This window comes from Heteronotia binoei, chromosome 2, assembly GCF_032191835.1.
Source record: "Heteronotia binoei isolate CCM8104 ecotype False Entrance Well chromosome 2, APGP_CSIRO_Hbin_v1, whole genome shotgun sequence".
NCBI lineage: Eukaryota > Metazoa > Chordata > Lepidosauria > Squamata > Gekkonidae > Heteronotia > Heteronotia binoei.
In genome coordinates, this window is record NC_083224.1 from 32,598,854 (window position 1) to 32,670,942 (window position 72,089).

Here is a 72,089-nt window from a genome sequence, read left to right on the forward strand (position 1 = left end):
TCCCCTCCACCAAGGACTCACTCATTCCTTGCCCAAACAGTCACTTATGGAACCTCCCCTTTTCTGAGGTAATGTACCATGTGGTACAGCATCATGTCCCATCTGACCCAGTGTCATAGTCCCCTGGACCTCCTACCCCCTAAGGGTTCAAGGTAGTCCTTATAACCTCTGACCCAACTCCCCACATGTGTGTCTCTGACAGTACTCTTACTTTGCTGTTTAGATACACCACCGATACCTGATCAGTTGAAGGCCATCTCCCCTATTCCCTTTTTCATCACCATTGGAGCCTTCCTCAAAGACTACGGTAGGTAATAATCACCATTTATCTACCCATGTGTTTACCTCTGTCTATTTCAATCCTGTTTTTCTTAGACCTGTATGTATGTTGTATGAGTTTATACTCTTGTATGTTTGCTTGAAGTTTATAATAAAACCCCTTATTATTATTAGACCAAGTCTTCTAGTTATTAAGAGGATAACTCTCAAAGAAGATGCCCTCTGTATAAATAGGTTTTTGATCTCGCTAAAAGGCTGATTGCCCTCCAATCTAAATTCCCCAAAACCTCTTTTGAGGGCAATTTACCTAACAGGGTTTCCAACTCTGGGAGATTAGGGGGGAGTGGATCCTGGTGAGGGAGAAGGGTTTGGGGAGTGGAAGGACTTCAGCAGGGCATAATGCCATGAAGTCCACCCTCCAAAACAACCATTGTCACAAAGGAATATGAGCTATGTCATATGAAGAGCCAGTCTGGTGTAGTGGTTAAGTGTGCGGACTCTTATCTGGAAGAACCGGGTTTGATTTCCCACTCCTCCATTTACAGCTATTGGAATGGCCTTGGGTCAGCCATAGCTCTGGCAGAGATTGTCTTTGAAAGGGCAGCTGCTGTGAGAGCTCTCTCAGCCCCACCCAACTCACAGGATGTCTGTTGTGGGGGAGGAAGATAAAGGAGATTGTTAGCCACTCTGAAACTCTGAGATATGGAGTGGAGGGAGGGATATAAATCCAATATCTTTTTCTTCTTCTAGGAAATGTCCAGGTCCCACCTGGAGGTTGGTAACCCAAGTCAACAGCAGCCATCCAAAGCAGAGGATGAATTCAATAGGGCGTAACTTCATTTAGGACTGTATCATGGGGCAAAGTTTGAACCGTAGATTTTTGGGTCACTGCCTGATCCAATGCTTGTTTGCTTGGGAGTTCAATGGGGCTTGTTCTAGAGTAAGTAAAGTAAAGGACGGGTATGTTTACCTTGGAGAGGAGGCAGCTGAGAGGTGATATGATCACCATCTTCAAGTACTTGAAGGGCTGTTATATAGAGGATGGTGCGGAATTGTTTTCTGTGGCTCCAGAAAGTAGGACCAGAACCAACGGGTTGAAATTAAATCAGAAGAGTTTCCAGCTCAACATTAGGAGGAATTTCCTGACAATGAGAGCAGTTGCTCAGTGGAACAGGCTTCCTCAGAAGGTGGTGGGCTCTCCTTCCTTGGAGGTTTCTAAACAGAGGCTAGATGGCCATCTGACAGGAATGCTGATCCTGTGAATTTAGGGGGAGGTATTTGTAGTTTCCTGCATTGTGCAGGGGGTTGGACTAGATGACCCTGGGGTCCTCTTTCAACTCCATGATTCTATAAGGGCGTTTTCGCACTGACCTTAATCAGCAGCGACGCCCCTCTTCACCGCGCAGGATCGGCGCGGATTTCACACTAATTGCCGCGGAGCACCCGGAAGAGCCAGAAAGTCCCGCAGCTTTTGCGGCGCAAATGGAAACTGGGTTTTGGCGGTTTCCGTTTGCGCCGCAAAAGCCGCGGGATTTTCCGGCTCTTCCGGGTGCTCCGTGGCAATTAGTGTGAAATCCGCGCCGATCCTGCGCGGTGAAGAGGGGCGTCGCTGCTGATTAAGGTCAGTGCAAAAACAGCCTATGTGTATAAAAAGAGAAGCAGTGCTGGTCACTCCATTACAGCAGATTTTCTCTTATTGCTCTGCCGCCTTCCTTGGATTGCTCTGCATAACCCTGTGCACACCGTCGAATGAAAGACAAGTCCTCAAAATGCCAGGTCATTCACCCAGCAGATATACTGAGTAGACAGGCAGCCAGCTGGATAAGGAAGTTAAAAATTCTGCAAGTCTAGGAACTTGCAACTCCAGAAAAGAGAAATGCGATGAGATGAAAGGAAGCAGTGGCTTGGGAAAGGGAAAGAAACCAAGGCTCGAGTTACCCAAAAGTAAGCAGAATTGTTCAGGCCCTTAGGAACAAATTAAGATCTTACAACACAAAGGATAACTCTTGCAGCTGATTCTCTCCTTTAATGCAACATTTCAAAAGTTGGGAGCTGATTTTCTTCTTTACTGCCAACAGACAGACTGATGTCTGGGGGAGAATGCAAAGTGCTCTTTGTGGGTCGTGAACTTTACGTTTAAAAAACTTGTGCCATGTGGGGCAGAAAATCCATTGATCTCTGGACCAGAACTAGTCCATGGAAAAATGGTCTGACCTGGATAGCTTGGAAACTTAGCAGGGTCAACCCTGCCTAGTATTTGGATAGGAGACCTCCAAGGAATACCAGAGTTGCGACATGGGGGCAGGTAATGGCAAACTGTCCCTTATATGTCTCTTGCCTTGAAAACTCTATGGGTCACCATAAGTCAGCTGTGTCTTGATAGCAACAACAACACACACACATTATATATACTCACGCCAAAATGGTGTGAAAACAACCATAATATAGCCTTGCAAATTCCTTTGCAAAAAGTACAAACAAACCCAGATTCAGCTGGGTTAGTAGTGTCAAATTTCCAGATGCTTAGGCCCTGGGATCCAGAAAACAGTCTAGGACATAGATCAAGATGGGTAGCTATGTTAGACTTTCTGCCTCGGTAGAAAAGAGCAAGAGTCAAGAAGAAGAAGAAGAGGAGGAGGAGGTGGTGGTGGAGGAGGAAGAGGAAGAGGAGGAGATTGGATTTGTACCCCACTTTTGACCCAAAGTCTTCTTCCCTTCCCCTCGCCACAACAGACACCCTGTGAGGTAGATGGGGTTGAGAGAGCTCAGACAGAGCTGCTCTTGAGAGAACAGCTCTGAGAGAACCGTGACTGATCCAAGGTCACCCAGCAGCTCCACATGGAAGAGCAGCGAATCAAACTTGGTTCTCCATATTAGAATCTGCCACTCCCTAGTAAGCTGCTACAACAATAAGTAGGGGAACCCACAAGGACTTGTGGGGGAGAGTCATTTCATTTCCCCTGGATCTCCTTCACACTATGACCTCTTTGTCTCCTCCTGGCAGCCGCCATGTTCTTTCCCCTTTCCCTGTTTCCTTTTCTCCTTCCCACCCACCAGCTGCCCCTGCTGCCTGTCAGAACTTGTATCTTTACTGCTGCTTTCTTATAATGCAACCAATGCTGTATTGTACTCTCACTGTGATTTGTTACTGAACCAAACCGACTCCATGTTGTAACCCTTGTTTAACCCAAAGTGCTTGAATAGTAATTAACCTTGCCCCACTGGTATCCAAAATATTTGGGGCTGTAGAATGAGTTATGTTATGTCTCTGCACATTCTCACACTGGGACCCTTTGAAGCCGAACAGCATGGCCTTCGGAGTAGGGAGGCATCCTCTCTACTGATAGTGATGGTGAGAAGACAGATGTGCCTGTAACGGTGTGAATTGTGGCTTTGTGAGATGTTTGCTTTACATGTATAAAATTGAGTTGGTGCTGGCTCTCGCCATCACTGTTATCTTGCCTCTTCCAGTGCTTAGTTCTTTCTAATAAAATCCTAGCTTTGTAACCAAGTATGGGATCCGTTTGAAGTTCTTAAGTTCTGACATTATAACAGTGATCCCATTGTTTCGTGGCTTATCTGTACTGGAGGCTTGGCCCGATGGCGGCAAAAGTGCCAGACGACGGAGAGCCCACCACCCCAACGGAGGACCCGCCGCTCGACCCAAAAGTGACGGGGGTTCCTGCACGCGATGCTCCGCCAGTATGGCGACCCTCTGCGGGAGGAGAAGGCTGTCGCTGCCCTTCAGCGCATAGAACAGGGCAACCGATCCACTCGCGAGTACGCCACCGAGTTCCTGGGTTACTGCGCAGCAGCGAGGGGATGGAACGAGGTCATGAAATACACTGCGTTCATCAATGGCTTGAACCCGAACATCCTCGACCGCTGCTACAGCCAAGGGAGACCCGACACGCTGGTCGGATGGATCCAACTGGCTGGAGAAGTGGAGACCAACCTCCAACACGTAGGGATGCGGCGGCAGCAGCTGGCAAAGAAGGGGGCCAAACACACCCCAACTAAAACCGAAGGGCGAAAGACCCCGGCGACCTCGACTCCGTCCCCTGCCCGCAAATGCTTCAAATGCGGAGACCCGGATCATCTCGCCGCCAACTGCCCAGTGAAAGCGGGGACCACCCCACCCACGGTGAAGCCGACCACCCCGGGCCCGAAAAAGAAGAAGAGTAGCTGCTCGAAGGAGCCCAGTCGGGGCTCCGTCGCCACTTCCTTGGCGACTGACGAGGATTTTACCACCGACCTGGCGACCGTGGAAGAATCGACCGAGGAGTCGGACGACACCGAGTCGGCGGGAAACGACAGCGACCTGCTTTAATGGGTGCCGCAAAGCAGGTCCAACAACAGCCGGCACTCCTAACGGTGAGAGCCTCGGGGGGTTTGCTATTTATGGCCGTTACCCTCCTTAACCCCAACCTAAAGAGATTCATGCACGCCCGAGCGCTAATCGACTCAGGGTGTAACAGAGACCTGATCACCCCCCGCCTAGTCGAGGTGTTGGGATTAGCCACCTCGCCCCTGCCACAGCCGATGCAATTCCAGCAGATGGACGGGGGACCCATGAGGGGGGAGCCCTGTACGCTTGAGACTCAGGCGGTCCCGGTAGGAACCGAGGAACATTGGGGGATTGAGACTTTCGTAATTGCCCCCTCTTGCTCTTTCGACGTGGTGGTAGGCTCGGCTTGGCTCGCCCGCCACCAACCAGACATAAGGTGGGAAGAACAAATCGTCCGGTTCCCCGATTGGAGGTGCGAGCACCACCACTGGCGCCCCGAATGGGGGCCGCACGCTCCCCCCCAAAACATGCGGGCTTGCCTCACACTCGAGGAAGTCGCCACAATCCCCAAGGAGTATCGGGACCTAAGATTAGCATTTAGCGAGAAGGAAGCGGACGAGCTACCGCCCCACCGCCCTACAGACTGTGCCATTGAGCTGATCCCAGGGCAACAGCTTCCCAAAGCAAAACTATACTCCATGGGTTGGGCGGAGAAAGCAGAACTCCGAAAGTTCTTGGACAAAAATCTCAAACGTGGCTTTATACGACCGGCCACAGCCCCCCATGCCGCCCCCGTCCTATTCCGAAAGAAAAAGGACGGGTCTCTTAGACTTTGCACAGATTTTCGTGCTATAAACGGGATTTCCATGTCCAACGCCTACCCGATCCCGTTGATAAAGGACTTGTTGAACACCGTAGCAAAGGGAAAAGTATTTACCAAGCTTGACCTCCGAGACGCGTACTTCCGCGTCCGCATCAAGGAGGGAGACGAGTGGAAGACAGCCTTCAACACCCCTCTGGGACAGTTTGAATACTTAGTTATGCCCTTTGGGCTGCAAGGGGCCCCGCGGGAGGGGGCGCTTAGGGGGGGCAGTATGTCAGAACTTGTATCTTTACTGCTGCTTTCTTATAATGCAACCAATGCTGTATTGTACTCTCACTGTGATTTGTTACTGAACCAAACCGACTCCATGTTGTAACCCTTGTTTAACCCAAAGTGCTTGAATAGTAATTAACCTTGCCCCACTGGTATCCAAAATATTTGGGGCTGTAGAATGAGTTATGTTATGTCTCTGCACATTCTCACACTGGGACCCTTTGAAGCCGAACAGCATGGCCTTCGGAGTAGGGAGGCATCCTCTCTACTGATAGTGATGGTGAGAAGACAGATGTGCCTGTAACGGTGTGAATTGTGGCTTTGTGAGATGTTTGCTTTACGTGTATAAAATTGAGTTGGTGCTGGCTCTCGCCATCACTGTTATCTTGCCTCTTCCAGTGCTTAGTTCTTTCTAATAAAATCCTAGCTTTGTAACCAAGTATGGGATCCGTTTGAAGTTCTTAAGTTCTGACACTGCCTACACTTCAGCCATGTTTATTATTATTTAATTCATTTCTGCCCTGACTTTCTCCCTACAAAAATACAAAATATTGTGCAAAAACAAACACTCTTGACTGGTGTATACAAAATTCTATTGTCATGAAATGAACAGCCTACAACAGTGGGCATGCATTCATACAGTATAAATAGACAACAAACAAAAGTCTCAAAACAGTATTCCAAGGAGGACCCCACACAGTCTCTGAGTTTTCCAAACTGAGTACTAAGACTCAATAATAAAGTTCCACAGGTCTGGTTCTTGTGAGTCCTCCCTCCAGGTCAGTGGGAAGGGATCAGGATGGACTAAGATACCAAACTATCCCTTGAAAGTCCCTGCCCCCCCTTCCCTTTATTAACAGAAGCCAAGGTTTGAAGGCTGGCAATATTGTTATGGTTGCCTAGCAACTCCCAATAGCCACCAAGGACATTCATTGCTTAAAGGTACAAACACTTCTAGTATTTGGGGATGGGGTTTCAGATTTTTCTGCAAACTTGCAGCTTTCCTCAGGTTTGTAGAAAGGTCTATTTTGTCTGTTCCTGACTCCAGTCTCTGGATTTAAGTATCTGTAAATGCGGCCATGATAAGAATTAGATATATTTATGTTTGTATAGAAAGCACCAAATAATTAAAGAAAAGTGATGCACACAATCAAACTGATATGTAACAAGGACTGTCAGAATGCAAGCCAGAAATGCCATCTAACTGATATTAGCAGAGGCCTGTTTCCCACTCTCTTGCCATCAGGAAAATAACTGCCTTACTCTGCCAGGTAAAGGGGAGGGTAGGCAATGCAGACAAAGCCTGGATCAGAAAATGCTGCTATTGGATTTCTGCTCTTACATGGCTTGCCAGTTCCTTAAGGTGGTGCTCAGGAACTGCTTCTTAGCCTCATAGCATTCGGAATCCCATAAGGGTTCATCATGTCCCCTGTGCTATTTAACATCTACAAGAAAACATTAGGGCAGGTCATTGAGGAATTTAGTATCAGGTGCCACCAATATGCAGATGCTGCCCAGTTCTATTTCAATTCAGTTCAATAACTTTTATTGGCATGATATCAAACACAACAAGGAACCAATCCATCCATCAAATGGCAATTTGCAAATCGATTAAGCACCTCCAAATGCTAAATATAAAAATTTTGCAACAGTTTCAATCGGTTTTATTTCTTCTTGACACCTGAATCAGATGGATCTGCAGAAATCCTGAACAAATGCCTGAAGAAGTAATGGAATGGATGAGGAACAATAGACTGAGATGCTGATGTTGTTCAGTCGCACAGTCAATTCAGACTCTTTGCAACCCTATGGATAAAGTCACGCAAGACACTCCTGTCTTCCACCATCCTTCTAAGTCTCCTCAAATTCGTATTAGCTACATCAGTAATGCTGTCCACCCATCTCATCTTTTGCCATCCCCTTCTTCTTTCGCCTTCTGTCTTTCCCAGCATCAGGATCTTCTCCAGTGAGTGCTCCCTTCTCATTTGGTGGTCAAAGTATTTGAGCCTCAGCTTCCAGGGAACAGTCTGGGTTGATTTCCCTTAGGACTGACCGATTTGATCTTCTTGCAGTCTAAGGGACTCTCAAGTTTCTTCTCCAGCACCACAGCTCGAAAGCATCTATTCTTCTGCGCTCAGCCTTCCTTATGGTCCAGCTCTCACAGCCATACATTACTACTGGGAATACCATCGCTTTGACTATAAGGACTTTTTGTTGGCAGGGTGATGTTTCTACTTTTTGTTATACTCCCTAGGTTTGCCATAGCTGTCCTCCCAAGCTGATGGTCACTGACAAAACTGCTTGATGTTTGAGGAGTCAGACTGTCCTTGAGGGGGCTGCATTCTTACTGAAGGAGCAAGTACCTACCTTGGCAATGCTGGTGGATTCTAGTCTATAATTGAAGGGCTCAGATATACTCTTTGATACATCGAGTTCAGCTTTTACACCAGCTACAGTGATCCACATCCTGATCACATACAGATTAGATTATTGTAATGCATTTTGCATGAGCCTCTTTTGAAAACTATGCAAAAACTTCAACTGATCCAAAATACAGTGTCTAAGCAGGGGCCAAGGCTCATATCATCCTTGTGCTGAAAGAGCTATGCTTATTTCCAATACATTTGGGGGGGGGGGGGGGGAGGATTCAGAACTTTGGTTATAAAAGTGCTTTACAGTTTACATACCTTAAGTCTTCTTTGTCTTAAAAACATGTTTATGTATAAGGAGAAGTGCATGAACAAGGTCACTGTGAATATGCTTATTTATGTGGAATTCCCCTTCCACACATATCCACACACATCATGTTACTTGTATGACATAGGAACTGGGTCTGTACCAGACTGAACAAATTTGAAGATGCCTTCGTGTCTGATTAGCACAGTCAAACGTGGTAAGCCCAATTATCAAAGCTGCTTATGGTGAAAATCACAGCATCTCCTGATGTGCTAGTGACCCTGTGTATTCCAGCCCCCCCTCTGCCTATCAATTGTGAAATCATATTTCCAAGTTCTGGGGGTGTGACAGATTGACATGCTTCACTTATCATGACACCTCTGCATGAAATAGAGACAGAAACCAAAGGATGTAGAGTGGTCTTGACACGACGCAGGGAAATCACTGGCTAATTTGGTGTCTTGAAATGTTTAGGTAATCATTTACATGATTAATTACAGCTTCAAAGGTGCATTAAAATTCCATAAAGACAATGAGTGTTTTTTTTAAAAAACAAGACTTAAATTTATTGCTGTTCATCTCAGTATCTCTTTTCCTCTCGAGCATGCAAGCTTGCCTGATTTGGGTTAATAAGGTACTTACCCGGTGAAGGGAAGAATTGAACCTGAAAACAGTCTCTGTAGAATTGAACCTCCTAATTTGTTTGTATCTTGGGAAAAGGGAAAGAGTAATCTGGTATCTAATATATTAATGATCTCACCGTTTTCTACCCTGGGCTGAAAGTGGAAAGTAAAGATTATATAAACCTATTTAGACTTGAAGTTTTAGTAACCAAGGCCATTGCAGCAAACTCATTTCAATCTTTCCTGCTGCTTATGGAGCGGATGATTTCAATTACCAGTGAAGAAGGCTGAAATTGAATAAAACTCTGGATGCGGCAGCAGCAAAGGCTGACCAGCTTTCACATTCTTAAGGGCCAGGCCATATAACGAGTCACTCTTCCTGAGGGGCTGCAACTATAATGTTTTTTTTTTTTTGGGGGGGGACACTCCTATTATACTGCCTAAGAGCAGTTTACAAAATAAAAATAGTAAGAACAACAATAATAATAAGAAATAAATGAAAGGGCATTAATTTAAAAAGCCCCAGCTCAGCATACAATCATAGACCATAAGAACAGACCACAGACAGCTTAAAGGTAAAGGAGATTGTAGGCCGCTCTGAGATTCAGGGTAAAGGGTGGGGGATAAATCCAGTATCCTTCTCCTTCTTCTTCTCCTCCTCCTCAGCTTCCTGGCTAGACTACTGCTTTAAAAAAAAAATCAATAGTGTGGTGTAGTGTTTAAGAGTGTCAGACTAGTCACTGAAAGTCCTGGGTTCTAATCCCTACTCGCCCCATGGAAACCCACTGGGTGATTTTGGGCCAGCCACAACCTCTCAGCCTAACCTACCTCACAGGGTTTGTTGTGAGGATAAAATGAAGGAGAGGAGAACAATGTAAACTGCATTAGGTCCCCATCAGGGAGAAAGGTAGGGTACAAAGGAATTAATGCAAGCGGAGCAAATAATACTCTGAGTGAAGAGAAACATTTTGCCCTGGTACCTAAAACAAAGTGACATAGGCACCAGCTGAGCCTCAAGAAGAAGAAGATATTGAATTTATATCCTGCCCTATACTCTGAATCTCAGAGCAGTCACAATCTCCTTTACCTCCCCCCCCCCCGCCACAACAGACACCTTGTGAGGTGAGAGGAGGCGGCTGAGAGGTGATATGATCACCATCTTCAAGTACTTGAAGGGCTGTCATATAGAGGATGGTGTGGCATTGTTTTCTGTCGCCCAGGAAGGTTGGACCAGAACCAATGGGTTGAAATTAAATCAAAAGAGTTTCTGGCTCAACATTAGGAAGAACTTCCTGACCGTTAGAGTGATTCTTCAGAGGAACAGGATTTCTCAAGAGGTGGTGGGCTCTCCTTCCTTGGAGGTTTTTAAACAGAGGCTAGATGGCCATCTGACAGCAATGAAGATCCTGTGAATTTAGGGGGAGGTGTTTGTGGGTTTCCTGCATTGTGCAGGGGGTTGGACTAGATGACCCTGGAGGTCCCTTCCAACTCTATGATTCTATGAGGTGGGTGGGGCTGAGAGAGCTCTTACTGCAGCTGCTCTTTAAAGAACAACTCTTACAAGAGCTATGGCTGACCCAAGGCCATTCAGCAGGTGCAAGTGGAAGAGTGAGGAATCAAATCTGATTCCCCCAGATAAGAGTCCATGCACTTAACCACTACACCAAACTGACTCTCAAGGGAAAGGGCTTGGCTGGAATTCTAGCAGGAGCTTCTTTGCATATTAGGCCACACACCCCGATGTAGCCAATCCTCCAAGAGCTTACAAGGCTCTTTTTTTGTAAGCTCTTGGAGGATTGGCTACATCAGGGGTATGTGGCCTAATATGCAATGGAGCTCCTGCTAGAATTCTACCCCTGGGAAAGGGCATTTCATAAATGAGGTGTCACTACTAAAAAAGCCCTGTCTCTGTAAGCTAGGGAAAAGATCTTGAGGTCATTGTGGATAACTCAATGAAAATGTCAACCGAATGTGTTGCAGCAGTGAAAAAAAAGGCAAATTCTATGTTGAGATTATTAAAAAAGGGATGAGAACTAAAATGGCTGATACTATAATGCCCCTATAAAGACCTATGGTGCAGCCTCATTTAGAACACTGATTGCAGTTTTGGTCACTGTAGTTCAAAAAGGACATCACAGAGCTGGATAATAGTACAGAAGACAGAATCAAGGCTGAAGAGTTTTGGACTTTTCAATTTAGAAAAGAAACAATAAGAGGGGATGTGATAGGGGTTTATAAAATTATGCACAGGATGGAGAGAGTTGACAGTGGATGGGCCCAGACTGGCATTTTGAGCTGGCACACAGACAGGATGCAAGCAGAACAAAAAAGCATGACCAAATGCTCACATCTGCCTCCTGTCCCACTCCAGCCCCCAACCGATCTGAGGGCCATCCCAGTAACACCGCAAAAAGCTACCACCTCAGAAGTGGTAGCTTTTTGCAGTGTGACTGGGGCAGCCTGGGGGCGGGAGCGGAACGGGTGGCAGATGTGTATGTTTGGTCATGCTTTTTTGCTCCACCTGCATCTCATCCGTGTGCCAGCTCTGAATGCCAGTCTGGATCCAGCCAAAGATAATTTTTCCACCCTTTCCTAAAATACTAGAATTCGAGGGCATCCAATGAAGCTGAGAGGTAGCAGGTTCAGGATGGACAAAAGGAAATACTTCTTTACACAGAGAGGGATTAAAATGTGGAATTGGCTGACAGAGGAGGTAGTGATGGTCACAGGAATCAATAGCTTTAGAAGGGAATTAGAAGGGATTTCTGGAGGACAGGTCCAGTGCTGGATTAAATCCTGTGGAGGCCCCTAGGCAGCTGAAATCTTGGGGGCCCCTCACAAATTATTTCCTAATATCTCCTGCAGGCACCTTCTCAAAAGCCCTTTGACAAAGCTGTGGGGGAGAAGCAGAGAGAGTCAAACCAGCCTGGGCCCCCTAAAAGTGTGGGGGTCCATAGGCCAGTGCCTACTCAGCCTAATTGCTAATCCGGCCCTGGATAGGTCTATTGGTGGCTACTAGCCATAGTGACTAAAGGGAGTTTCCACATTCAGAGGCACTAAATTGTTGAATCCCAGAGCCAGGAGGCAACATCAGGGGAAGGTTTCAGCCTCTATGCCCTGTTGTTGCCATCTTTGTTGCCATATTGTCTGCCATCATCCCTCAATTGTTCTTGGCAGTCCTTGTTTTTAACTAGTCTGTATTTGAATTTATATCATATCACATATGAGACAATATTTTTCTGACCAGTCTATATACCTTCTTAAAAATGATGGGTTTAATAATAATAATAATAATAATAATAATAATAATAATAATAATAATAATAATAATAATAATAATAATAATAATAGGACTTGCTTGATTGCCCATCCTGGCCAAGGCAAGGCTCTGGGTGATGTACAACAGATAAAACAATATACAATCAAAATTCCAAGTAAAACATTTCAAAATCTTAATGTATTCCTATAAAACTTTAAAACCCATAATGGCATCCCACTACTGTAGTTCTCCTTCTAAACCATCAGAGCATTTTTCTTTTTTTGGGGGGGGAGACTTCTGAAGGGGGAGGGGTAGACAAAAAGAAAAGAAAGGTGCCAGACATTGCTATTCCCAGTTGAAAATATGGCAGAACATATCTGCCTTACAGGCCCTCTGGAATTGCATAAAGTCCCATAGAGCTCAGATGTCATCTGGCAGAGAGTTCCACCAGGTGGGGACCAGGACAGAGAAGGTCCTGCCCCTAGTCAAGGACAGCCAGATCTCCTTAGGGACAGGGATCACCAACAGATTGCTGTTAAAAGAGCATAATGCTTGACCAAGGATGCAATGGGAGCCCCACAGATACATTGATCTCAGACTGCTCAAGATGTTGATGGTCAAAACCAACTTTGTGACTGGAAGTACTGTGGAGACATGTTGAATTTTGTTGGGAATAGTATAGTGTAGCATAGTAGAAGGGGAGCGGCTGTGGCTCAGTGGAAGAACCTTTGCTTTGCATGCAGAAGGTCCCAGGTTCAATCCTTGGCATCTCCAGTTAAAAGGACAAGGCAGTAGATGGTGTGAAAGACCTCCATCTGTAGTCCTGGAGATCGGCTGATGGTACTGACCCTGATGGGCCAATGGCTTGATTCAGTATAAGGCAGATTCATGTGCATGTGAATCTGGGTCATCGAGTAAATCTAGTAGACACTCCACTTGATAAATATCTAAGAGTTCCCAAAGTATACTGTTGTCCCAGGCAATCTGAAAAAGAATCTTGGGGTACTTTAAAGACTATCAGATTTAACATGACATAAATCTCTGCAGACTTCATTCTGTTTCATTCCACTTCATCACATGTAGGCTACCAGGGCTACACCTCTATCATTTCAAACCAGTAGGGTGCCACAATTTGAATTTTTACTCAGAAGAAAGCCTGTTACAGCCAATTAGGATCTGCTTCCATGTAACTGTGCTTAAGACTGTAACCACATTTCAAAGACAAAGCTGGTCTGGCACTTGGATGAGAAACTTCTAAGGAAGATTTTGCAGGAGAAGACAATGGCAAACCACCTCTGCTTAAACACTTGTCTTGAAAACCCTATGGGGTTGCCACATGTTGACCGCAATTTGACAGCACTTTGCACACATACACAGCCAATCAGCAGGAGGAATTGCTATTATTTTTGATGTTATGATATCATCACGGCTTTTTTTTGTAGCAGGAACTTCTTTGCATACTAAGTTACACCCTTCTGATGTAGCCAATCCTCCAAGAGCTTACAGTAGAAGAAGTTGGATTTATATCCCGCCCTATACTCTGAATCTCAGAGTCTCAGAGTGGTCACAATCTCCTCTACCTCCCCCCCCCCCACAACAAACACCCTGTGAGGTAGGTTGGGCTGGAGTGTTTTTATAGCAGCTGCCCTTTCAAGGACAGCTTCTATGAAAACTATGGCTGACCCAAGGCCATCTCAGCAGGTGCAAGTGGAGGAATGGGGAATCAAACCTGGTTCTCCCAGATAAGAGTCCATGCACTTAACCACTACACCAAACTGGCTCTCTTAAGTAGGCCCTGTAGGAAGAGCCCTGCAAGCTCTTGGAGGATTGACTACATCAGGGGGGTGTAGTCTAACATGCAAAGGAGTTCCTGCTACAGAAAAAGCCCTGGATGTCATCAATAGGCAAATTACTTGGTCATCAGCGACAAGTTATTTGCTCATCTAGCCTCTCTCCAAAATACATGCCTTAGACCACCTGGGAAGAAGAATTCACTTGATAACTAGGGATGATCCATGAAGATGGGAATGGGATAAAGAGAAGTCAAGGTCCTAGCAAAAGTTACTGGGAAGTTAAGCTTCAGACCAGTGCAAAAAACCTGTGCTAAGTATGGGTTGAAACGTAAGGGGAAATGGATTGTGATAGAGCCAGGAGAGTCTCAAGTCCAGAGAAAATAGACCCATTTGATTGAAGTGCTGATTGTATAATCCCAAACCATCTAGATACCCCAGACTGGATTCCAAACTGGAGAGCTCTAGCACTCCTCATCTACATGAGATGCTACCAGCCAAGCCAGCAAAGATTTGGAAAGGCTTGATCTCTCAGCTAAGAGAATAAGGCTTACTGCCCAAGGAAAAAGACTCCAGTCCTACCCTACCCATAGCCCTATGATAGAAGGATCTTCCATATTTTCACACAGGTATTTTACATTTCCACCTTTCCTCAAGTTAATTCTTTCCTTGATAACTTTGCTTACGCTACACAGTGGGCATCAATTTGAAAACAGGTATCCAGTGTCCATGCACCACACTCTAACTACCAGAGAAAGCATGATCAATAGATAAAAGGATAGATAAAAGTCTATCCACCTTTCTTCTTAAGCATCAACCACTAATCATTAATTGCTGCTCATTTCAGAGTCTTAAACTGATAGTTAATTTATTTATTTCAGAGAGGTAGCTGTGTTAGTTGGTTGCACTACAAACAAACAGGAGATTTGTAGCACTTTAAAAGGGGAGACCGAGTCCAAGGTATCTAGATGGTTTGGAATTCTTCCATTTGTACCTCAACCCAGTGGGTCTGTTTTCTCTGGACTTGTGACTTTCCTAGCTCCATCACAGAGATAACTATTTTCCCTTAAGCTTTAAGGTGCTGCAGGAAATCTTGTGGTTTTTTATTTGATGTATGTTAATAAGTGGTAGGCTAATGCACAGAAAGAAAAGCAACAGAGATAGAAGAAAATCTTGAAAAGGCCACCCCCCCCCCCCCAATACCGTGGTTTTACTGTTGCACACCACATAATAAGGAAATAGATGTAGATATCACCTGGTAACATCTCCAAAAGAGCCACTAGTCAGCACTGCGGAGCAAAGCCTACTAAGGCCATCCTGAAATGAGGTGGGGAGGGGAGACACTTGGAAGCTAACCTTTCTGTCACTAAGTTCAGTTTGGAGCTGACTATTAACTCTGAATTGTTGCAACAAGGAACTGAGTAATCTAAATTCTGCCTACCTTATCTGTGCAAAGGACACACACACAGAGACAGAGAGACAGAGGCAGAGAGAGACAGACAGAGAGGGTGATAACCATGTTTCTGGACACATTTATGTACAGCAGAACATCCAGTTTTACAGCTCTCATGCTTTGGACATTATTTCACAGTCCTGAAGGGGTTAAGAGCCATGGCTGTTTGTATTCCCTTAATTATCGTGTTGGCCTTTCCTTGGGTCAATATTTAAGCAGGCATTCAGGCAAATCTGCAGTCATTCAAAGCACAGACGTATTTCCTGGGGACAAACAATCCTGTTTGAGGATTCCCATCCCATCCCTCATCGTTTAAAAGTTACGCCTGGGACATGAGGAGGAGGTAACACCCAGGAGGGCTCCTGTGCCCGTGTAAACTGGAAAGGCGATGGTTGTGCCCAGAGAGGACTGGGCGTGCTTCTGTATGCTGTGACGTTCCAGTGGGGGGAGAGAGAGATTGTGGTAAAGAAGAGGGGGGGGGGGGCTCCGCTTTTGCGAAAGATCTTGGCAAATGAACTGAGCCACAGTCTCGGAGCCAGTCGGGCGGACGAGCGCCTGCGCTCCTCAGCCGAGCGCGTCTGCTTAGATTCCTGCAGGACACGAACGGGAAAGGGTCGCGAAGGGAAGAATCATGGCTACGTCAAACGTTTTTATTTCTTCCTGATCGCTCTCTCTCTCTTTCATCAATAATTCACCTTAGGGCTTCCCCCCCTCTCTTCTCCTCCTGGATGCGGAGGGGGGGTTGGACGGCAAAAGACGGGGCGCAGGGAAGTGCCGGTTTGGTCTTGGAGGGGTTGGGGAGGGTGTTTGTCAAGCGCTCTTGAGAGGACAACGGCAACAACAACAGCAACAACAAAAAGAAGCAAGGGGGGAACGCGGACTTTCCCCCTGGAATTGCTGGAAGTGTGCAAGGGAAGCTACCGCTGCCGATGCGCTGGTAGTGGTGTGTGTGAGAGAGTGTGTGTGTTTTCCCTCCCCTCCTGTACCCGCTGCTGGTACGGCTGCTATCGGTGGCTTTTGTGGTGGTCGTGCAAGTGAAGAGGTAGAAGGGAGGAGAGAGGCGTTGTGGGGGGCAACGCTCGGAGCCAGGCATCGCTGTCCGCCTCTCGGTGCTGAACATGGGCGCTTCAAGCAGGGCACTGTCCATGGTGCCTACCGTCCTCTTGGCTTTGGCTCTCCCCGCTTTCCCGGTCTGGGCGCAGAACGACACGGAGCCCATCGTGCTGGAAGGGAAATGTTTGGTAGTTTGCGATTCCAACCCGGCTACCGATTCCAAAGGCTCGTCCTCTTCTCCTCTGGGGATCTCCGTACGGGCTGCTAATTCCAAGGTTGCCTTTTCGGCGGTCAGGAGTACCAACCATGAACCTTCCGAGATGAGCAACAAAACTAGGATAATCTACTTCGATCAGGTACCCGAAAAAAAAAGATAGCAAGAAATAAATACCGTTGGTTGTTACAAAGAAAAAAAAATGTGGGGCCATTTAAGAAGCAGCTTTTAAAAAGATTGGGTTTAGGAACCCAATTTTATCTAAGTAAGGAGCATTTTTTTAAAATGCAAGTCTTCCTTGAGAAAGGGACGAGATTAGAAGAGTGTATGTGTGGTCAGAGGGGATGGGATTTCCTCATTAAACTGAAAAAAGACGGGTACAGGGAGAAGAGGTGGCGATCAACAGGTGCCAGTCGATCTGTGAACTCTTCATAATGCTCCATGGAAAACGACGGGCTGAAACTTACAAAGGGATGGGGAAGACTCAGGGGAATCGACTCCTCTCCTCCTACAGCCAGTAGTCCCCCCCCTTTGTCCAATGAAGTTATAACTATTTCACTGAACTGAGCCAGGCTGCGTTTACACATTTGAAGTCTATGAATTGAATTAATCATAAGGTTGTAATAGGGCTGTCTTGAATGAAAATTTAACTACTTTTTATGATTTATTGATTTTGATGTATATTCTGCTTTATACCGAGGGCTCCCAGTGAATCATGCTAGCATCTACAATTAAACATTCAGAATCAGAAGTACTTGTCACTTAAAAGCTCGCATTGCAATGATTACATTTTAAAAAAAATTCTTTGTACACATGATAAGGCTGATGAATAAAGACCAGACAGGCCCCTAACATAGCCAGTTTTAAGGTAATTGTAAGTTATCTGAAGGAAGGGCAGAATAGAGAGGTCACACTTTTTCTGCTTGCACTCCTGAAGCCAGATCATATACAAAGAGACTTACTTTGAAGGAAAGATACATTGGACCGTGATGTGCATGATTAGGTATCTGAAGAAAATGTATGGGGAAGATTGCTTTTTTTTGGAGGGGTAAGGTTCTAAGGGAGGCAGCATGAAAACTCCCAAAGATTCTTCAGAATATTTCTGTTTGATTTACACCCAAATCTCCTATTGCTGCCAACTTTTTATCACTTTCAAAGAGATTCTAAGTGGAATTTAGATGCAGCTTGCAACCCTCAAAAGGATTTTCTTCAACTATCACAATGGGAAGAATACAGCACTCCTCTGGATGGGAAGCAGATATTTGCAGTCAAACAGAGTGTGGTAACCCTGCAAGACATGCATAGGCAGCCCTTTGTAAGATTCACTGCACTTGAGCTGAATTGCTGAAAAATAGAACACTATTGGGAAGGCTTCCCACATGCTCCTTTCCTTTCCCATCCCAATCCTCACAAAACCCCAACTAAAAAACACATAAAATCAACTAGAAGACCAGTCTATGCTAAAGAGACATATTTATTCATTCTTTCTCCAATATAAAAGATTGGGATGCCAGTTAAAGTCGTGTACCACATCTATCTCATGACCCACAGAAGTATTGAACTTTAGAATACTTCAAACATCTATTTACTACTAATGGAGACTTAAACATATGCTTGCATCTCTCCTACTGAAAACAATGCAATGTACAGGGTCTTGATTTTGGCTCAATTAGACTCAAGTAGAGAGGAAAAAAAGAGGGGGGGGTTGTAATTATGTTATGTCAGCTGCAGCTTGAAATGCATACTTCTTTTGGGGAATTATCTAATATTATCCCATCAGATATTTCCTTGCTCAGCCTCTTCTCATTATGTACCATAGCTGGTGGAGGAGCGTGCCTTTGCAAATATTAGCCCAATGGTCTAATTAAGCCCCAGAAAGTTCCTTTTCCTGAGCATATTCTGAGAGGGAGAGAGAGAGAGAGAGATGGACCTTCAGCCTCTTCCATGACTGCAAAGAGGTCTCAGAATCTTGTAACTTACTCAGTCACAGTGTCATTAACCTTTTCAAGGGACTAGGAGACAGGTGGATGTGAAAGAGGCTTAGGTATGGTCCAAATATCAGACAGCTACTTGTCTTGATGGAGAAGAAGACAAGCCATGGATTTTTTTTTTGGCCCAGGCTTAGGTGACAAGCCTTGAATTTAAGTGCTTCTCCTCACAATTATATTCCCTAAGTACCGTATAATTAATTACACATCTTCCAGCCACGTTCTTGAGTTCCTGCTTGCCTATGAGAAATAACCCAGTCACCTACACTCATATTTCACTCTCAAGACTTCATGCTCATTCCAATCAAGACTGGAGAAGAAGCCAACAGATGTTGCTTGTTGTATGGAAAGATAGTTATTGCTCCCTCCACCTCAATTGTCATGGTGAGGGAACTCGATCTTCTCAGCTCCAAAACCAGATTGATTTGGAAGGAAGTTGTATCGATTTTAAGTCAAAGTTGCAAATGCCAACCAAATGAGCTTGAATGTAATTTTGATTGAGGTCATGCAAATGAGATGCAAATTAGAAGTGAGGTGTCATGGGGTGAGATAGATAGATAGATAGATAGATAGATAGACAGACAGACAGACAGACAGACAGACAGAGCTGCTAATGGCAGGATATAAACCACCCCCTACATTTGATGCCTTCCAAGAATGATCAAGGTGAAATCCTATTTCCTCTTGACTTGTGTAGAAGAAACTATATGTTATGCTATGGACTATTTATTAGATCATTATATTCTGGCCTATTTCACATAATAAAGCCTATCCATAACTGCAGCAATTTTCAAGGCAAAGGCCTTTCTCTGTCCTTCTAAAAAAGAAAACCTCATATGGACTGAAAGAAGTATATGTGTATCATCATCATCATCCCTTCCATGTATTTTGCATGTACAAGGTCTTTGGCTTAGTCATAGAGCACCTGTTTGGTTGGCAGATGGTCTCAGGTTCAATCCCTGGCATCTCTAGTTCAAGAATCAGGTAGCAGGTGATCATAGAATCATAGAATTGAAAGGGACCTCCAGGGTCATCTCAGTGGTCCCCTACCTTTTTGGCACCAGGGACCAGCTTTGTAGAAGACAATTTTTCCATGGACTGGGGTGGGGGGCAATGGTTTTGGAATGATACAATTGTGCACTTTATTTTGGTGTAGTGGTTAAGTAAGTGGACTCTTACCTGGGAGAACTGGGTTTGATTCCCCACTCCTCCACTTGCAGCTGCTGGAATGGTCTTGGATCAGCATGGCTCTCGTAGGAGTTGTCCTTGAAAGGTCAGCTGCTGTGAGAGCTCTCTCAGCCCCACCCACCTCACAGGGTGTTTGTTGTGTGGGAGGAAGATAAAGGAGATTGTAAGTGGGTTTGAGACTCCGAGATTCAGAGTGGAGGGCAGCATATAAATCCAATGTCGTCATCTTCTTATTACTACATTGTAATATATAATGAAATAATTATACAACTCACGGACTGGTTGCTAAGAGGCCAGAGATCGGTACAGGTCCATGGACTGGGGGTTGGGGACCCCTGATCTTCTCCAACCCCCTGCACAATGCAGGAAACTCACAAATATCTCCCCCTAAATTCACAGGATCTTCATTGCTGTCAGATGGCCATCTAGATGGCCATGATGTGGAAGACCTCCATCTGAAACCTTGGAGAGCCACTACCAGTCTGAGTGGATTTATGGTCTGATTCATTATAAGGCAGCTTCATGTGTATGTGTGTTCAAATGCTTACAATAAAAACTGGGGGAGACAGCCAAGGGAAGAAAGAAGGAAATGAATGTGGAAAAGTTCATCTATGTATATTTAGGCTTCATTTCAGCTAAGGATGAAATTCATAGAGTAGTCCTAAAAAGGGTTACATCTTCTAAGACCAGTGAATTCATTGGACTTCAGAAAGGTGTAACTGTGCTTAGAATGACACTGAAAGCCATACGTTTCTTGGGAAAAGTGGGTTTTGGGAAGGCTTTCTCTTATATATTGTTTTATTGTATCATGGTTTTACCATGTCTTGTTAGCCGCCCTGAGCCTGCCTTGGCGGGGAGGGTGGGATATAAATAAAAGTTTATTATTATTATTATTAAGAGACCAAGGTGGCCCTATTTAAGAAATCTGGAAGTGAATTTCAGGAACCTTCATCATTAAACTATGGTCTGCCCCATAAGTGGCTTAACCACTTAGAGTTGGGAGTGAGCAGTGAAGTGGCCAAATTTGCGGATGACACTAAATTGTTCAGGGTGGTGAAAACCAGAGAAGATTGTGAGGAACTCCAAAGGGATCTGTTGAGGCTGGGTGAGTGGGCATCAACGTGGCAGATACGGTTCAATGTGGCCAAGTGCAAAGTAATGCACATTGGGGCCAAGAATCCCAGCTACAAATACAAGTTGATGGGGTGTGAACTGGCAGAGACTGACCATGAGAGAGATCTTGGGGTCGTGGTAGATAATTCACTGAAAATGTCAAGACAGTGTGCGTTTGCAATAAAAAAGGCCAACACCATGCTGGGAATTATTAGGAAGGGAATTGAAAACAAATCAGCCAGTATCATAATGCCCCTGTATAAATCGATGGTGCGGTCTCATTTGGAGTACTGTGTGTAGTTCTGGTTGCCGCACCTCAAAAAGGATATTATAGCATTGGAGAAAGTTCAGAAAAGGGCAACTAGAATGATTAAAGGGCTGGAACACCTTCCCTATGAAGAAAGGTTGAAACGCTTAGGGCTCTTTAGCTTGGAGAAACGTTGACTGAGGGGTGACACGATAGAGGTTTACAAGATAATGCATGGGATGGAGAAAGTAGAGAAAGAAGTACTTTTCTCCCTTTCTCACAATACAAGAACTCGTGGGCATTCGATGAAATTGCTGAGCAGACAGGTTAAAACGGATAAAAGGAAGTACTTCTTCACCCAAAGGGTGATTAACATGTGGAATTCACTGCCACAGGAGGTGGTGGCGGCCACAAGCATGGCCACCTTCAAGAGGGGGTTAGATAAAAATATGGAGCAGAGGTCCATCAGTGGCTATTAGCCACAGTGTATGTGTGTGTGTGTGTGTGTGTGTGTATATATATATATATATATATATATATATATATATATATATATGTATGTATGTATATATATTTGGCCGCTGTGTGACACAGAATGTTGGACTGGATGGGCCATTGGCCTGATCTAACATGGCTTCTCTTATGTTCTTAACCACCATTGCCCAAGAATGTTTGGCTTGATGACCAAGGCTACTTTCATGGCTCCCTTACTCAGTTTCCATATTAAGATACCTACAGCACAATCCTAAGCAGAGTTGTTGTTGGCAAGTGCTGTCAAATCACAGCTGACTTATAGTGACCCCATAGGGTCTTCAAGGCAAGAGGTGATCAGAGGTGGTTTGCCATTGACTGCCTCTGTGTAGCAATCTTGGCCTTCCATGCTGTCTCCCATCCAAGTACTAACCAGCACTGATCTTGCTTAGCTTCTGACATCTGATTAGATTGGGCTAGTACTGGCCATCCAAGTCAGAGGAAGAAGAGTTACACCCTTCTAATTCTATTGACTTGGTTGAGCTTTTAAAAAGTGTAACTCTTTGTAGGATTGCACTGTCAGAGGGTGTAACTCTGCTTAGGATGGTCTTGAATCCTATGCACACTTACTCAGGAGTACACACGATTGAATATAATGGGATTTACTTTATATGTGAAGGGCACTGAAGCTTTCTTCAAAAATGAAAGCTTTAAAAGCTTTGCATCTGAATGGAGATGTATCTGTTACATTTTTTAATCACACTTTCATCAAGATGGTCAGGGATATATGCATGATTTTTCTGCTTCATTTTTATCCTCCTATGAGACTGATGAAGTTGAGGGAGTGATTGACTTGGTCTGGCCAATACTAGACCTATGCTCTAGCCACCCTACCACACTCATGCTCTGTGCATGTCATTCATATATTCGCTTTAATTGCATTTCTTTTCTTTTTTGCAAAGTCCAGCTCTTTTTAGAAATATGTTTCAAATAAGAGATAATGCTGAGGATATGTGGTTGGGTGGTAGAGAGAGATAACACAGACAGACTTATGGTTCATTTATAAGCATATGAAGTTAAAAGCTGGGAATGAGGTCTGCACCATAGCATTATCACAGAACAGAAGGACTGAAGCAGATATTTATTTAGCAGATAACTGCTTATGGTGTAAGAGCGATATCCTGATGCCCTTGAAGACAATGTTCAGACTTGCCTTGATCATAATAACCTGGATCATAATAACCATGACTGAAATTTCCACAGGCCTTCTAGATCTGACTTGATCCCAATATTTTGAATGATATCATTTCTACAGAGACTGCTTAATCATAACAAGACACAATTGATTAAGTGATAGCTTTCTGAGTGGCAGTTATGTGAGAGTCGACTTTGAGAAAGAAATAGATTGCCAAATGTTAGGATAATACATAAATAAGTTGCTTGAAGTGTTTGAAGGAATCTCTAAACATGAATATTTTGACCTAATATGATGACTTTGCTTGAAATTGCACTAAAGACCCTAGAAGTAAACTGGGATTGCCCTAATAAAACTTTTCTGTCCTAAAGACAAAGCAACTTGCCTATGTAGGTTCTTGACCACTCGCTATGAAAATGCTGGGAGCTATTCTTGGGGATGGGCTATGGTTCAGTGTTAGAATATCTAATTGGCATGAAGAAGGTTCCAGGTTCAATTCCTGGCACCTCCAGCTTAAAGGACCAAGTGGTAGGTGATGTGAAAGACCTCCACGTGAATCACTGGACAGCCTCCGTCAGTGTAATTAGACAATACTGACATGGATGGACTGATTGTCTGGTTCAGTATAAGACAGCTTCATGTGTGTTCATGTGTGCTGTGGAAACAAATAAAAGCACTTTGTACATGAAGAATTCTCTTAGCCATAGGGGAAAAAAATCAAGTCCAGTAGCATTTTGAACACCAACAAAATTTTCCAGGGTGTGCAAGCTTTCATGAGTAAAAACTCACCTAAAGTTCACTCAAGGAGTAATTAACATGTGGAATTCACTGCTGTAGGAAGTGGTAGTGGCTACAAGTACAGACAGCTTCAAGAGGATATTGGATAAACATAGAGGTCCATCAAGGTATAGAGGTCCACAAGGTATAGAGGAAACATTATGTCTGGGGCAGTTATACTCTGTATCCTTGGTGCTTAGCAGGGGCACAGTGAGAGGGCTTCTGGAGTTCTGGCCCCACTGGTGAACCTCCTGATGGTACCTTGGTTTTGGCCACTGTGCGATACAGAGTGTTGGACAAGATGAGCCACTGGCCTGATTCAGCATGGCTTCTCTTATATTCTTATGTTCACTTAATCAGGTACAAGTAGGAATAAAGATCCATCAGCCATCATATTCTGGTTAGAAGGTGGGATGGGTGTTACAAACAAGGGCCAGTTGGAACCAGGATAGAGATATAGCACAAAATGGCTATAGCAGTAAATAATAAGGAAGGCTGAACTGGACAGGCTGGGTCAGGAGATTCTGGGAGGCTTGATGGCAAATCTGGGTTTGCTTCTGAATAGTGCGCAAAATAGCCATGGGTGTGTGTGGCAGCTACAAGCATAGCCAACTTCAAGAGGGGATTGGATAAAAATATTGAGCAGCGGTCCATCAGTGGCTATTAGCCACAGTGTGTGTGTGTGTGTGTATGTGTACTGGCCTCTGTGTGATACAGAATGTTGGATTGGATGGGCCATTGGCCTGATCCAACATGGCTTCTCTTATGTTCTTATGTGTGTGTGTGTATGTGTGTGAGAGAGAGTAACTTAGTGTTAACTGATATGTGATTCTTGTACTTTGTGTTGGAAAGGGGGAAGGTTGTGTGAAATTACACTGCAAGTGAATCCAGGAAATTAGAGTATGTTTAGAAATGGATTCCTCTTCAAACAAAAATTGAGAACAACTGGTCTCAGACCATGGGAAGGAACATAATGGAAAGGAAACATTCCCTAATCTATGGAAAGCCCAAACATTATGAGTTTCAAAGCCAGAGAAAATACGGTGAAATATCAGCTCACAGGAGAAGTGATAAATGTATGAAGCTCCCAGCCACAGGACAGTGATGGTCATTAGTTTATTTGGTTTCATGGAGGACAGACCTATCTATGTGTATTAGCCATGTCAATAAAATGGAACCGCCATAATCAAAAGCACTAGAGCTCTTCAATAACAAGGGAGAGCTATTACCCTGCTTTTAAGTTTCCAAGGAGTATCTAGTAGGTCACAGTGTGAAAAAGCACGTTGGGCTAGCTGGACCTTTGGTATGATCCAGTATATCAGGCCAACTTTTTTTAAAAAAATGTTTTATTTAACATTGAGTGTAACCTTCATTAATTAAACATTACTTTACTTCAGACTGCATCTATTTGTTACAAGCCTGCTTTCTCCCACTGTTTTGTGTATATATATATATATGGAAAAGCCAAGATACATGTCAGCAAGAGTCACAAGAGCAGCGGTACCCAATCTTTTTGGCACCAGAGACTGGTTTTGTAGAAGACAATTTTTCCATGGACTGGGGGGAGGGGGGGCGCGGCGATGGTTTTGGGATGATACAATTGTGGATTTTATTTTGGTGTGGTGGTTAAGTGCACGGACTCTTATCTGGGAGAACTGGGTTTGATTCCCCACTCCTCCACTTGCACCTGTTGAAATGGCCTTGGGTCAGCCATTGCTCTCATGGAGGTTGTCCTTGAAAGGGCAGCTGCTGTGAGAGTCCTCTCAGCCCCACCCACCTCACAGGGTGTCTGTTGAGGGGGAGGAAGATAAAGGAGATTGTAAGCGGGTCTGAGACTCTGAGATTCAGAGTGGAGGGCAGCATATAAATCCAATGTTGTCGTCTTCTTATTACTATATTGTAATATATAATGAAATAATTATACAACTCACAGACCGGTTGCTAATAGGCCACAGACCGGGGGTTGGGGACCCCTGCACTAGAGGACCTTACCTGTCTGTCACTGGCTGTGCTCCCAGGTTTGGATCTGGCAATGCATAAGCAGAAATGTAAGCAGCATACATCTGCTTGTGCAAGATTGTGTGCAGTGCCTAGCATTTCCCCCACTTTCTCTCCCTTTAATTGCTTCCACAATGTGTGGCACAAAAACACACAAATCAGTTCAGGATATGCTCTAATTTATTACAAGGGACTAGAGGGTTCCCCCCCCCCTCCCTGCACTTCTACTAGTGCATGTAGAACTCTTCCAGTTGATCCATGTAATGGCTCTCTCAGTGGCATTGATTCAACTTGTGCCAACATGTTCATGATGTACCTGCCAGATATGATTTTCCTGCTGACTTCAGTGAATGGGGATTCCATGGGTACATTGCTGAGTACACCCAAAATTGCCCTATCCATTGAAGTCAGTTGAGAACACTGAAGTCAATGGAGAACATCTTTGATGCCAGAGAACTTGGAGTAAGCATGTATGGAAAGATTGTGGGAATCAAGCACACTTGTGTGAGGCACAATGCACAAGTGCATCATTACTAGGCATGAGTGCTGGCCTGTGCCCAACTGCACATTCAGCATTTGTCCTAGCATGGTGTGGAGACAGTGAACAGTGGGCACTTTTTTGTCCCTGTCTCATAATTCTAGAACTTGGGGGCATGCAATGAAGTTGATGGACAATACATTTAGGGCAGACAAAATAAATACATCTTTATTGAGTTATTAAACTGTGGAATTTACTACCAGTGGAGGTTATGATAGCCATGAGCAGAGATGGCTTTAAAAGGATTCATGGAGGAGAGCTCCATCAATGGTTATTTGTCATGGTGAGTAAAGGGAGCCTCCATATTCATAAACTGTTAACCTTTGAAACCCAGTGCTAGCAGTCAACATCATCTGTGCACTCTGGTTGTTGGTCCTCCAGGGCCATGGTTTGGCTATTGATGCCAACTAGTGCCCCATGCATATATTTAAGACTGGGAAGTGAGATGCCTCAAAACCAGGACCCCAAATGCCAACCTATCCCTAGATGGGCAGACATCTTGATCTCAGGAGAACTTGGATTAAGATGGGGGCCATGTTAGTCTGTCTGTAGCAGTAGAAAAGAGCAAGAATCCAGTAGCACTTTAAAGACAAACCAAATTTGTGGCAGGGGATGAGCTTTTGTGATATCTGAAGAAAGCATCAGTGACTCAGGAGAACATAGAGGCAATCCTGTTGCATCAGACCAGTGACCCATGCAAACCAGCATTATGTTTTACAATCTCCTCCCTGCAGTGTCCAACACATTACATTGCAGAACTGCAATGCTGTTGTAACATCATACCTTTGTGCTGCAAGTATGTTCTCACTGCAGCTGTTGGTGTTCAGGATGCTCCCACTGTATTAGAATGGTGACTTAGATTGTGATGCTGCAAATGCATACTAACAGGGCCGGCCCTGTCTGGCACCCTAGGCTAGGCTAAGTTCTAGCACTCCCCCCACCCCCCACTCATAACATCACCAAGTCACATTGGGGCATCCAATTTGGTGCCCCCAGGAGGCCAGCGCCCTAGGCAATTGCCTAGTTTGCCTAGTGGCAGGGCCGGCTCTGTATGCTAAACACACTGGCTTCTATAGGAGACTTGGCAATCTTGAAGCAAATGGAACAAGGAGGCTTATTACCTAGAAGTACTTACTAAGCATTTGCAATCTGATCCTAGGCCCGCATGCTCAGAAATAAGTCAACTGACACTTTCTCGAAAATAAATCTGCATAGAATTTCAGCATTAGAAAGCAATTTCTGGGAAGTTATATCTGGCTGAAAATAAATCTTTTTCCTATGTAAGCAAATAATAACTTTATGTGAAATATATTAGTGTAAACAAATATTGGAATGAAATAAGGAACCAAGGTGAAATTTAGTTGAGAATAGCCATGGTAATGAATCTTGCATCTATTGCAAGTTAATTACATTCTTTTTCAGCACACTGAATGCTTACACTAATTCTTTTTTCCCCCCTTTTAATTTGTAGATCCTAGTAAATGTGGGGAATTTCTTTACATTGGAGTCTGTCTTCGTAGCACCAAGAAAAGGAATTTACAGTTTTAATTTTCATGTAATTAAAGTCTATCAGAGCCAAACAATCCAGGTATGTAGATTCACAAATCCATGGGAATGCTAATATTTCCTTCCTTCTCTCTCCCCCTCCCCCAAGTCTTGTAATAATAATTAAATGGTGTCTGGAACAGAATTTTTGTGCATAGAAACACTTCAGGTGAAATGGTTTGGGGATCTTAGGAATCATGTTAACTAAATGCCTTGATAAGAAAGCTTGATAAGAAATATCTTTGATCAGAAAACCTGGAGCTCAGCTTAGCCAATGCAAATAGCGAATTTATAGCGAATTTTTGACAGAACTATTTAACAGCATTTCTGGAGGCAATTCAAACAAAAGGGAATCTTGTCTTCTAGGTTTGTTCAGCCCTCTTCTGTGAATCTCTTAGAAGACTGTTAGAATGTTGCAATGTTGTTAGGAGGATGATGCAGGAGCTTTTGCTCCTCCTTTGCTTACAAGGAACATAAGCACTTTTTAAAAGCCATGTTGACTCCTCCTCTTGCCATCAAGTCACAACAGATTTATGGTAATCCTGTAGGGTTTCCAAGGCAAGAGACGTTCAGAGATGGTTTGCCATTGCCTGCCTTTCCATAGCAACCTTGAACTTCCTTGGTGGTCTCCCATCCAAATACTGATCAGGACCAATCCAGCTTGGGTTCTGAGACCTGGTGAGACTGGGCTAGCCTGGGGTATTCAAGTCAGAGTGTTAACTTCCATAGGAGAGATTTAAGCACATGTGTAATGCTTCCATTGGAATCAGTGGGTTTAAAAGTGCATAACTTTGACTACATTTATCAATAGCATTGTTGTTATTTGTTATTTTATTTTATGTACAATATTTATAGTTTGCCTTTCTCATTGAAATGGATTACACTGTGTAATTCAATTCTGTCAAGACAAAGGGATATCCAATAAGCAATGAAATATGATTAGGATTGCAGAGATTATAACCAAGTTAAGATCTAGAACAAGGTGAAACAAAGCATAGTATTAACATGGCATATTTTATGATACAGAAATCACATAATAGGATAACACTACTGAGTAAGGACTTCTACAATAATTTTTGTTTTTAGCGTCTTCTTCAGGTGATAGATGTATGAGCTGTACTAGATGATGAAGATAGACAGATAATAGATAGAAGAAAGGAAGGAAGGAAGGAAGGAAGGAAGGAAGAAAGAAAGAAAGAAAGAAAGAAAGAAAGAAAGAAAGAAAGAAAGAAAGAAAGAAAGAAAGAAAGAAAGAAAGAAAGAAAGAACATATACAGCAGCAGATAGGACATACCAGGGCTTTTTTTTTTTTTTAACAGGAACGCAGTTCTGGCTGGCTTGATGTCAGAGGGTGTGGCCTAAAATGCAAATGAGTTTCTGCTGGGCTTTTCCTACAAAAAACCCTGTGTAAAACAATGGTGACATCAGGGGGTGTGGCCTAATATGCAAATGACTTCCTGCTAGGCTTTTTCTACCCCAAAAGCCCTGGGACATACTATAACAGTAGTATAGTCTCCAATCTCTTTCCCTTTTTAAATATATTCTTCCTGAGCCATTCCATTATACTAATGTCCTACGATGTCTGTAAAAATGCCCTCTGGAATAATTCAGTTTTGCATAGCCTGTGAAATGCCAGGGCAGTATGAACCTTCCTGATCACATCAGCAGGCCATGCCATAAGGTGGGGCCCACAAGAGAGAATACATGTGTTACAGGCAGCACTTGCAGAAGGCCCTGCTCAGATGAGAAAAGCTGTCACACCAGAGCATAGAGGGAGAGGGGGTCCCACACAAAAAAGAGTCCAAGGCCGTGAAGGGCTTTGTATGTGATGGCCTATGCCTTGAGTGAAGAAGAAGATATTGGATTTATATCCCGCCCTCCACTCCCCCACAACAGACACCCTATGAGGTGGGTGGGGCTGGAGAGGGCTCTCACAGCAGCTGCCCTTTCAAGGACAACCTCTGCAAGAGCTGTGGCTGACCCAAGGCCATGCTAGCAGGTGTAAGTGGAGGAGTGGGGAATCAAACCCGGTTCTCCCAGATAAGAGTCTGCACACTTAACCACTACACCAAACTGGCTCTCCAGTGGAACCCAGTAATGGAAAATATTGACTCTGTGTATGACTACAGCAAAAAAAGGCAAATGCTATACTGAGGTTTATTAGGAAGAAGAATCAGCCAGAATCATAATGCCCTATCATAAACCTACAGTGTGGCCTCATTTGGAATATTATGTACAGTTCTGGTCATTGCAACTCAAAAAAGGTATTATAGCACTGGAAAAGGTGCAACTAAAATGATTAAGGGGATGGAACACCTTTCCTATGAAGAAAGGTTGAAGAGGTTAGGGCTCCTCAGCCTGAAGAAATGATGACAGAAGGGTGACACGATGGAGGTTTACAAAATTAGGCATGGGACAGAGAAGGTCGAGAAAGAATTTCTTATCTCCCTTTCTCACAATACAAGAACTCATGGACACACAATAAAATTGGTGAGCAGTAAGCTTAGAATAGATAAAAGGAAGTTCTTCTTCACCCCAAGATCTCAATTAGCATGTGGAACTCACTGCTGCAGAAAGTGGTGGCAGCTACAAGCATGGGCAGCTTCAAGATGGGATTGGATAAATGTAAGGAATAGAAGTCCATCAGTGGCGATTAATCAGTGGTGGAACCTGAGGAGGTCAGAGCCTTGCAGGACCTTGCCTAGTTCCATAAGGCCTGTAGGACGGCACTGTTTCAGTTAGCATTTAATTGAGATGCTGACCTCCATTACTGAGATGTTAGATCTAGTGGATGCTTAAGATCATCGAATGCCAACTTTATTTGTACTGAAACTAGCACCAAATTGTTCTTAAACTGTTTTAATGGTTTTTTTTTAATGTAAATGTTTTATTGTATGCCATGTGTTGTGAGCTGCCTTGAGCCTGCTTCGGTGGGGAGGGTGGGATATAAATCCAAACAAACAAGTTACAGAAGAAACACTGTGTCTGGGGCAATGTGCTCTGTGTTCTTGGTGCTTGGAGGGATGTAACAGCAGGAAGACTTCTGGGCCTCCTGATCACAACTGAGCATTGGCCACTGTGTGACACAGAATGTTAGACTGAAAGGGTCATTAGCTTGATCTAACATGACTTCTCTTACGTTCTTATGTTCGTAACTGATGGACAGCCAATGGAATGACTGTAGAATGAGGTTGATATGCATGGACTGCCTTGGTCCTGATAATAACCAAACTATGGCTTTCTGCCCCCATTGGAGTCTCTCAAGATGATGTTGAGGGAAGATCTATGTAGAGTGCATTACAGTAGTTTAGTCCTGATGTTACATGGATGCAAGCAGTCAGGTTAGCTGAGTCATCATCTTCTGGGCAAAACTAAATTTGTAAAAAGGTTTCCCCCCCCAGTTGCATTGACTTGTTTCTCCAGCAGTAATGTTGGATCCAGTATAACCTCTAGGTTCTTATCTGAGTCCACAAAGGTTAGCTGAACTCTATCAAAAGTGGGGATTACAATGTCCTTAAAAATCTCTGCATTTCCAACCAGATTACCTCTGTCTTTCCAGGATTTAGTTTCAATTTGTTCATTCTTAGCTTTTTAACTACAGTGGACAGGTAGCAATTTAGGACCTCCACCACATCAGCAAGAGATTTGGATAAGGAGATATGTAGCTTGATATCATCAGCATACTGATGACAGCCAACCTGAATTCTTCAAATGATTAGTCCAAAGGACTTTACATAGAATTTGAATTGAATGGGGAATAGTACTATGCCCTGCGGAATCACACATGAAAGATGTCAACTGGTTTCTAAGGGCAACCTTTTGAGTTTGGTGTGTGAGGAATTACTTGAACCAGTTTAGAACACATCCCTTCGAACTGACTTCAGTCTCCAAATGTCTGAACAAGATGGTATGGTCCACCCTATCAAAGGCTGCAGATAAATCCAGTAGGAACAACAAAGAAACATGGCCTTTGTCTACATTCAGACAGAGGCCATCAACCAAAGCCACCAGAGCTTGAAGCCAGACTGAAAAGGGTCCAGAGCAGATGATTTATCGAAGAAGATCTCAAATTGGCCAGCTACTTTCTCCTCAGTCACTTTGCCTAGAAATGGTAGATTAAAGATTGTGGGATTATTTGCCACATCCTTTTTCTGTAAGGATTTTTTAAAAGTAGTGGACAGATAACCTCATCTTTGAGTGGCTGAGTGAAGGTACCCTGAGTTAGTGGGAAAAAATATGATGGACATCAAAAGCTCATTGATATGGTACTTGGTTCATTTTAACAGCCAGGATGGGAAAGGATTGAGGGCATAAGTACTGGCCTTTTCAGATCCCAGGACCCTGTCAACACCCATTATGGTAATTGGGTCGAAATAGTCCACATTACACATTTCTTCCGACTGGCCTATGTTACAACCAGCATCCAGATCAGTGTGTAAATGCAATACTTTATTGGCAAAAAACTTGGCAAAAGTATCACATCTAATTTTTGTTCCTGAGTCAATAAAGGCTCGGATTCAGGAGTCAGCAGATGTTGAGATACCTTAAACAATAGGGATTGTTGTCAATTAGCTGATGCAATGGGAGCATTTCTTTTCTGCTATCATTGCTGTTTTGTAGGTCACCAGTGGGTTCTATAGCACATTCTGTTAGATTCACTGCAAGTTTTCTGCCAGCTCCAGTCTAAGTGTCCCTCAGTCTCTTCAGGTCACCCAGCTCTTCAATAAAGCAGGGAACCTCTTTCCACCCAAAGGACAGGAGAGGTCGACAAGGGGCAGCCTTGTTGATTATTGTTGTTCTTGTTATTTCTCCTCTATCAACAAAATTTGTGACTGAGTGCAGAAAAAGGCATCTTCAGATCAGGTGGAGGCTTCAGCATACCCAAGGGGACTTATAGGAAACAGATACTAGTTTTACATTTTAAAAAATAGGAAGAATCTTCCCTTAAGGAGGCACTAGGTGTCATGTTATGAAATGGAGTTTATTTCCATTTACTCAAAAATACGGAATTGCTAAATGTACAAGCTCGGGTATCATGGCTACTATTGGATACAAATGATTGTGTCACCCTCTTGGAGATAAAATTTATAAGAGCAATAATCAAATGTAAGAGAAATGATACTAAGTAAGGTTGTTTAAAATAATTTTTGGTTCTAACCTGCTTAAGGCAATAGCCATATGAGCAGTGCTAGATAGATGATGACGATGGAGATAGATAGATAAATAGATGATAGATAGACAGACAGACAGACAGACGGACGGACGGACGGACAGACAGACAGACAGACAGACAGACAGACAGACAGACAGACAGACAGACAGACAGACAGACAGATAGATAGATAGATAGATAGATGGATGGATGGATAAGGATAGACAGACACTAGCTGTCAGATTATGAAATGGAACTTATGACCAATGACTATCAATGTTGATTTCAGAATTTTTCAAGTATCCCAGAGAAGGCAAATTAGAATTCAATATCAACTTTGGGGCTACAGATATTATGGAATGTTCTGCAAAGCAAGATCAAAACCACTATTCTACTTGAGTATCATTACATATTATTGAACAATGACATTTTGGTTAGAAGCAAATGTACTACCAGATCTGGAACACTGGCTCATGGTAGTCTGAAGAAAGCAGCAAGACTGGATATTATTACAGCAGTGCTAGTATAGTATAGTGTCATGCTTTGGCTTGGAAAGGAAAAAAAAATGTTATATATGTCATGCTCTTACAATGAAAAGGGATTTTTTTGAGCAGGAACACACAGGAACACAGTTCCGGCTGGCTTGGCGTCAAGGGCTGTGGCTTAGTATGCAAATGATATTGTTTGCCCAGTTCAGATTTGAGCACAATAGTGTGAGAAGTATTTCCCTATAGTACAGCCCTAAACTGCTCTACTTAAGTCCTACGATGGAACTTCATCATTCTTCTTGGCTGTATTGAGACATTACCAGGATGGCAGCGATTGAATCTCTAAGGAATGCCACATTCCCACAAACACAGCTTGAAAACAACCCTTAGCTGTGTCATAGAGTTTAGTGTTTACTTCCTTCTAGTGGTTAGTGGTGTGTGTTTATTGAAGGCTGCAAACAAGATTGTGTGTCAAGGAAGGGGTATTCTCATGTTTGTCCTCTCAATGTCACCCCCCCTCCCAATTAACTATATTTCATTTTATTCTTATTCAAATTACTTTAAAGCACAACACTCTCATTGAGACTGAAGGCAGATCAGACAACAACAACAACGCAGTCATAGACCATAAAAGGGCCAATGAACAATGCAATTGAGTGAGGATGACAGAATTAGAGGACAGTGCAGCCAACAGACTGCCAAGGCAAGATATAGTGGAACCTTCACATTCAAAGGCAGTAGCAGTGCAATCCTAATGACACTTTCCTGAGAGTAAGACCCATTGAATAAACTGTAGTAGAATTCAGAGTAGACGTGCTTAGGATTGCTCTTGGGCAGCCCAATCCAGAGATCCGCCGTGTAGCTGCGCTCGAGTGCAGAACTAGCATAGGCGGCCACAGTCGGCTCCCAAAGGGGAAATGTTATGCCACACATGGAGAGGGAGCATGAGCCCAACAAGCGAGAGAGATGGTGATTCCGCCCATGTACATGCCATTGGCCTGCTGCTGAGGTGAGGGTGGGGGAGGCACAGGCTCACGTGGGACCACAGGATTGGCCAGCCCATTGCATGTGACTGGGAGAGGGGGTGGAAAGCCCGCACCTGAGAGGCCATCAATCCTCACATACCCTTCTGCTGTCAGAGACTCTGCCAATGGCAGACAGATGGGCAGCGGCATGCACAGACAAACAAGAACCACAAAGTGCAGGAGTTCGCTGCTCTAAACAGTGGCTGGAATGTGTGTCTGGGAGCGGGCAGACCACCAAATCCAAAAGACACCCACCCCACCACCCGGAGCCCCCCTGGTGTTGCCCTGCCACTGCCCCCCGCTATGTGCAAGGAATCTGAGGGCCGCAGAACTCAGAGTGCGAGCTGCTGGGCATGCATCCACTTCATTATCCCCCCCCCTTTTGTGCCCTGCACATAATGGCCCTGTGGGGTTGAGTAGGCCGTCAGGCTGGGCAGGCTGAGGGGCAGCAGCCCCCCTTCTCTGTCCAGCCAAGTGGGGGCAGCGTGGCGGCTCATAGCCCGCTCTCCCCCCCAAGGCCCAAGTCTGCCCACCCTCCCAGGCATTCCCTCAGAGAGGCCACTGACGGGGGGGGGGTGTTGCCCAGGGAATGTGCAGCAGATGCCAAGCAGGAGACCTCGCTCTCCCCCTCGCAAGTCAAAGATACTGTCAAAGCATCCGCAGAGTGCAAAAACCGTCACTATTGTGCCTGCCTGTCCCTTGCTCTAAGTCTGTATGGCAAGGAGCTCGCCGGCAAAACTTCCCACCATACGAAGCTGTCCCTAACAACTGAGTTGTGTGAGGCCAGAGTAGAAGTATTTCTAGGAGGGGGGGACTGTGATTGGGTGCTGGGGAGGGGGCTCATTAGCCTGAGGTGCAAGGAGATTGGTGAGGCAATCACACTACCCCCTAAGGGGTTTGTGAGCTCCTGCAGCAGTGGAGTCGACCTTTGTTTTTGGTTTCAATGGGTGCCTATGGGGAACGCCAGCATTTTCTTTGGCGCAGGTTTGCACCTGGTGTGGGGGGGGCATTCCCGCACCGAAAGGTCTCTGGGACCCAACCAGCAGCGGCTACGCCACTTGGCAGGCCCCCTCTTGCGCCGACATGCCCTGCGCCTCTGCTATGCCCCAAACTCGGCGGGGTGGCGCTCTGCCCTCAGCCAATAGTGGTGGCATGCTGCTGCAACTGGAGAGTGGCGCACACCCCATTTCCGCTGGCGCGGAGGAGGATATGCCGACGTATGTCTCCCTACCACTGGCATAGCGGTAAGTCCGCCTCCAGAGCACTTTCAGCCCCCTCCCCCCTTTTAGGATTGTGCTGTAAGTTTCTGAATCCCAGGACCACGAGGCAACATTAGGGGAAATTCTCAGCTTCTATGCTCATTGTTGGCCATTTAGAGGAACTGGTTGGCCACTGTGTGAGAGAGGATGCTGGACTAGATGGACCACTGGTCTTATCCAGCAGGGCTCTTATGTTTTTAATTACAAGGATGAAAGATAATGCAGGAAGGCAAGACAATAGCTAGAATAATCATCACAGTGGACTACAACCCTATTCCATTATGTAGGAACCCTCCTGGCCTGTTCCATTCTATTGAAGTATTAATCCCTTTGTTAAAAATGCACCCCCTGAAGAGCTGTGTTTTGCACATTCTGCAGAAAAGCATGGGATCCAGCCTAATCTCCTCAGGCAGCTGTTCTAAAAGGAGGGCTCCTACAGGTCAAGCATTCTACAGAATGTACAAAACAGAAATGTTTCCCCACCCACAGCAGAAAAGATACGGAGTTCCACTATCTTAAAAATATGACTCTGTCTCATAATTAATCGAATCATTTAGCTAGATAATTGTCTACAGACAGCCGCTGTCCAAGGTATCAGCCAGAAGCCTTTCATAGCGCTTGTGACCTTAATCATTTAGCTAGATATGCCAGGGATTGGCCAGGAAACCTTCTGCATGTTAACAAAACAAACCAATGAGCTACAATCCTCTTTTCAATGAGCTACAATCCTCTACGGGGAGAAAAGCAGATTGCACAGGGCAGTTTTGATTTGAAGAATGAAGCAGAGAAAAGGGTAGAACAGTTTCTCCTCATCTGTCCTCTGCTCAGACTCGCAGCCTGCCCAGGACGAATATTTTTTTAAGTAGAGGAAAGTCACAGGGAACTCTGTATAATATCCAGTTTGCCTCTCCGTGTAAGTGCAGAGAGATGCATTAGACTTAAGATATGAAGGGGAAGTCTCTTCTTCCAAATGAGTATTTGATGGCTGAAAAAGTCATCTTAGGAACATCTTGCTTTTAAACCCAGTGGCATCGCAACTGCTCTCAGAAGAGCAAGTTTCCTTCTGGCTCCAGTGCATGTTCTCCTCATGAAGATGAGGTAGCCTTCTACCTGCAGAAATGCATCTTGGATTTAAGAGCTGTATATACAGAACACCCACCTTGCCTTTAAAAGCACTTCACTTATTCTAAAAGAGAAAATATTTCATAGGAGCTTTTTTCAGTATTTCCCTAAATTTCCAATTTTACCATCAGGGAAAAAAACCTAGGGAAAAAGGCCTGGGGCAGGAGTGAGAAAAACTATTTCCCCTCATTTTTCTTCTCCCCACTGGCCTTCATGTCTCTATTGATGGATTTGAGGGTCAGAATTGTAGTGTAATAGAATGAGGGTAAAGTGGACCTCACTACTCTAGAGTATTATTGAATGCTTCCCCCATTCAAGAAATGCCCCACAAGTAGAAAACTAGCATACCAAGATGAAGGGTTTTAGCACCTATCCTTTGCTTGCTGTCCTCCTTTTATTAGTTGGGGGTTAAATCTAAGGAGTATCTAAATGAGGTGCCTCAACCTGTGGTCTGAAGTCTTCTCTTCCAGCTCATTCTGCTAAGTGTTCAAGACAGGCTGTCCCTGAATTTACCATTATTATCACCTATCACTGTAGGTCATTACTTTCTTTCATTTTTATATGCTTCTTATTCCCCCCTCCCCAAAAATAGAAACACAAGTGAACTTACAAACTTTAACATCATTTAGTAACATCATTATTCATCCTACTCAATCACCATGCAACCACCCTAGAAATGTCCATCAGCAAAGACATTATGAGTTTCATTTAATGTTGTTTCAGGTAATAGTGTTTTGTTTCAGAACTTGTGATTTCCAGTGTATAGACTTTTGATTTCATTAGATGATTTTTAGTTTTCCGTCTCCTGCTACCTTTTGGACATTTTCATAGTTTCACTCAAATGCCATTTTACTAAATAACCTGTTGTCCTTGATATAAATTGGGTTATTTCCTGTTCACCCATGAGCAAGTTAAAGATACTTGGTCCTTGACTGTGAAATTGATCCCTAGTCTCCACTTCCTGACTTTCATTACTGATTCTCACATTAAAAAGCCATCTTCTTACTTTGAGACAGAGATTTATAATCAAAGTTGCAAAGTACAGAAGAAGGAATAGAAGGGGCATTATTAAAAGGAGAGATTAAAAGGGCCAGTTTCCCAGGATAACATGTATAACATTATGTTGGGGAACATGGCTTCTGCTTGCAGCTTCCACATGAATAGCTGAAGTAACCTTGTTCTGAATCAGACCATTGGCCTATTAAGGTTAGTATTGTCTACTTTGACTGGCAGTAGCTCACCCAGGTCTTAGATTGAGAACTTTGACATCTCATTGGGTGCTGCTACTCAGGACACACAAGACTTGTCCATAAGCAACAACAACAACAACAAAATTTTATTTGTATCCCGCCCTCCCCGCCGGAGCAGGCTCAGGGCGGCTAACAGCATCATTCAAATTTCAATTATACAAAGAAAACAAAAGAAAACAAATTACATTCAAACATTAAAATTCTGATTAAGTTTAAAATTAGTTAATTAAATTAGAGTGATAAAAGTGCTAATGCTATTTGTTCTTTTTTGATGGTGGTTATCATTAGCAATTTCTTTCTTCATCAGCGAAAGCCAGTCGGAAGAGGAAGGTCTTGCAGGCCCTGCGGAATTGTTCAAGATCCCGCAGGGCCCGCATTTCCTCTGGAAGTTGGTTCTATAGGCTCGGGGCTACAGAGGAGAAGGCCCGGTTACGGGTGTTTGCAGCTTCACCTCTCTCGGTCCGGGAGTAGTCAACAAGTTTTTCCCGGCTGACCTCAGTGCTCTCTGGGGTTCATATGGGGAGAGACGGTCCCTAAGGTAGACAGGTCCTCGACCATATAGGGCTTTAAAGGTAATGACCAGCACTTTGTAACTAACCCGGTATATAACTGGCAGCTAGTGCAGCTCGCACAGTCCAGGCTGTATGTGCTCCCATTTAGGAAGCCCCAACAGCAGTCTAGCCGCTGCATTCTGCACCAGCTGCAGCTTCCGGGTTCAGCTCCTCCCCCTACACATAAGGCACCACCACCCATGCCACTATGGACTCTGACTGTAGCATCTATCAGAATGACAGTATCTATATGTTTCAGAGTCAGTATCCTTTTGCAGAAGAACTGCACTGATTCTTCCTCAGCAAGGATTTCTCTGTGCACCTAATGACTGCAAACATAATTTGACTTTGCACCAATTTACCTAGGGAAGAAGTTCCTGTATCCCAAGTGTGGCCAAACTTGCTTACCTTAAGAGCCACATAGAATAATGTCAGATGTTTGAGAGCTGCAAGACATGAATGTCAGACATTTGAGAGAGGAAGGAAGGAAGGAAGGAAGGAAGGAAGGAAGGAAGGAAGGAAGGAAGGAAGGAAGGAAGGAAGGAAGGAAGGAAGGAAGGTGGGAAGGTAGGTGGGAAGGAAGATGGGAAGGGAGAGGTGGAAAGAAAGTAACTTTAAACACATTCTCCAAGCTATCGCAGGGCACACTTGGCTTGGAGAAGTGATTTAAAGAGACATATCCAGCAAAAGCTTCTCGAGCAACACAATATTTGTGAAAGAACCACATGTGGCTCCCAAGCTACAGTTTGGCCACCCCGCTGTATCCTTTTTGAAAAATTGTTGCATTGACAATCTAGGTGGATCATTTGTCTGATCCAGAAAACTCGACTTATGTTTATTCTTAGTTAGACTTAGCAGAACTCACTCTCAGTGGATGTAGTGGTGCCCATGAGCACAGACAGCTTTAAAAGGGGGCTAGGCAGATTTATGGAGGTAAGGTCCCATCGATGGCTACCAGCCATGACGACTACAGACCGTCTCTTCTGTCCAAAACTGATTGGCTGGAAACCTTTGGATACCAGTGCAGGGAACAGGGGTGTAATTCTAGCAGGAGCTCTATTGCATATTAGGCCACACACCCCTGATGTAGCCAATCGACCAAGAGCTTACAGGGCTCTTGCAACCCCTGGCTGGGAAGCAGCATCGGGGTTGGCCTTGGCCTGTATGCCCTGTTTATTGATCCTCCAAGGCATCTGATCAATCACTTTGTGAAACAGAATGCTGGACTAGATGAACCATTGGTCTGATCCAGCAGGGGTCATTTTATGTTCATATCTTCCAGTTCTAGAATGAAAAGAAAGCTACTTCTACTGGTAAAGGGTTTGAAGATCTCTTGACTTTACGCCCTTAGCTCAGTGATATATTACCTCTTAATTTTCAGATGCGTTGGGAATAACCCAGCTTCCTTTCTTCATGCCTTCATTGCATATATAGGATGCTCAGGAGGTCACTCAGCCAGACACTGTCCAGACTAAAGACCTGCTAAATTCCACACCCTCCAACAATTACTGTAACCCCCAATTGTTTCCCTCAGCAACTTTGTGTGATGCAGCTTTTCAGATGAGCTGCCTGAAAACAATGGTTCATGTTCATGTTTGCTGAATTGTATTTGTTTGCTGTTTGTTTATACCCTGCCTTTCTTCCCAGTGGGGACCCAGAGCAGTTTACATCATTTCTCTCTCCTTCATTTTATCTTCATAGCGACTCTGTGAGATAGATTAGGTTAAGAGTGTGCAACTGGCCCAAAGTCACTCAGCAAACTTCTATAGCATTGTGGGGACTTAAACTGGGGTCTTCCAGATCTTAGTTCAACATTTTAACCGCTGTACCACTCTTGTGGGGGAAGGGGTGAAGTATTTTGCCAACATTTTTTGCTTCTTGAAATCTTAATATCTCCTACATGAAGATTTTTTTTTTTTTGTTCTCTTTGGCTAATGGTATGGGACATGCAGCACCAGTGCTAGGGTGCCAGCACAAGGCCAACATCCCAGGCATGGTGCCCCTGCCTGGTGCACTCCTCCTTCTCCCCACCCTCACCTGCAGTGAGGGCAAGCTGGACTGGCAGTGGAGTGGTTCGCACAGCTTGCCCCGCTGCTGACTGCTGTAGATCCACCTCCCGTTCCATGTCTGGAAGCACAGGCACAGTGTGGGAGGTGGAGCTACGGAAGTCAGTGATGGGGCAAGCTGTGAAAACTGTACCTCTGCTGCCAAGCTTGTGAATTTCTCTTGCCAGGGTGGGGGGGAGGGTGTGTGGGGGAGCTGACACCAGTGCTCTCTCCCCTAGGCCGTGCTCCAGGCAGCCACCTCAGGCTGCCTAATGGATATGCTGGCTGTGGGGACATCCTTTCTATTACAAGAGCAACCAGGTAGATTATTCCCAAGTGCATGTCCCTGCATTGCAGAGGAATAATTCCTGCACTGGGTTGCACATCTCTCTGCATCATGTGTCTTTCAGCAAGTCTCACATTTGGATGAACATCCCAATGAGAAAGCAATGGATTGGCTAAGGAATGGAACATCCCAAACACTGCTCAGTCATGGGGGCAACAACTATGAATTATGCAAAAAAAAAAATGTGCAAAGGAGTGAAAACTGATGTCTTTTTAATATTCAAACTTTTTTCTTCTCCTGAAATTGCAACTATTAAACCTTCAAAACTTCAGTACAGTTCAAGTGAGTTCATTTTTCCAGCATCAGTGATTAAAAGAATGCACATCGTTTTATTCAGGTCAGTCAGCAATTTTTCTCCAGGTCAGCTTGGCTAGTGTAGCTTTTATGAATTTCCTGTATTGTGCAGGGGGTTGGACTAGATGACCCTGGAGATCCCTTCCAATTCTATGATTTTATGTCTCTATCTAGTACATTTTCACCCCGCATTTCCTCAAATTAATTCAGGACTCATTTACTTACTCATTTAACTTACCTATTCACTTCAAGTTCTCTCATCGCTTGGGCCCCACAGCATCCTACATTGTTCTTCCTTTTTCTAACTTATCTTCACAACTACCCTGTAGGGGAGGTTAGGTTGAGAGACAGTGACTGGCCCAAGGTCACCCAGCAGGCTTCTATGGCAGAACAGGGATTTGAATCCAGAGCTCCTGAACTCCAGTGCAAAACCTCTAACCACCACACTACACTATTCTGCAATCCCCCTATGTACATCATCTTGGCATTTTTCTTCTCTCTACTGCCCCCCTCTGGCCAGTTTCATGAATCAGATTGATTTACTATTTGTAATTTTCAGCAGAGAATTATTTTATTTTAAGGTCATTCAGATCAGTAGTCTTAGACCAGTTATTGGGCCTAGGATTGCACTGTTAGTTTCACTCTGTTTAGCTATTTGCCTCTCTAAAGCCTTCTTGGCTTTCCTCACTATAGCTTTTACATTTGGCTTGCCACAGTTATGTGCTTTTCATTTGTATTACCAGGCAAACCAAATGTAAAAGCTATATTTTCTTAGTAAGTGGTTACAGCTTTCTTTTCTGGCTAACCACTTTGGTGTCCTTTTGGGACATTTTGTGCCATTTCCAATATTCAGCATACATTTTATTTTGAACTATTTTTTTTTTTTTATTCCCAGCTCCCTAAAGAGATTTTGCACTTCTGAATATACCTTTTAGTTTTCTTCTTTTCTAATCTTTCCAATTTTTAGGGGGAGGGGGTGGAAATCTCCTTTTAAAATGAAATACGACTCTGTTGGACTTTCTGGGCAATTTTCCATGCATAATGCATTGATCTTGGTAGTTGGGCTGTGATCACTAAGCTGCTTAGCAGTGCTTGCATCTTGTTTTGGATCTTGGGAACTACATAGGATGAAGTTGAGAATCACTTCTTTTGTTACTCGCTCCACAATTCGGTGTTCTGAAAGCACAAGTATTGTATTGAGAAATCTTGGGCACTGTCCAACATAGAGTTAAATGTTCCTAAGCCTATTCATGTGCCTAAATGTTCATTTAGCCAGCCAACATAAAAGTAACTGAAGTTATCAGTGATTAGAACATTTTCTACTTTGCCTGACTTCTTTCCTGTGTCTCAGGATCTCAACTGGGCTTTTGGTTGGGGGTGTTGATGCTATATCGTTAACATTATGTGAGTTTCAGGCCTGTGGATTCTTCTCTTAATGGTTCAGTAGCTAAATTCACTGGGGTTGCATTAGTCCAAAGCAAAATCCATAAATTAAAGCCATGTAAAAGCCTTGTATTAGGAACAATCAAAATGGCACACAAAAAAAGTTTACATGCCTGAGTTCTCCAGAATTCTTCATCACAGTGGATGTTGACAAATGATCCATCCTGATGAAGAATCCTGGAGAACTCAAAAACTTGCAAGATGCCATGTGTTATTTTAGTTGATCCTAATACAAGGTATGGACATGACTTTGGATTTTCCTTCAGCTTCACTTTTGGCTGTTCTGGGAAATGGCTTACTTTTAACATTTCTACGGCATTGGATTCTATTTTCATACCCTTTGTGACTTAGGCAGCAATGCTAAGCAGGTCGACTCTGAATTCTACTAGTGTCTATTCAATGGGGCTTACTCACAGGAGTGCTCTTAGGATTGTACTGTAACAGACAAATATTATGCCAATTAGAGTTAGTCTTGTCTTTCCATTAAATGCATTCTGTTGGTTTTCATTGGTCCACAAACTTTCTAATTCACCCATAATCTTTTTTAGTTTCAGGCACTCATTCACCAAACCCTTTTTTTTATTATTTTTGAACATTTATATGTAGAAATCTATCAGTACAAATGTGGCTATATATGTGGATATGTAAATCAGGAGACTGGAGCATGAACAGAGAAGACAGATACCGTAATTAAACAAACCTCACAGAGCCCACATCTGAAGAAAAAATTGAAATAAAAATATTTTGGAGTGTTAACTGCTCCCTTCAAATAGTAAAAGCAGCACCTGGAGCTTTAAGTAACACATGCCCTTGGTAACTGTTGTTAGGCAGCTACAACAGTATTGCCAGGAAGTCTTAGTTTCTGTCAGTAAAAGGCAGGGGGAGAAAGAAAGGCACTTTCCAGGACTGTTTCAACATCTGAAGGAGGATTTATTGGAGTCAGGTCTGGCAGAGACTACTGGGTGACTGGCCATCACCTGACCTGCATGAATCAGCCCAAACCTGATTGCTTGCCACCCCACAACAGCCAGTGTGATGTAGTGGACAGAGCTTCACATTACAATCTGGGAGACCCAAACTTGGATCCTTGCTCTGCCACAGAAACGCACGTGGTGACCTTGGGCCAGTCACTCTTTCCCTCACACTTGATGAGAGGATAAAATGGAGGAGAGGAGAATGATGTAAGCACCTGTGGGTCCCTGTGAGATCGGACAAGGTTGGGTTAGCCTGGGCCACGCAGGCAGGGTAACTACGAGAGAGCCAGTTTGATGTAGTGGTTAAGTGTGTAGACTCTTATCTGGGAGAACCAGGTTTGATTCCCCACTCCTCCATATGCAGTTGCTGATGTGATCCTGGGTCAGTCACAAGTTCTCACAGAGCTCTTCTGCTCAAGCGCAGTTTCTGTCAGAGCTCTCTTGTCCCACCTACTTCACAGGGTGTCTGTTGTGGGGAGGGGAGGGGAGGGGAAAGGAGATTGTAAACTGCTCTGAGACTCCTTTGGGTGATAAGGGTCAGGGTACAAATCCAATCTTCTCCTCCTACATAGCAGGTGTAAGGCCTGGTTCAAAACCAGGGCTTTTCTTTCCTTTTTTTTTTTTAGCAGGAATGCAGTTCCAGCTGGCTTGGCATCAGACGATGTGGCATAATATGCAAATGAGTTCCTGCTGTGTGAAACAATGGTGACATCAAGGGGTGTTGCCTAATATGCAAATGAGTTCCTTCTGGGCTTTTTCTAAAAAAAAAAAGCCCTGGTTTAATCATTGTCAGGATTGCTGGGAAATATCAGTTTGGATATCCTTCAAATCTTGGTTTTTGTCAGTAGGAGTCAGGGGGAGGGCCCTTTTCAGGGCTATTTTGGTCTGGCATTACATCTGTGTTCCTGTCCTTCCTGCCCTGGAGGGAAGACTCACCGGGGCCAGGCCCAGCAGCAACCCTTCGGACAACTTGCTACTATGCAATTTGTGCAACTTGCCCAGGTGTTGCAGTGGCTACTGGTTGACTTGATGCTCCACAAGTTTTCTAAGGTCTAGAGACAGTTTTTTTTTACTATTTGCACAAATTGTCCAGGCCTAGCAGTGGCCACCATGCAACTCATGCAAGCAACTTGCTACTGTACAGTGTTTCCATCTTGGTCAGACTTTTCCCAGGGAGAGGCTGTCAGAGGGAAGACAGGAGGGAAAGTTGTGAACCAGTATTTTGCAGTGGTTAGAGTGCCAGGTTCAGATCCCCACTCTGCCATGGAAACTTGCTGACTTGAGTGACCTTGCTCGAGTATCTCTTTCTTAGTCTTATCTTAGTCTGCCTTGTAGTTTTGTTGTGAGGATAAAATGGAGGATATGCGGAAGATGTGAGCTGCGTTTGATCCCCACTGGGGAGAAAGGTAGGGTATAAATGAAGCAAGTAAATAAGAAAGCAAGGTGAAGACTGTGGGAGCAGATAAAGGAAAAGTTGATAGGAGAGTGGGGATGAAAGATGGAAGCAGGGGAAGCAGAGAGAACATGGGGGCTGCCAGGAGAAGGGAAAGAGAAGAGAAAGAGAAAGAAGAAATAATGTGTGGAAGAGGACACGGGGAAAATGAAAATGAAACAACCTTCACAAGTCCTTGCAGGTTCCCCTCTTGTACATTATATTTCTCTTTGACTGACTTTTTTAAAAGTACGAAGCATTTTTTCCCCTGTGGCATTTTCCTCTTTTTTGACTGACTTTCAGAAGTTTGCCTGCACTTGTCCTGTGCTTAGATCTCCATGTGTGCAACAGAATGCTTGCAGCAGTGAGCAGTCAACAAGGCAGATGTAATTAGTGAGGCTGAAGCAAAAGAAAACGGGAGAGGATGGGTGTTTTGAGAATATTTTCGCAGCTGCAAATGAGCCTCGTCTTGTCATCCTTTTTAGGCAACGCTTTGTAAACTGTTATGAAATTCTTCACAAGGAACTGGGCAATGTGGGAAAGAGAGAAAATTCTGCTAGGTTTCAAGGCAACTGGGCCAAAGCTCCCTTGCTTTGTGTGAATCCAAATAAGAACATAAAAGAAGCCATGTTGGATCAGGCCAATAGCCCATCCAGTCCAACACTCTGTGTCACGCAGTGGCCAAAATATCTATATATACACACACACTGTGTCTAATAGCCACTGATGGACCTCTGCTCCATATTTTTATCAAACCCCCTCTTGAAGCTGACTATGCTTGTAGCCACCACCACCTCCTGTGGCAGTGAATTCCACATGTTAATCACCCTTTGGGTGAAGAAGTACTTCCTTCTATCCGTTTTAACCTGACTGCTCAGCAATTTCATCGAATGCCCATGAGTTCTTGTATTGTGAGGAAGGGAGAAAAGTACTTCTTTCTCTACTTTCTCCATCCCATGCATAATCTTGTAAACCTCTATCATGTCACCCCAAGCGTTTTAACCTTTTTTCATAGGGAAAGTGTTCCAAATCTTTAATCATTCTAGTCGCTCTTTTCTGCACTTTTTCCAATGCTACAATATCCTTTTTGAGGTGCGGAGACCAGAATTGTACACAGTATTCCAAATGAGACCGCACTATCAATTTATACAGGGGCATTATGATACTGGCTGATTTGTTTTCAATTCCCTTCGTAATAATTCCAAGCATGGCATTGGCCTTTTTTATTGCAATCGCACACTGTGTTGACATTTCAGTGAGTTATCTACCACGACCCCAAGATCCCTCTCTTAGCCACATTGGGCCTCATCTGCCACGTTGACGCCCACCCACCCAGCCTCAGCAGATCCCTTTGGAGTGCTTCACAATCCTCTCTGGTTCTCACCATCCTGCACAATTTAGTGTCATCTGCAAACTTGGCCACTTCACTGCTTACTCCCAACTCCAAATCATTTATGAACAAGTTTTTTTTTTTCAATTTTAAATAAATTTATTAACATTAATATAACAATAACAATCCAACACATACAACTATTACAATATCTATAACTTTAGCCATCCCATTATGATTACAATATTATGTAGAGAGACTTAATAGAATACAAAGTCTATATATTTTTCTGGCAGTTGACATGAAACATTTTGTTGTTCTTGTACAAACTTAAAGAAATGATACCATTTTTCCACAAACGTGTTATTGTCTTTTCCGCTTTCTAAAACTTCTGATTGCCGAATTGTGTTTGCTATCTTATCCATTGCTAGTACTGAGTCCTGCGGCACCCCACTGCTTACCGTCCTCCACTGCGAAGACTGCCCATTTATACTCACTCTCTGCTTCCTATTAATGGGAATGGCTGGCTGACCTGGTTGCCTCAGTAACAAGGGCAAATTCTCTTTCCTGCCTCATAAACAGCAGCAGATCAGGGCAAGGTGTTTGAGTGTCAGATCAGGGGATAGGGAATCCTGCCCCTAACTGGCCTAAAGGTGATGTGATGACAACACTCAGAAGTGACATCATAATGTCACCAACACTCTAGTTTTGGGGTAAAACTCTATGGTAAAATCATCTATGAACCATAGAGTTTTATAAAAAAAAAAACTAGCGTGCCACCCCCAATGTCAGCAACATGATTACATCACTTCTGGGTGACATCAACACAGATGAGTGTGTGACAGAAGCTCCTGAAGAGGAGCAAGGATCCCTCCACTAGCTGCCAGCTAGGACCTGGCAACCCTATCAGGGGAGCATAGAGGTGGTCAGGGCTTTTTTTGTAGCAGGAGCTCCTTTGCATATTAGGCCACTCCCCCCTGATGTAGCCAATCCTCTTGGAGCTTACAGTAGACCCTGTACTAAGAGCCATATAAGCTCTTGGAGGAATGGCTGCATCAGGGGTGTGTGCCCTAATATGCAAAGGAGTTTCTGCTACAAAAAAACCCCTGGAGGTGGTGTTGGACTATGATCTGGAAGATTCAGGTTCAAATCCCTGCAGTCCCACAGAAGCTCATTGGGTAATTTTGGGTCAATCACTCTCTCTCAGCTGAACCTATGCCACAGAATTAGGGTTGTCAAGCAGTTCCTGGCAACCAGTGGGAAGTCTGGAGGTCACAGTGTCACAGGAGAACTGTTTTTTTAAAATGCAGCCTCATGTAGTTAATGGAAGTTCTTAATGGACATAACACGGAGTAGCTCTAGGAATCACTGGAAACTCTAGGGTTAAACTGTATATATATTTTTTTCTCTCTCTGCTGATGGGCAACAGGGCCAGGGGCAGGATCCCCTGTCCCTATGGGAGACTTGGCAGCCCTATACAGAATGGCTGCCATTGCAAAAATAAAACACAGGAGAGAATAATATTGTAAGAAGCTTTGGGTCCCAACTATGGAGTTAAACAGGGTACAAATATCCAGGGTTTTTGTGTGTGCAGGAGCCCATAGGAGCGGAGCTCCGCCTAGGCTGGCCAGGGCTCTGGCTGGCCCAACCAACCATGCATCAGCCAAATGCTCCCAGGCCAGGGGGTGTGGCCTAATAATGCAAATGAGCTCCTGCTGGGCTTTTTCTACAAAAAAGCACTGCAAATATTTACATGGATTTTGGGTGGTGGATGTATATATATCCCCCCCCATTAGTAATTTTTGTAGCAAAAACCAAGTGTTACAATTGTTTTGTAGAAAAAGTCCGGCAGGGGCTCATTTACATATTAGGCCAAACCCCCTGACACCAAGCCAGCCGAAACGGCGTTCCTGTGCATTCCTGCTAAAAAAAAACTCAAGTTACAATACGTTGGCAGAGCAGTCACATCGAGGCAGCTTCACACATCTGCTCAATGATGACTGCAGCAACAGGTGTGACCTGCAATTTTTGAATGAGCCATTGCTCATGAAAGACTGCCGCAAGAGAGCATGCTGCCCAGCACTGCCTTTCAAGAGAATGCTTTTCAACCGAATCAGTTCACATATTCAGCTGGGAGCCATCCAGTTATATGGCCTGTAATACCTGAACAAGGAGAAATGAGATGATACACTTTTACGGAGTTTCAATTTATGGCATGGGGAGTGGGGATGTCAGTGGTTCAAATGACAAGCACTATCAAAAGAAACCCCACAAGGCAGGGCGAGTCACTTTGGTGAGCCGAAGGAACTCCATGAATCGTTATCCAAAAGCTTTAGGAGTAGTTTTGATTGTCAACTGCAAGCCTTGTATTGTGGGCTCATTAGGGGCTTAGCTCCATTTAATTTACAGTAGAAAACTGGATGGCGGAAAAAAACTGGATTATCAAGCTGCTAGTAGACTGTCAGTAATATTTTTGGTGGTTTGTCTCCTACTATCTCTTCTGTTGGCAGATAAGGGGTCTAAGTTGGCACTTCCATTGGCAAATAAGGGGTCAACTTCTGTCTGTTGCCTTCTCATAATAGAGCCTTCTCTGCTGTTTGGGGGATAATTCTTTTTGTGGGGGAATTCAGTGGGGCACCAGTTGGTAGCAAAGAAAGGCATAGGGACAGGCATAGATCTCTGGTCCACTCAGCAGTCTCATGGCTTTAAAATTATCTGAACTGTTTTTGGTGACTCACAAGCAGTGAAAGTTTAAAGATTCTTATAAATTTACCCTTACTTGGATTTCTCTGAATTTGGGGTTCTGAATCATCTTGTCCCCTAAGTAGTGTGGCTTGGGCTAACCCAATCTCATCAGATCTCAGAAGTGAAGTACAGCCATCTTTGGTAAGTATTTGAATGGGAGACCACCAAGGAAACCCAGAGTTGCTATGTACAGACAGGTAATGGCAACCCCCCCTTTGAAAGTCTCGCACCATGAAAACTCCAAAGGGTTGCCATAAATCAGTTGCAACTTGACAGCACTTTACACATACACTAGTACATTAGCAACTCACCATTTTTTCTTTATTATTTCATTGAGACAGATGTGCATGTTTTTTGTCCTTACAGACTTTTAACATACACAAATTCATTCATTCATTCATTCATTCATTCATTCATTCATTCATTCATTCATTCATTCATTCATTCATTCCTTGGATTTATATCCTGCCCTCTCTGCTGAAGCAGACTCAGGGTGGCTAATGCACGTGCCATCTCATGCCGGTTCAAGACAGATGGCATACACAGTCTACAAACAAAGTAAATAAATATATAATTTCATGCCCAGACCGTAAGAAATCTTGATGCAAGGAAGTCAGACTTTGGTTTGAACAGATGAATCTGCCTGCCACTGCCAGGCTGGGTACAGACAGGCAGCTTCACGTACACTGGAGGTGTCCCAAACTGTGCTGCCCCAAACTGGAACAGCCAAATCCTGATCAGACACTCCCGAGCAAAATGCTCATACAGGGCTTTTTTTGTAGCAGGAACTCCTTCGCACATTAGGCCACACATACCCTGATGTAGCCAATCCTCCAAGACCTTACAGAGCTCTTAGTACAGGGCCTACTGTAAGCTTCAGGAGGATTTGCAACACCAGGGGTGTGTGGCCTAATTTGCAAAGGAGTTCCTGCTAAAAAAAAAAAAAAGCCCTGTGCCTGTATATCACATGGGGGGGGGGTAGGGGGGTGCTCTTTGGTGCATTCATAGAATCATAGAGTTGGAAGGGATCTGCAGGATCATCTAGCCCAATTTCTTGCATGTGGCTGTTGCATGCCATCCCCTTAGCACAGTTCCCCCCCCCTTACATTTTTAATAGCCATGTGCTCATGTGCACATATGCACATGCACACATATGCTCATGCACACATGCACTCATGCACTCTGGGCAAGTTTTTTTTTTTTTTTAAAAAGAATACCAATGAGTGCCTACAGTGGATTGTTGAGTTCACATTGCCACCCTGCCTCACTTGCATGCTCCTGCATTCAGATGCCCAGAAAGACAGATGGAGTGCAGAAGAAGAACTTGCTACCACTTCTCAAGTGGTAGCTATTTGATCCACCTCAGAGACATTGGAGGATGGGGTGAGTGCGAGAGCGGGATGGATGACAGCTGTGCCTGTCTGAATTTGTTTTTTTTAATCCACCTGGGAGCCATGCCTATGTCAGCTCAAATTGGCCATCTGAATTCAGCCTCAGACTATGGGTCTATCAAGGTCAGGATTATCTATTCCAGCTGGCAGCCCTCTCCAGGGTCTCCTGTGGAGGCCTTTCACACCACCTACTGCCTGATCTTTTCAACTGGAAAAGCCTGAGATTTAACCTGGGATTATGTGTGCAAAGGTTCTCTACCACTGAGCCACAGCCTCTCCCTTTTACAGAGATTTAACCATAGTTCAGAATACACAAACAATGGTTTTTTTTTAAAAAAAAAGACACAAAAAAGACAGTTTTCTAAAATTAACGTTGCAAGTGATCAAAGTTAAATTGGAAGACAGGTGAAGCAGGATCTGGGGCAGAGACAATCCATGGACAATGATAACAGCAAAATTTAAGACATTAGTACGAGCCCAATGTAGCTGTATTATCTCTGATATGTTTTGCATTGTCTCTTCCTTCCATATGCAAACTAGCTAATTATTCAGTAGTGCTATTTTTGAAAGCCTGTTGAAACATTGGTTTATGGTCCCCAGGCTATGTGTGGCTTCTAACGGTCCTTTGCGTAGAATTCATTAAAGTCAGATGGGTCACTGGTAACTTGAGTTTCTTCAGTGCTTTCCTTCTTGTAGGTGAACTTGATGCTAAATGGGAAACCGGTCATTTCTGCATTTGCTGGGGACAAAGATGTCACTCGAGAAGCTGCGACAAACGGAGTTCTACTGTATTTAGACAAGGAAGATAAGGTTTACCTGAAACTGGAGAAAGGTAATCTGGTTGGTGGATGGCAGTATTCAACGTTTTCTGGCTTCCTGGTCTTCCCCCTGTAAGGTCAATTTCCCTGTGACATTCATCCAGGTGTGGATCGGTCCATTGCTTCTGTTCTTTGAAGATCATCTCCTCATCCTTTGGATTGATGTTTTCTTTCTCGGTTTCTCATGGGTGAATATGGATTCTCTATATGGCGATTGGCCTACCTGAACTACTCTGAGATTCCACCGAAAATTTTATGTGTTTGAATACGGTGCATTTGGATTAAGACTTAAAAGCAGACAATAAATATCTATGCTTCATGTTACAAAATACAGCAGCCTGCAAGGTTTACTTCTGCGTTCCTTTACCGGACATATTGGATTTGTGGGAGAAGTGGATAATTATGGTGTTCTTTCTCTGCCCCCACCCCGATATTTTTAAAAGACTGGCAGCCAGGTTTATGATTTCAGAATCTTTTGAGTTCAGTCTTCAATCAAGATTAATGCATAACTGCCAAAGAACTGCTCATTGATATATTAGTCATATCATGCCTTTGTTCCTCTTGCGCTCTAAAACAAAAATGTAACATAAATCCATTCCATTCAGTTGGGAAAAGAATAGATAATGGTTATTGATAAGCAATTGACTGCACTGCTTCTCTTTGTACAGTGTTCTGGATGGTCCACTTAGATGTTTTCCTTCAAATAATTAATCTCAAAGAAGACCACCCTGCTGAAAGTGAATGAGGCATGGTCGGATGTTATTTGCACATGGAGGGGATTTATATTCTACTGAAAGTATTTTCTAATAATGAGAAAAGATTATCCTGCTTAAAAAATACTTACCTAGGTTAAATGGGATCATTTTGGCAAACCTCTGCAAAACAGGCTTGCTCCATAGGAAATTTCACACTGGCTCTTCACCTTTAATTAACATGATTGATAATAACCACTTTATTAAAAACCGAAGGGAATCATTCCTTAGGCACAGCAAATTCATTAGTTGGAGACGGAAGCTCTCCCCTCTTTTTTTAAATTATGTCAGTTTCCCAAGCCTTCTGTTGTGTTTGAGGTGTCATCTGGTTTTGCCTTAACTGCACAAATGTATATATAACGATGATAGATACTGTGGGGCACAATGCAGCCGAAGTTAAGCATTTCGGGCCCTGTTGAGGTCAGCAGGAGGGATTTCCCAACTTCTGTTTCATTCTTCCATTGAAATCAAAGGGACTTTAAAAAGCGCTTCACTTAGGCTGGGTTGTACCTGATCTGTTTAGCAAATATTCAGTCCAAATAGCCGGTACCTGAATTTGGTGCAATATCTTTTCTGTCTTTTTGTAAAGGCCATATGAATTCATAAATTTATTTCTTATGTTGCTGTTACATAATAAAAATTAATATATGTTAGTGTAACCTTTTTTCGGGTAACCTTTGGGCTTCTGAATTTTTTTTCCACAATTTTCATTTGATGTCAGAATTGTTTTATGCGAGGTTATATAACAGCTGTAGGAGGCAGGCTACAGTTGCTGTAGTCTTGTGTTGTAAGTACCACGAAGCATTCACCTGTCTTCAGATACATTGAAATAAACTTTGCCAGTGTGTGTGTGTGTGTGTGTGGGGGGGGGGGTTAGTTGCCAGGAACAGCTAATTGGACTCACGATGTATAAGTAACTGAGCAATAAGTATATCTAAGATTGGATTAAAGCAGTTGGTGAAACCTGTGAATTGCAGCAAATTAGCATACAGATATGCCTTAATAAATAATAAAAGAGTTAACAAACAGATGTGAGAACTGAAGGACTTAGCATGTACAGTAAGATAAGAACCCAGTATCTCTATTAAGTCCAGTGTCACGTTCTCAGGGTGCAAGCAGGCAGGAGTCCAAAGCCAATCCAAAGTCAAAGTCCAGGAGAAGCCAGGTCACCAATGCAGAATCACAAACCGGAATCAGAAGTCAATTTCCAAAAGCCAAAAGGTCAGGGTGCCAAGGAAATCAAGCAGGTCAGGATTAGGAATCAGGAAGGAGCGCGGATGCAAGCCAGAGAATAGACTTGTTGCTCCCACAAGGTTACCAGATCCTAGGTGGGAGCTATATGGGGGCCTCAATCAGCCTGCTCCCTGGGTGGCAGTGACTCTGCTAGAACTCAGGGCTGAGAGAACTGAAGCATCGGCGAGCCTCATGTCTTCACTCTGAAAGTGCTTTCCAGAGCCTGCTTAGAACTCTTGAGATGGGAGGCGGGGAGCTTGGAGGAGATTGATTGTCAACAGCTGACACTGGTGCCTGGAGAGTGATTGATGGGCCTGCTGCTGTTTGTTCAGCTGAGGAACTGGCTGGCAATTCTTCCAGGTCTGTTAACCCTTCCAGCTCCTTCTCAACAGGACTCATGACATTCAGGGGGTTCCATTGTAATACCTTTTAATTCAGCAATCTCCTATTCTAGTCTGTTTCTGAAATTCCTTTGCAATAAAACAGCTACTTTAAGGTCCCTCCTTGAATGCCCTGAGAGTCTGAAATGTTCTTCGGGCTTCTCATTTCTGTGATTCTTGATGTCAGGTTTGTGCTAAGTCACACAGTTCTTGCATCTGTATGTTTGTCACTCAGTTCTTGCATCTGGATGTATCTTTGATCGGTGGGGGGGGGATAACTGATACATGCACATATAGCTGTTTCCAGCTTCAGGCTGAATCTACTAACTAGGCATTCATCTAGGCATTATGAATTAAAATTCTCAGTGCCTTATCCAAAAGCCATTGTACACAGTCACTTGGAGGGCTGGGCCTAGGATTTTACAGTACCTTTGAACTGTTACTCCTCCCCATAGAAACTAATCAAGACTTTAGATGATAACTATGTGCAGGGATACAGGACAGCTGCATGTTCACAAGATTAAATTGAAACAATTAGGATGAAGGCAACTGTGACAGCTATAGAATGACGAACAGATTTTGGATGCAGCCACACCAAATTATATGAATCTCAAATGCATGTTTCCCTCCCTCCTACTGAGTGATTACTTTGGGGTGAAAGCTGGCAGTGTGCAGTGCTGACTTGCTAGTTCCCACATCATCACCCACCCCTTTAACCTTCTTTGTGCTTTCTTTACACACTAATAGACAAATAAACAAATACATTTCCATCCTCCCCTTAAACAAAATCCTAAAATGGACAGCAAAAAGGAAAGATTAATGGATGAATTCACATCCAGGTCACTAGTCTTAATGGGTTAGACCTTAAGGCACCCTTCTAGGAGGCTCTTTCACTTGTGAAAGCGGGTGTGCAATTTTCAGACGTTTCCCACTTCAAATGCAGCCTCCTGTCCTGCATTCAACGCTTTCCCCAAAGGCCTCCAGCCCTCAGGAGCAGACCTTTGGGTGGCATGAGAAAAAGCAGGACTCCAGTAGCATCTTCAAAACTAACACAATTTATTCCAGCTTTTAGTAGTAGGATTGTGCCAGCTCTGGATTGGACGTTCTCAGAAATTTGGGGGTAGTCCCTGGAGATAGGTTTGTCAATCCCCAGGTCCCAGCGGGGGTTCTCCCGCTTTCCCAGGCTCCTTCCCGCTCCCAGTCAGCTTGTTGGTGGAGGGAAGCCCCACTCCCACAGCCACCATGTGCTTTTCCACGTCTGGAGGCTTCAGACTCCACTTGGAAAGGCTTCCTCTTGGGATGGTGTGTCTGTATCTTTAAGGCTGAATAGGAGCAGGGGGAGCAGGCAGAACAACATGGCTGCTCCCAGTGGCTGTGAACGCAGCCCAGACCCTTCTTTGGTTGCACAATCTTTTCAGAGGTCATTTGCATAGGAAAGGTAAACTTGAACCTTTGGCTGTTCTGTGTTACTTTGAAGAAGTTGGAAGTTCAGCAACTTGTGAGTAGGGATGCCAATCCCCAGGTGGGACAGGTATACAGCCAAAGGCATCCACGTCAAAAGAAACCTCAATAATTTAAATGATTTATATAATGAAAAATTACTTGTAGTCAAAACACATATATAAAGAGCATCAATAAAGTGCAAGTAGATAGAGACCACTCTCATATACAATTGAAGTACTCATAGCTGATAGTTCATTCTTTCAATTTCAAAATCCGGGATGTGGTATAATGAGCCATAGAGTAGAACAGAGTCCAACACTCCAAGTCCTCTTTTAGCCAGTGGAAAGGATGGAAGCAGCAAGGCAAAGAACGCAACAGGGATGCGCTGTATGCCCTGTTTCACACGAGGCTTCTATGAGCTTAAAATAACACTTAACAATTCACAATGGAGACCAACGCTCCAACCATTCTGCAGACAAGAAACGGCAGGCCGTTCTGCAGAATGGTTGGAGCGTTGGTCGCCATTATGAATTGTTAAGTGTTATTTGAAGCTTGTAGAAGCCTCGTGTGAAACAGGGCATACATATCAGCTATGAGTATTTGAATTGTATATGGGAGTGGTCTCTACTTGCACTTTTTATTGATACTCTTTATATATGTGTTTTGACTACAAGTAATTTTTTATTATATAAATAATTTAAATTATTGAGGTTTCTTTTGATGTGGATGCCTTTGGCTGTATACCTGTGCTTTGCTTCACGTTACTCTTTTTGGGTTGCCACAATCCCCAGGTGGGAGCAGGCTCTCCCCTGCTTCATAATAATCAGAAACCAGGGGGGGTGTCTGCTGGGCACTTCATTATTCCCTATGCAGATTGATTCCCATAGGGTATAATGGAGAATTGATCTGGAGGTATCTGGGGCTCTGGAGGGACTGTGCTTTGAGGTAGAGACACCAGAGTTTCAGCATAGCATCTGATGACTCTCCTCAAAATGTTCTCCAAGTTTCAAAAAAAAAAAAAAAATGGACCAGGGGGTCCAATTCTATGAGCCACAAAAGAAGGTGCCCCTATTCTTCATTATTTCTAATGTAAGGAAGGCATTTAAAAGGTGTGCGGTTCCTTTAAATGTGATGGCCAGAACTCCCTTTGGAGTTCAATTATGATTGTCACAACCTTGCTTCTGGCCCCACCCCCAATGTCTCCTGGTTCCACCCCCCAAAGTCTCCTGGCTCCACCCCCAAAATCCCCAGATATTTCTTGAATTAGAGTTGGTAACCCTACCTGGAGAGGGCAAGGTTTGGGAAGAAGAGGGACCTCAGGATGGTATAATGCCACAAAGTCCACCCTCCAAAACAGCCATTTTCTCCAGGAGAACCTGATCTCTGTTGTTTGGAGATCAGTTGTAATTCCTGGAGATCTCCCGGCCCCATCTGGAGGTTCATAACCCTATTTGGCTGTAAGAGTCTGCTTCACTCGATACTAAGGGATTAAATGAGCTTTGTGTTGTGCCAGAATAGCTTTTGTTAGTCTAGAAGATGCCATTGACTCCTGTCTAATTTTCCTGCTGGGGTTTATAAGGCTTTCCATCTGTAGACTATCACAGTAGATTTGGTGAAGCAGGAAATATCTCCCCCCGAGAAGAGAAATGTGTGTCTTTTAGGACCCAATGTATCATTGGTATGCCACTTTAGATCCTGAGATGTTCAAGAAGAAAGTGGATATATAAATATTCTGAAAAAATTAATGTAAATCTTTAGCCTGGGATAGGGTTGCCAAGTCCAATTCAAGAAATATCTGGGGATTTTGAGTTGGGGGTGGGGGGTGGAGCCAGGAGACATTGGGGGTGGGGCCAGAAGCAAGGTTGCGACAATCATAATTGAACTCCAATGGGAGTTCTGGCCATCACATTTAAAGGGGCCACACAGCTTTAAAATGCCTTACCTCCATTGCAAATGATGAAGGATAGGGGCACCTTTTGGGGGGGCTCATAGAATTGGACCCCCTGGTCCAAACATTTTGAAACTTGGAAGGTATTTTGGGGAAAGGCATCAGATGCTATGCTGAAACTCTGGTGCTTCTACATCAAAACACAGACCCCCCAGAGCCCCAGATACTCACAGATCAATTCACCATTATACCCTATGGGAATCAGTCTCCATAGGGAATAATGAAGTGCCCAGCAGACATTTTCCTCCCCTCCCCTTTCTGATGAACATGAAGCGGGCGGGCGGGACTCCAAAACGGGGGATCCCCTGCCCCCACCTGGGAATTCAATACAAACAGGAAACCACAGTGTATAGATAATTAGAAAGCAAAAAAATGCTGCACATATGCATTACAAACGATCATGCTGATTCATTAAGTACATTTATACCATCCACAATTTTATATCCATACAATTCAATGTCTTTCAGTCACTTTTAGTTACTTTCAAAGTCCAAAGTTCATAAACATAAATTATTATCAAATCCATAAGAACATAAGAGAAGCCATGTTGGATCAGGCCAACGGCCCATCCAGTCTAACACTCTGTGTCACACAGTGGCAAAAAAAATTTATATATACACACACACTGTGGCTAATAGCCACTGATGGACCTGTGCTCCATATTTTTATCTAAACCCTTCTTGAAGGTGGCTATACTTGAGGCCGCCACCACCTCCTGTGGCAGTGAATTCCACATGTTAATCACCCTTTGGGTGAAGAAGTACTTCCTTTTATCCGTTTTAACCTGTCTGCTCAGCAATTTCATCGAATGCCCACGAGTTCTTGTATTGTGAGAAAGGGAGAAAAGTACTTCTTTCTCTACTTTCTCCATCCCATGCATTATCTTGTAAACCTCTATCATGTCACCCCGCAGTCGATGTTTCTCCAAGCTAAAGAGTCCCAAGTGTTTCAGCCTTTCTTCATAGGGAAAGTGCTCCAACCCTTTAATCATTCTAGTTGCCCTTCTCTGGACTTTCTCCAATGCTATAATATCCTTTTTGAGGTGCGGCGACCAGAACTGCACACAGTACTCTAAATGAGACCGCACCATCGATTTATACAGGGGCATTATGATACTGGCTGATTTGTTTTCAATTCCCTTCCTAATAATTCTCAGCATGTTGTTGGCCTTTTTTATTGCAAACGCACACTGTCTTGACATTTTCAGTGAGTTATCTACCATGAACCCAAGATCTCTCTCTTGGTCAGTCTCTGCCAGTTCACACCCCATCAACTTGTATTTGTAGCTGGGATTCTTGGCCCCAATGTGCATTACTTTGCACTTGGCCACATTGAACCGCATCTGCCACTTTGACGCCCACTCACCCAGCCTCAACAGATCCCTTTGGAGTTCCTCACAATCCTCTCTGGTTCTCACCACCCTGAACAATTTAGTGTCATCCGCAAACTTGGCCACTTCACTGTTCACTCCCAACTCTAAATCATTTATGAACAAGTTAAAGAGCATGGGACCCAGTACCGAGCCCTGCGGCACCCCACTGCTTACCGTCCTCCACTGCAAAGACTGCCCATTTATACTCACTCTCTGCTTCCTATTACTCAGCCAGTTTTTGATCCACAAGAGGACCTGTCCTTTTACTCCATGACTCTCAAGCTTTCTAAGGAGCCTTTGATGAGGAACTTTATCAAAAGCTTTCTGGAAGTCAAGGTAAACAACATCTATTGGGTCTCCTTTGTCCACATGTTTGTTCACCCCCTCAAAGAAATGTAACAGTTTAGTGAGGCAAGATCTTCCCTTGCAGAACCCATGCTGAGTCTTCCTCAATAACCCGTGTTCATCAATGTGCCTACTCATTCTGTCCTTGATAATGGTTTCTACCAACTTTCCCGGTATTGAAGTCAGACTGACTGGCCTGTAATTTCCCGGATCTCATCTTTTTAAAGATGGGGGTGACATTTGCTACCTTCTAGTCCTCAGGAACGAAGGCAGATTTCAATGAAAGATTACAGATTTTTGTTAGAAGATCCACAAGTTCAACTTTGATCCTGATGCTTGAACTGAAAAAAAGAAGGTACCAAGTCCTGCTTAGCACGTGTATTTCCAGATGCAGGTAGTACCATGTATTCTATTCCTTTAAAGCTGTCATAAAGGAATAGAAATGGATACACGGTACTACCTGCGTCTGGAAATACACATGCTCAGCAGGACTTGGTACCTTCTTTTTTTCAGCTCAAGCATCCAGATTGGATAATAATTTATGTTTATGAACTTTGGACTTTGAAAGTAATTAAAAGTGACTGAAAGACATTGAATTGTATGGATATAAAATTGTGGATGGTATAAATGTACTTAATGAAACAGCATGATCGTTTGTAATGCATATGTGCAGTGTTTTTTTGCTTTCTAATTGTCCACCTGGGGACTGGCAACCCTAGCCTGGGAGGACACCAAATTCACACCCATAGAACCCAGCAGAAGCTCTGCACCATATGTTTTCAGGGTCTTAAATCTATATACTTCACTTCAACTGGACTGAATGTTCTCCACAGTGATTACCACTTGTTTTTGAAATACCATATATGTCCAGGCTGACAAATGCACAGATTAATCCATATTCACTGGGCCCTAATGTTGTATATCACCTGAAGAGTGTAGTCAGATTTATTTGCAAAACTGGGGAGTAAGAAGTTTACCATTTGTTTCCAGCAAAATTCTTTGACTAGATGGGTAAGATATGGAGCTCATTTTTAAATGATTTACATCTTGCAAAAAAGAAATATAATGACACATTTGTAATTACATCCCATCAGATTTTATCACCGAGTTCTAAAAGGATATATGTTAATTAAAATAGGGTGGAAATACATAATTGAATGAGAGATGGTAATTTTTTGATGGCTGCAAGAACAGCTTTATGGAACATCACAACCCAAAAGGAAGTTTTAATAGAAAGAGAAGAAAAGAGGTTATAGAGCAGATGAAAAGAATTTTGGGGAGGAGGAATCTAAATTAGCTCCTCAAAACTGCAGACAAAAAAAAATCAAATATATATTTCCCTAAATGCCCATGTAGCCCATGGCGCAGAGTGGTAAAGCTGCAGTCCTAAGCTCTGCTCACAACCTGAGTCCGATCCTGGCAGAAGCTGGGTTTAGGTAGCCAGCTCAAAGCTGACTCAGCCTTCCATCCTTCTGAGGTCAGTAAAATGAGTAACCAGCTTGCTGGGGGGGGGGGGAAGTGTAGATGACTGAGGAAGGCAATGGCAAGCCACTCCATAAAAAGTCTGCCATGAAAACATCGTGATACAACATCACCCCAGAGTTGGAAACAACTGGTGCTTGCACAAGGGACTACCTTTTTTTAAATGCCCATGTACCTCTAATGGCAAAATGCCTTCTCTTACAAGGCACCAATGAACTGTGGGAATCAATTCTGGTATTAATTCCAAATGTGGGTACAACTCAAATTCTGCAAGCAGAGAAGTTCAGCGTAATGGGGATAATGTGACAAGCTTGGATGTTATTCAGAATTCGTTACCTGATTTTCACTACATTTCCTTTAGGACTGCAACCAATAGACTCCATTTTTTTATTTTTCAGGATGTTAATAGCATTTTCAGTGGAACAGAAATGTTTCTCCAGAGTTCTGTGATTGATCAAATAATCACTTTTAAAATTGATTTTATGCTGTGCCACTGTTTTCCCCAAGGTGTCGCTCCTTTGATACCATTTGTTCCAGCTTGGCTGCTTCTTTTTTGTGCTTCCTGGCTCAGTCATATAGGTGATCATAACCAATCAGCAAGCACACAGTGGATGGGTCAACCTCATGACCTTCCCCAGTCAGATTTATCTACATTATGATTTCATCGAAACCAAGAGCACTTCTGAGTGGACAGCACTTCCGGGCTAGTTACAGGGAACATCCAGCCAATCAGGGATCACACAGTGAACTTGCTGACTCCACAATGACACTTCATAACCATTCAAGAGTGGTTGAAGGTATGTGAAGTCAACTGAGAGTGAGGGCAAATCAGGGCTATGAAAATGTATGTGAAACCATTTATCAATGTGTCCAAAATCATTAACAAAAGAAATCACTTTTCCAGCATTATTAGTGGGGGGTGGGATTCTGTATAATCTCTTCAGAGATTTACAGAATGATTCATGAACAACCTTATCTGACATGCAAGCTTGACTCAAAAATTCTCTTTACAAAATGAAAGTTCTTACAGTGGCTATGATCATGCTTTTTTTTTTTTTTTCATCTCTACAATTTATTATGGCTCCCTGCCTTGTAGCAGTGATTTTTTCTAACATTCAAACATTTGGTTTGAAGAGAATTGTGAAACAGAAGGTGCAGTGCGAGTAAATATGATTCCCAGTAGAGATGAAACAGAATCCGTGCTTCGACTGACGCCACAGTATCATCTTCCTACAATGTTGTCCAGGTACTGAAAGTTCTTCTGAAGAAACATATCATCTCAGACGCTCGGCTAAGATGTTATTTGTCTATTATCCCTTAAGCACTATGAGAAAAAGAGACACGAAGCACAATGATAAAATCAGAGGCTGTTATATAAGTTAGGAGAGAGAAAAAGGGACAACCGTCCCAAACAGCCTGTTTAACAATAGCTGTGATCTATGGCATCTGATGAAAGCTATCTCTCTCTTCTCAATCAGGGAATGGAAAAAGCCGGTTGCATTGTTTTCCTTTGCATTGTGTTTCTTTCCCTATGCAGTTCAGATGAGATGTAAAAGGGGGGGGGGGGGAAGTGAACTCATAAATCAAAGTAGATCTCCGGAAAATGTTTTATTTGAAAAGTGTGTGAAGTGCTTGTTCCCTTCATCTGATGGGGAAGCAGAGCTTTTTTGTGTGTGCTAATACATTCCTAGAGTTGCCAACGATCAGGTGGGGGCTAGAGATCTCCTGGGAGATCACAGCTGAACTCCAGATGACAGAAATCAGTTTCCCTGGAGAAAATGGTTGCTTTAGAGGGTGGACTCTGTGGCTTTATACCTTGATGAGGAATAAGGCCTGTTGAGCGGAAAAATACAACAAGCTCTAGAAAGAAAGAGGTTTTGGGTGAGTGCCTCCCCACCCAAGTAAAGGCATTCACTGCTCCCCACATACCTCCAGGTGAGCTGATCTCTGCCATCTGTAGACCTGTTGTAATGCTGAGTGATCCTCAGCCCTCACCCAGAGATTGGCAACAGTGGTTCCACAGGAGGAAATGGATGGTTTGGAGGGTGGACTCTATGGCATTGTACTTGTCTGAGGTCCCACCTTTCCTCAAACCCACCGCCTCCAGGCTCCACTCCTCAAATCTCTAGCAATTTGCCAGCCTGGAGTTTGCAACTGCTAAGTAACACTAGCTGTTCTAGGGGGTCTGCTGCTAAACAGGAGCATATGACAACCAAAATGAGACTCACGGATGGAGGTGATAGGCAAGAGCAGCAATGCTTCCATGTAAAATGCCCAAACAATACTATTAATTATTGTTTGACGTTTTACACAGAAGCATTGCTTCTCTTGCTGAACATGAGCAAGCAGCCAGGCCAAGTTAAGTCATGCCAGTCAGGTGGCATCAAGTCACCCAGAAGGTTCTGCCAGGCCTAGGGTAGCCAATCTTCAGATGGAGCCTGAAGATCTCCTGGAATGACAACTGAACTCCAGACAACAGATCTCTTCTCAATCCTGGAGAAAATAACTGCTTTGGAGGGTGGCCTATATGCCATTCTATTTACCTGAGGCCTCTCCATTTACTGATAGAAGTTGGTTGCCGAGCACAGCCTCTGGCTAGGGGCAATGCTCAGGGGAGGATGGGGAAAGGGAGTGACAGGAATGGCAGCAGCCATAGACTGTGAGTAAATGTTCCCAGAAGGGACAGGCCTTGCTGCTTAGTTGCATTATGGTGGTAGCAGCTCCCTGGCTATTTCTCTGGCCTTCAAGGTTGCATGTGGTGGGAGACTGTCTGTGTGAGCCATTGATGGGGTGGCAGAGGTCTGTTGCCAGCAACACTTTTTGTGAGACCGGTTAACAGAGAGGACACAGAGGAGAGTTGGAGATGTGGCTGTCTCTGAGGTAAGACTGTTATAGTGGGTTGTTCAACATTCTTAGGCCTGCAGTAGGCAGGGACAGGGAAGTCAGCCAATGGGAGGCCAGAGACACTGAGTGAGCTGTAATGGGCCAATTATTTGTCAAGTGCATGGAATGCACCCATAAGCCAATGAGAGAGCTCCATTTGGCCACCACCATAGGATAATTATTATTATAGATGAAGGCCTTCCCCTCTCCAAACCCTTTCCTCCCCAAGCTCTGTCCCCAAATCTCCAGGCATTTACCAAGTAGAAATTGGTAACCCTATATACACTGGTATGGCGTACTGACACCTTTCTGGTTGATGGAGGTGTGAGTGGTTGGGTGATGGGTCCACAGTCCAGAGGACGTTATAAGTGGGTGCAATGTGAGAATGAGCACAGAGCAGCAAACAGTGCTATTGCCAACACTACAAGGTTGCCAGATCCAGACTGGAAAATTCCTGCAGATATTAGTGCCCAGGGAGAGCAGGGTTTGAGAAGGGGAGGGACCACAGTGGGCTAAAATACCATAGAGTCTACTCTCCAAAGCATTCATTTGCTCATGGGAAACTGATCCCTGTAGTTTGGGGATCAATTGTAATTCCTGGATTGCTCTGGGCCCCACCTGGTGGTTGGCAACTCTAGGCCTTTGCCTTGTCCACATGAGGACTGGCGATGCAGCATCATCCTCATGTGCATCAACTTGTATCCCATTGCCCTAACCTTGCCCTCCCCTTCCCTGGGAAAGCGGAAGAGGTCTGCAGGGACCCCTGGAAGATGGCAGAGCACCTCTTGGCTGGTGTCATCTCAAGAGGCTTCCTTGGAAGTCTTTGAGCAAGTCCCACTGCCCCTGAGCCTGAAGATGCAAGGAGTTGCTTTAGGCTCTTTGGATAGCCAGTGGCAGGGGAAACTGCAGGATCCCATGCATAGCATGGAGGAACAGAGAGAAGAATCCCAAAAAAGAGCCTTGTAAGCTCTTGGAGCATTGGCTACATGAGGGGTGTGTGGTCTAATATGCAAAGGAGCTCCTGCTACAGCAAGAGGGAAAACGCTACAGCAAGAGGGAAAAGGGGGACAGGTCTGCTGCACGTCATTTGCAGATGGTTGGATCCATGTCATGGTGTTTAGCATCAGGCTAAATGGCCTGAAAGGCAGAGTCATATTTAGATGTGGAGATTTCATGTTATACATGCACTCTAAGTGTCTAACAGACTCAGTGTTTGAATGTAGGGTTGTAAGTGTCTGTGTTGGGTTCACCGTTGGGTTCAGGGCAATATGCATGTTAGTTGCTGTGAGAGAAACAATGGGGGCATCTTTAGCATATGTGTCTCCAGAATTCTAGCAGGAGCTCCTTTGCGTATTAGGTGACACACCCCTGATGTAGCCAATGCTCCAAGAGCTTACAAGGCTCTTTTTTGCAAACTCTCAGAGGATTGGTTACATTAGGGGTGTGTGGCTTAATAAGCAAAGGAGATCCTGCTAGAATTCCACCCGTGTGCCCCTGTTTGCAAACTTTCTAGGGCAGGGGTGTCGAACTAGGGTTGCCAAGTCCAATTCAAGAAATATCTGGGGACTTTGCGGGTGGAGCCAGGAGACTTTGGGAGTGGAGTCAGGAGACACTGGGGGCAGAGCCAGGAACAAGGGTGTGACAAGCATAATTGAACTCCAAGGGAGTTCTGGCCATCACATTTAAAGGGACAGCACACCTTTTTAAATGTTGTCCTTCCATAGGAAATAATGGATGGGGCACCTTTTTTGGGGAGTCATAGAATTGGACCTCCCAGTCCAATCATTTTGAAACTTGGGGGGTACTTTGGGGAGAGGCACTAAATACTATACTGAAATTTTGGTGCCCCTACCTCAAAAAAAAAAGCTCTCCCAGAGCCCCGGAAACCTCCAGATCAATTCCCCATTATACCCTATGAGAATCGATCTCCACATAGGGAATAGTGAAGTGTTCAGCAGACATTTCCCCCCCTCTCCCCGTTTCTGGTGACTCTGAAGCAAGGGATTGGCTTCTCTACTCATGAGTTGCTGCCAGCTTCTCCAAAGTAACACACACACACCATCCCAAGAGGAAGCCTTTCAGTCAGAGACTGAAGCCTCCGGAGTCAGAAAGGCACATGGTCCTCTGGGGGCGGGGCTTCCCCCCCGCCAGCCAGCTGACTGGGGGCAGGAAGGAGCCTGGGAAAGCAGAAGAACCTCCGCTGGGACCTGAGGATTGGCAAGCCTATGTCGAACTCATTTGTTATGAGGGCTGGATCTGACATATGGACAGGCCAGGCCATGTGTGTCATAAAATGCAATGCCAGGTAGTGGAGATATAAACTTTATAAAACACACAGACAAACACAAAGATTTTTCAAAATAAAACATGCTTAAAATACTAGCACTCATTGGTCTTAAGGGTGCTTTCTTTGTATCTCTCCCGTGCAATCCAGGGAACTGGGCAAAGGAAGCTCTGGCTCTTTCCTTCCTTCCCCAGGGGACCAGGAGGGGGAGGAGCATCAGCCAATAGAAGGAAAGAAAGGCTTGGCTCAGTAGCTCTGTTGTGTGATTAAGAGAGCCTGGCAAAGCAAGCTACTCCTCCTCCCTTCCTTCCCAAGGCAGGAGTCTCAGCCAATGGAGAAAATAAAGGCTTTGTTCTGTAGCTCCTGTGCAATTGAGTAAGCCTGGCAAAGCAAGCTGTGATGAAGAAGGGAACAAGAAAGAAGGAGAAGGAAGCAGATGACAGCCAGTTGCTTGGAAGCCTGATAGGAGCCATTTGGGGGCCTGATTTGGCCCCTGGGCCACATGTTTGACATCCCTGCCTAGGGTATTAATCTGACAACTCTGGGAAGTGTCATTAGATGGTCCAGCGATCTGATCCCACAGGGCGTTTCTTATGTTCTTACCATGTACTAGTTGAAATGTGTTTATTATATTTACAAGTGCATTTATTATTTTACAGCATTTGTTGCCTGCCCTTCTCAAGAAGACTTAGAGTGGGTTCTAGAATATTTATATCACAAGCTGGCTTACTGTTCCAGGTGTGAAAGAGAAAGAATGAAGTGCATGTGTATTGCAAGGAGCTCTTGAAGTGCATCACTAAGATCTTGGCATTCAGAGACCTTCCACCCTTTGCACAGATGAAGTTGCCTTATCCAGAATCAGAACACTGTTCTGCCAAGGTGAGTATTATCTGCCCTGCTCTGCCCTGTAATATTTCTCCAGGATCCAAGGCAGAGTTCTTTTCCACTTTGCCACAGTGTGATCCTTTTTTTCTGAGAGGCTAGCGATTGAACTGGGGCCCATGAGTGGACTAGGAAGTGAAAATGGCCCTGGAGCGTGTCCAGCTGATTGGTTCCCCCTGTACTACAAAGCCAGTGCTGCAGGCAGACTTCGTTCAGTAGGGTCAACAACAGGCATTAGATCACCCACTGCATCATCGTCCAGACTGGAAGCAGTGCTGGAGGAGACACTGGTGAGCAGGGCCAGCCCTAGACTGTCTAGCACCCTAGGCAAGGCTAATTTCTGGCGCATCTCCTCCCCACTGATAAGGTTACCAAGTCACATGGGGAGCACCCAATTCAGCGCTCCCAGAAGGCTGGCACCCTAGGCAATTACCTAGTTTGTCTAGTGGCAGGGCCGGCCCTGCTGGTGAGCTGACACCAACTGCTGTGGCTGATGAAGGGGATGAGCCAAGCAGTGTCTGAGGTCCAAGCGCAGTTGCCAGAGTTTGGTTGTGCTTGATCCTGGCTAACAGTAGCCCTCTAGGACAGTAGCCCACTGGGAAATTTTCCTGTAAAATAAACAGCCAGTCTGCCCCCTGCTGGGACCTTCTGCAGTCATGCAAACCAGATATTCTATCACTGAATCATGGATCCACCATTTGGATGGGGGGACACTACTGGATGGTGACCCAGTATCAGAGTTGTCTGTTTATTGCCTCCCATTCATTTACATTGAAGAATGTAAAGGAGGCATCCAGGGAAATTTGGGAGGAGGGGGAGGGTTGGGTGGTGGTGGTGGCTATACCACCTGCATCTGTCCTTGTTGAACCCAATAATTCAGAGTCAAGTCTGATTTTATCTGCATTCATTTGCACATCCCAGTCTTTGGTTTGGTGTTGTGGTTAAGTGTGCGGACTCTTATCTGGGAGAACCGGGTTTGATTCCCCACTCCTCCACTTGCACCTGCTGTAATGGCCTTGGGTCAGCCATAGCTCTTGTAGGAGTTGTCCTTGAAAGGACAGCTGCTGTGAGAGCTCTCTCAGCCCCACCTACCTCAAAGGGTGTCTGTTGTGGGGTGGGGGAAGGTAAAGGAGATTCTGACCGCTCTGAGACTCTGAGATTCAGAGTATAGGGCAGGATATAAATCAAGCATCATCATCAATCATCATCATCATCTTCTTCTTCTTCTCCTCCTCCCCCTCCCCCACTTCTTCTTCATCATATGAAAATGGGTAGTTGGCTGAGAGAGAGAGATAGGGTTTAGGTCTATTTCTCAGTTTGCTTTTTTAAAAAAATGACTGTACAAGCACTGCTTAGATTCACCCATTTGTATGTTAATATTCCAGCATTATGCCTGAAATAATGGTTATGGCTTTGCTTATAACACTTCTTTATCTGCCTTTTTAATGACCATCTATTTATAATAAACCTATAAGAAACTGCAGCCAAGGTATTATGCACATTATATATATCTATATTTATCGATGCACAAACCAAGCAATTGTCCTTAAAATAAATTTTTGAAGAGTGTTTTCTGTAAACAGCAAAGCAAAAATTCTTTCATCGCCAGAACATGCAATTAAACAGCACGAGGGCTCCAAAAGGTGGAAAATGCACCTGCACTTTTCTGTGTAGTTAAACACAAGGCAGTTAAATGGATTCTGGCATCTTTCCCACTTCACTCTGAATGTCAGTGCGGAACAGTCAACCACTCATTCTAGACTACTTTTCCCTTGCACCTATTCTTCAAGCATGATCTTCCATCTGCCCTTGCCGAATCTGCTGCTCAATCAAATTATGTTGATTTCAAAGGAGAAGGATTAGCAACCATAGTCTAGAAGATTCTTGTGATCTGATGGACAGATTTATTCTTTGCTGCCAGGTGACTAAATAGTTTCTTAATGGTCTGTTTCTAGACTGAGACCTTTATAACTAATAGTCATGTACCATCAAGTTGCAATTGAAAAAAGAAGAAAGCAGTAAGAACATAAGAGAAGCCATGTTGGAACAAGCCAATGGCCCATCCAGTCCAACACTCTGGCTGAGATCATGCATGCTAAATAACACAGTTTCAATCCACTTTCAATGCACTTTCCAGCTGGATCTTGCCATTCACACAGTAAAATCTAGTTGGAAAGTGCATTGAAAGTAGATTGAAATGGCATTATTTAGCACGTGTGATTGCAGCCTCTTATTTCTGATGAAATAAGAAAACTCTCCTTTAGTGACTATGCCTTGGGGCACAGGGAAACAGAGGGGTAAAGGAATAGAGTTCATAATTTAGGGACACTTTCTTATATTTAACAGGAACTGGTAGTTTAGAGACTTGTCCTAAGATCACATGGCCTCCCCTTTAGAACAAGGCTCAGATTTCAATATGTGAATATACATTTTTAAATACTTATATCTCAAAATCAAAAAAGACTTAGAAACTGCTGTATAGAATGTTTTCAGTTTCTCTATTAAAATTATTTAAGCAATTGCTAGTTTTCACAGACAGTGGGTTGGATCCAGTGGTAAATTTCCACTCAGTGAACTGTGTGTGTGTAATAGTAGGGATTTTTATTGAATCCAACCTTCCTTTGTGGATTTACTCCTTGTTTCATTCTTGGAAGCCCTCTGTTCCCAAGGGACAGCATTTTGGGGCACCCCTGGGTTTTAGCAAGATGGGGAAGGTAAGAAAGTCCCATTCTGCATCCAACCCTTTATCTCTGGGCCCCAAAATATCACAAAGGTAATGTAAATGAAGGATGAACAACCTCACTACCTGGGAGTTGGATCTACTACTACCAACACCTTGCTGTTTTGTTGTTCTCTCCCCTGCAAAATGGCTGGGAAGACACTACACATACTTGATGATATTACAGTCCTCCCTGGTGGTAGAAAGTGCTGGCAAGTCACAGCTGACTCATGGTAACCCTGTAGGGCAGGGGTGTCAAAAGTCTGAGGGCCAGATCAGGTCCCTGGAGGGTTTCTATTAGGCCCGCAAGCAGGTCTGCTTAGTTTTCCCTCTCTCATGCTTCCTTCTGTGTCACAGCTTGCTTTGCCAGGCTTGCTTAATTGCACAGGAGCTACAGAACAAAACCTCTCCATTGGGTGAGGTTCCTCTCTGGGGGAGAAAGGAAGGGAGGGAGAGCTTGCTTTGCCAGGCTCTCTCAATCGCACAGCAGAGCTACTGATCCTAGCCTTTTTTTCTTCTATTGGCTGATACTCTGCCCCCTCCCCATCAACTGGGGAGGGAGGGAAAGAGCCAGAACTTCCTTTGCTCAGTTCCCTCGATCACACGGGAGAGATACAAAATCTTTGTGTTGCCTGTGTCCTTTATAAAGTTTATATCTCCATTACCAGGTATTACATTTTATGACACACATGCTCCACCCCTACAAGGTATCTTTTATGTCAGATCTGGCCCTCATAACAAATGAGTTCAACACCCTGCATGTAGGGTTTTCAGGGCATTCAGCTGGAAATGATTTGCCATTGTCCACATCTGTGTGGCAGCCCTGGACTCCCCTCCAGGTGCTCTCCTAGCCGGTGATGACCCTGCTTAGCTTCCAAGATCTGAGAAGATCAGTCTACCTGGGTCCATCCAGTTTGGGGCACAGCTTTCCCTACCTATTGAGACAAGCTACAGGAGAGGCAACTGTGCTTCCTAAATCTATCTCTTTTTGTTGTTTGTTTCTCCATAGGAACTGCTTTGGGCTTCAATTTTTTCCAGATCCTTGCAGCAGAAATCCGGAGTCAGCGTTCCCCGCCATCCAGCATATGGACTAAGCACCCGTGTCATAACAACTCCCCAGTCTGAGAAATCCGATCAATGCGAAGAATGGATATTTATAGCGAGTGAGGGAAAGGGTGCCGCTCTCTAAATCCCGTTAAAACATTCTGAAGAATGGCTCGTAATGCACAGGGCATTTATTTTGTGAGGCCAGAAGAAATTCCAGTTAACTTTTAGAAAGGCAGAACTGCTAACCGAGAAAATGAGTTTTGATTAATGGGCTTTTACAGCACAGGAGGGCGAGGGGGCAGTTGCGGCTGTAAAAGGAAAATAAACTCCATGTTGTCGTTGTGGCTTTGCCACTTGCTTCTCTTAGATGGCCCCCTGAAATAGATGCCTTTAAAATAATCATAATCATAATAAAAGCTTCCCAAGACGATAACTCCCCAATCATCTGTCTTACTTGTCTCAGATACAATACAGCTTTTGGAAGAGAGTCGGCGCTTACTTTGTTGTAAACAATGATTCATCAAAGTTGAGTTGGCTGTCACTGCCCTGTGTTTATAACAATCGTTTTACTGAATGATATGGAAAATGCATTTCTCTCCAGGTCACTGTGAGATTGTTGTGGCCATTTAATTATGTCTGGCTGACAGTTGGCGGCAAGGGCTGAAATATCAGACTGGGAGGTGATCTTGAATTCAAAATATTGATTCCTCAGGTGGTGGTGAACAACCCAGCATACAAATCTATTGTATGATTCAGGGCTTGTCTTTCAACCAAGGCAGTGCCCAGTGGCTTGACGTTGGGTCTGTGCATTTCTCCGTACTGTTGCATGACCTGCACATGGAATCCAAAGTATATCCCTTTCCCATCGATGAGTCCATAGGCAGCAACATACAGAAAGAAAAAGTCTGTCTTTCCTCACCTCAGTGCCCAGCTACACTTTCTCTTGGTTTAAGGCAGATTGTTCCCAGAATGTTATCAGCAAAGCAAGGAGTCCTCATTCTTCATATGGAAACCAGAATTCTTTCCCAATGCTCTCAGAGCAATCCTAAATAGACTTACCGTACTTGGAATTAAGTCTCATGTTACCCATAAGAATGTAGGAAGAGTCCTGCTGGATCAGACCAGTGGTCCTTCTTGTCCAGCATCCTGTCTTACACAGGGGCCAACCAGTTCCTTTGGAGGGCCAACAAAAGGGCATAGAAGCCAAGACCTTTCCCTGATGTTGCCTCCTGAGATTCAGGAGTCATCATGGCTAGTAGCCACAGATAGAACTGGAACCTAATTCTCTTTTAAAGCTCTCTGTTCCTGTGGCCATCACTACATCCTCAGGCAGTGAATTCCCATTTCAATCACTCTTTATATAAAGAAGTGTTTCCTTTTGCCCATCATGAATCTGCTGCCCATCAGCTTCATTGGATGTCCTTGAGTTCTAATATTTTGGGAGAAGGAGAAAAAATTGTCAACTCTCTCCACCCCAGGCATAATTTTATACTCCTGTCATATACCCTTAGTCATCTCTTTTCTAAACTGAAACATCCTAGACTCTTCAGCCTTTCCCCATAGCAAAGTTGTTCCAGCTCCTTAATAATCTTTGTTGCCCTCCTCTGTCCCTTCCCCAACCCCTTAAGTCCTCAAACTGTAAAACTACTACTTTCATTCAGCTAGATTTGAGCCCAGTAGCACCTTAGAAACCAAAAGAGTTTGGGCTATAAGCTTTTGAGAGTCACAACTTCCTTTATCAGATACTAGTGGGTCTCTGAGGTGCTACTGGACGTAAATGTTCTACTGCAAACCAACATGGTTACCCTCTGAAACTACCTTCACTCAGAGTCCTGAAAAATACATTTTTGGGGGGTGACACAA

General features: G+C 44.1%; 1 protein-coding gene across 2 annotated transcripts; it reads left to right on the plus strand.

Moving 5' to 3' along the window:
• The first annotated feature begins 16,506 nt into the window (after positions 1–16,506).
• Positions 16,507–52,867, plus strand: CBLN4 (cerebellin 4 precursor). Of its 2 annotated transcripts, XM_060230769.1 has the most exons (4): positions 16,507–16,873; positions 27,718–27,834; positions 51,335–51,470; positions 51,561–52,867. In XM_060230769.1, exons 1-4 carry the CDS (start codon positions 16,583–16,585, stop codon positions 51,590–51,592), a joined length of 576 nt encoding a protein of 191 aa, XP_060086752.1. In that variant the 5' UTR covers positions 16,507–16,582; the 3' UTR covers positions 51,593–52,867. The 2 variants fall into 2 exon arrangements, with proteins under 2 accessions (XP_060086752.1, XP_060086751.1); XM_060230768.1 differs by having other exon boundaries at positions 51,335–52,867.
• Positions 52,868–72,089: the final 19,222 nt, after the last annotated feature.

Excerpts from the sequence above, each read along its gene's own strand:
- CBLN4 (XM_060230768.1), top strand. The coding sequence starts at position 16,583 with ATGGGCGCTTCAAGCAGGGCACTGTCCATGGTGCCTACCGTCCTCTTG. Across the intron at positions 16,874-27,717 it reads GGATAATCTACTTCGATCAG|ATCCTAGTAAATGTGGGGAA; the intron begins GTACCCGAAAAA and ends TTTAATTTGTAG. Across the intron at positions 27,835-51,334 it reads ATCAGAGCCAAACAATCCAG|GTGAACTTGATGCTAAATGG; the intron begins GTATGTAGATTC and ends TCCTTCTTGTAG.